The 71512-nt window shown below is 38.9% G+C and overlaps 4 protein-coding genes across 4 annotated transcripts; 1 reads left to right on the top strand and 3 right to left on the bottom strand.

Moving 5' to 3' along the window:
- Window positions 1-3412: 3412 nt before the first annotated feature.
- Window positions 3413-11426, bottom strand: LOC306827814 (uncharacterized protein). Its single transcript, XM_079349876.1, has 9 exons — window positions 10964-11426; window positions 10041-10193; window positions 9830-9935; window positions 9504-9627; window positions 6491-8821; window positions 5915-6083; window positions 5100-5262; window positions 4877-5009; window positions 3413-4653 (listed from the first exon to the last, which is right to left on the bottom strand). Exons 1-9 carry the CDS (start codon window positions 11026-11028, stop codon window positions 4487-4489), a joined length of 3411 nt encoding a protein of 1136 aa, XP_079206002.1. The 5' UTR covers window positions 11029-11426; the 3' UTR covers window positions 3413-4486.
- Window positions 11427-13105: 1679 nt separating this feature from the next.
- alpi.2 (alkaline phosphatase, intestinal, tandem duplicate 2) lies at window positions 13106-20897 on the bottom strand. The gene is made up of 11 exons (XM_079350417.1): window positions 20805-20897; window positions 20141-20257; window positions 18441-18556; window positions 18083-18257; window positions 17773-17945; window positions 16003-16128; window positions 15834-15903; window positions 15338-15476; window positions 14815-15005; window positions 14575-14691; window positions 13106-13927 (listed from the first exon to the last, which is right to left on the bottom strand). Exons 1-11 carry the CDS (start codon window positions 20878-20880, stop codon window positions 13656-13658), a joined length of 1572 nt encoding a protein of 523 aa, XP_079206543.1. The 5' UTR covers window positions 20881-20897; the 3' UTR covers window positions 13106-13655.
- A 2555-nt stretch (window positions 20898-23452) lies between these two features.
- Window positions 23453-32280, bottom strand: alpi.1 (alkaline phosphatase, intestinal, tandem duplicate 1). Its single transcript, XM_079350930.1, has 11 exons — window positions 32111-32280; window positions 31382-31507; window positions 29131-29246; window positions 28270-28444; window positions 27517-27689; window positions 26786-26920; window positions 26618-26693; window positions 25655-25793; window positions 25203-25393; window positions 24883-24999; window positions 23453-23821 (listed from the first exon to the last, which is right to left on the bottom strand). The coding sequence occupies exons 1-11, from the start codon at window positions 32202-32204 to the stop codon at window positions 23547-23549; spliced, it is 1617 nt and encodes a 538-aa protein (XP_079207056.1). The 5' UTR covers window positions 32205-32280; the 3' UTR covers window positions 23453-23546.
- A 9810-nt stretch (window positions 32281-42090) lies between these two features.
- On the top strand, window positions 42091-44803 carry srek1ip1 (SREK1-interacting protein 1). Its single transcript, XM_079350516.1, has 5 exons — window positions 42091-42263; window positions 42675-42722; window positions 43108-43266; window positions 43476-43548; window positions 43717-44803. Exons 1-5 carry the CDS (start codon window positions 42251-42253, stop codon window positions 43952-43954), a joined length of 531 nt encoding a protein of 176 aa, XP_079206642.1. The 5' UTR covers window positions 42091-42250; the 3' UTR covers window positions 43955-44803.
- The last annotated feature ends 26709 nt before the right edge of the window (window positions 44804-71512 follow it).

Raw genomic sequence — 71512 nt, forward strand, 5'->3', positions numbered from 1 at the left:
GAAGCCCTAGAGGCACCCTGGTGCGTCTCAAGAGGACGCTCAGCTCTTCAATGCAGCAAACTGTATGAAGACTGGCTGCAGCCTGCTCACAGGTGCTGTGAGCACTGAAACCGGTTATGAGTCAAGAGTTTCAAGATGACTTCCCTCCTCCAACTGCTACTTCAAGCGAAGAAAAATGTGCTCCCATGCACTGACGCTGTCTTTGGTGTCACAATGAACATGTGTCATCAGAGTTTATGGTGAACACAACTCCTGACGCACTGCAAGAAAAGCTCAGTTTGTGTTAGGATGTCTTTTTCGGCGTTATCTTCAGGTACATGTATGTGAACAACAAACATCGGCTCAAAAGAATGTCGACAAAAAGTACAATTTGCATGTCACCATGTATGCCTATGTATAGTAAATGTATTTATCTGCAGGTGGTAGGATTTTTAAACATCTAAAATATATTGAAGTAATGACATCATATTTTCTGCTCAATGACTTTGCAAATGTCCTCACGGCTTGAAGAACAAAAGAGACGTTAAGTAAGAAAGTGTGAGAGTGGAATCCACTGTGTCTTGCTCCCTCTGCATCTCTGTCATCCCCGGTCACCATCAGGTCCGTGCTCGCCCCGGTGAACATTCAACGCTGTCGGTGAGTTTGTGCTAAATTGGCAAAACCATCGACCGTTGATTGTACCCTGTGGCCAGTCTGTCTCAAAAAATCCAGGGAAAAAAAAAAAAGGTAAAACACATGAAGAAAAAACAACAAGCTCAACAATCAGATATAGAGCACAGCATCCGTCCTTCCAAAAACGATCTGTCAAAAAACAGCAAAGGTCACAATCAACATTCATTGCTGTCGGTGGGTTTAACTGTGTGGAAGAGCTCGCTGAACGATGAATGCAACTGTGTCCCAGATTTCATCCCGACGTCAGAAGGAATAGTGTCACGAAATGCTGATGATGCCCTTATTTATTTCTCAGCCTGTCCCATGCCATCAACCCCCTCAAACAGCAGGCGCACACAGGCAGTGTGAATTGACAGGGAGTTCAGATTGCATCTTGATCACGCACGCGGGGGCGGAGGGGTCCCGGCAGCAGCAGAAGAAAAAAATAAATAAAAAGATGTACGAGATGTTTGAAAGGAAATGACCTTTTACGGAATAAAAACAGAATTTTACAGCCCGCTTTGCATCAAGGCTTTGATAAATTATTTATTTGTTAATATGACATCAAAAAGAAAATAGCAAAGAAATATGTTTAATGTATACGGTAGATTCCAAATGACCTTTTGGATAAGAAGAGGATTAGTCATCAAAAGTCATGATTTTTTTCAGGATGATTTTAAAGAGTTTACTAAACCGTGGAAATATGAGAATGTAGGCATGCGATCATTTGACATGAAGAGCAGTAGTTGAAAGAGCCGACATGTTATGTTAAAATAAATGGTGCATTTCTTGTGAAATAAAGAAATGAAACAGGTTTGTATCCCCTTTTTTTTTTTTTTTTTTTCAGAATGTGTTGGTTTTATTACGTGACACTGATTTGTAACATTTCATTAAATAAACTCTCTCCGGTCCAGCCTCAGTGATGTGTTCAGTCTCTTTCTTTAATCTACAGTTTCTTCCATTTCGCAGCAGGAGATGTGTAAGTGATGAGTGTGTGTCCTGGAAGTATTCAGGGCACTTCAATCATCTGCTGTAGATTAGGCAGATTGATTGACAGCAGCACGCCGCTCATCACTTTTCCATCTAGTCAGTATTCTAGTAGCTCTTATTTGCTTCAGACATGTCCTCTTCAGTTACAGTATGTCCCCACATCCTTGTAAATCATTTTATATGCATGTTTGTTGTGTGCAATTAATCTGCATTTTATCTAAAACAAAAGCTTGACTCTAAACAATGTCAAGCTTTTAAAGAAATGTCTTTTAAATCAAGATTTTGGAGTAACTACAACACTAGTTCTGTCACAAACGCAAAAAAACCCCAAATCCTAACATCTAAAAAACAAATAGTGTACAGACTGAATCTTTCATTTTTTTAATTTTTTTTTCTGACGCCTCTACATTTGCCTGATTCCCTTTCAGTATTTAATGTCCCCTCTACTGTCATTCCTTGATAATGAATCTCATTTTTTAAAAATCATTTTAGCTTCCATGAGTTTTATTTCTATCGAATTTAAACATGAGGAATGTGATCTAGTTTAAATCTATATGCAATAAATAAAGACAGCTGTTTATCACGCTTACCTTTTTGGAACACATTTAGCCCAGAAACAATTGAAGAAAAAATGTTTTGATAAAAGCGGCCTATCATTCACTTCTTATTATATTCAACGTGATTATTTTCGTAACGTGACACGTCTGTAGCTACACTTCTCAGTTTGTTCTTACAGCCTGGTGTTGTTTGGTTTTGTCTTAATACAAAAACAAATCTGATGAAACAGCTCGTGATGAAGTTTCAGTCTGTTTGACTAATGCCGTCCCATCAGCTCAGAAAAGTACCTGCACTTTATTTTCATGGCAATCTGAAATGTGTTGATTCCTGATCATGACTGCTTGACCAGTGGAAATGAGAACTGGAAAGCCCCCCCTTATAGTTTCATTTACACAACACATGGGTCACTGATTCTAAGCTGTCAATGTAGCCCTAAAAATAGCTATTAAAAGATATACTGTACGACCGATAACGTTCTGATTTTATGACATTGCCAACACATTTAAGGTCGTTCTCAAAGGAGTCCAAACTGTGAAGTGATGTGTGCAGAAATGAGATATGCAGCCCTGCTTTCAATCACTGACATGTTTGCTGGCTTTCAGGACGACATTCATTGTGTAAATGTTTTAAACCACAAAGCTGCTTGTTAGAAAAACATCTAACCACTAGCATATATCTATGAAACCAAGTGAGTCATAATAACACTCAGTAAAGAGCATTGTTCCTGAATTAGGTGTGCATCATTTAAGTCAACTCTGCAAAACTCACTTCATGGCCCACTAATGCAAAAAGTGTTTGCAGGCTGCTGGTGTATTTGTGAGCAAAATGCTCGTATGAGGAGATTAATCTTCAGGGTTAAACGGACGTTTTTTAGTATGTTAAAACAAAAAAAAAAAACAAAAAAAAAAAACGGCTCATTATACAAAACTTCATTACTTCTAATAGTAGTGGTCACATACCAGATACGGTGCATAGAGACAAAAATGATGACATCCTTTGTCCACTAGAGGGACATCAAAGTACAAGGAGAAGAAAGGACTAAAGAGTCGCGCAGCTTCGTCATTTGTATTTTACTACATTTACATGAAGGCAAAGTCAAGAGGCAAAACAACACAGCAGTCACAGCGAAGGTTTATGACTTCAAAGGAAAAAAAAATGTAAACAACTTGTATGTACAGTATAAAAAGAGAAGAATCACAACAGGGTTTCATTTTTAAAAACAATCAAAGGCTTTATCATCATGAAATCATTTCAGAAAACGTAACACATCAAGTGTTGTACTTCCGATATGATGAACTCATGCAGTTTGTTTTTTGATCAACCTGAGAATCTGGACGTCTAAAATACATTTTTTTTTAAATCCAAAGCTTTGTGTCACCTTGTCTGTGTTAATGCTTCTTGTGGGAAATAAAGAATCACACCTGAGGACACAATGAGTATTTTTTTTTTCAAGCCCTAAATAATTACATTAATAATTAGACAATTAAGACTGAGGTTCATTTGTAATAAACAGGAGACTAAAACAGGTTTTATTTCTCCATGGAGATCAGTTTAGACCGACTTCACTGATTCACACAATGATGTGGATTATTTCACTGAGAATTAGCTTCAAACACAAAGCGGTCCTGAGACTAGAACGGACGGTTTCCTGGTCTAATATTGTAAGTTAATCTACCAACACATACAGACGTACTTCAGTTCTATCTCATTATAACAACACTATATAAAAAAAGCTTAACGTACAAATTATGTCATGTGATAGTTACAAAGAAGCCTAACATTAAAAACTGAATTACTTTGTTACCATCCTTCAATAGGAAACGATTTCACCATTTGAACTGGGTTGTGGATTATTTTGAAAGGAAAAAAAAAAAAAAAAATTAAAAACGGCAGTCCAGAAGAAAAAGTCCAACAGGAAACAAAAGACATTTTATCTGCCTGTCTGTTTATATCTGTCTCATAGTTATGATCTCATTTTAATCATGGTGACCTTATCTTGTTTTACTTAAACATTATATTGTTGCACGTTCTTAAAAGGCTGAATCAGAATAAGGGAAGCATGTAAATGATGGTAAAGGTCATTAAAAAATGATTCATTAACTGATTACACGTGTATCTATGAAGGACATGAGAGCTCGCTGGATCTTGACGTCCAAAAGGTCACAGGAGCACACGTATGTTCAAAGAAGGATTTACCTCGCATCCTCAAATACAGTAGTGGTATTCCCTTGAAGTGCTTAGGTTGCTGCTCATAAAGCCTCCACTGGGGAAGGGGGGAGAGGGGTCTCTACTGTCTGATGTCAGCTGGTCTGAGCTGTCTCTCACCCTCAGCCAGGAAGATCTGCATGGCTCTGTACAGCAGGTGGACGCCAAGCTCCCGTTTCCTCTTCAACTGCCAGTTGGACACCACGCCGTAAAAGTCTCCCCGCTTCTTATTGGTCAGCATCTTCAGCCCTGAGGCAGGCGGCGAATAAATGAGGTTATTGTCATGCAATAATAGTGAGGCATGGTGTAACTGTTTAAATAAGTCTTACGATAACAATATTGTGATTTGTTTTCTTTTTCATATGAAAGGTAGTGACGGGGTGATTTCATGAGAAATGAGTGTTGAAATGAGTAGATAACAAAGCTAGTTGCTACTTCACAGAGGTTCCCCCCCCCCTCCCCCCGGACTCACCAATAGCCTCCACCATGCAGGCCTCTCTTGTGTACGCCTCCACCGGGATGACATTCTGGAAACAGTGCAGAGAGATGACGCCCTGCTCGGCGCTCCACACTTGAAGGATGTGCTGCACTTTGGTGCACAATTTCTGTCACGCAGAGTTTGGAAGGTTAAAAGTAGCAGCAGTTTACATGTTTCAGTGTCGACCATGAGACGGCCTGGTGTGCACTGCTTTTACCTTGGAGGTCTTGTCTCCTTTGTAGTACTCTAAAGCCTCGTACAGGTGGCTGTAAGGGCGGGAGCGTTTTCCTTTTCCCACATAAAATATAGCACTGATGAATGTGTGGAAACACTCGTGCGGAGTCATCGTGTGACTGCGGAACGGGAGGTTTTTTGTCACCCTGGGAAAGAAGAAAAAGGGAAACGTGACATTTGACACTGAGGTGTTTATCTGCATCACAGAAGTGTTGTGTAAAAACTCAAGTCCATCAGGCAACTTGAGTCAGTCGGGCTCAAAACGCAAACGTTTTAGTCATTTTGGATCATAAACGTTATGAAGAAAATCCCCAAATAAGTCCAAAATAAACACGATATATCTTTACTTGTGTTAGTTAAAGAAGTCTGAAGATGAGCGATTTCAATATTACTCACAGCTAGCTGTCCTCATCACAAGCTAATGATCAATTTTAGTTATTGGTGATAGATTTAAATTTTTAGATCAACTTTAGGTTAGGACTTTAAATGCCTTTATTTAAAGAGAGAGAGAGAGAGCGAGCGAGCGAGAGAGAGAGAGAGGAATGACATGCCGGTAAGGAGCCAGTGGTTGGATTTAAACCCATGCCGCCTGCTTGGAGGACTACAGCCTCGGTACATGAGACACACACACACTAACCACTAAGCTACCTGCTCCCCAAAACAAGCCTTATATTGTAGAAATGAATCTTTATGCCAAATATGTATAGATGAGGAGTTTTCCTTGTCTTGTTCCTCAGAGAGTCTGCAACAACATCACACAGGAGAAAGCCCATCATGTGACTTCAGTGTACGACTGACCTTGGGTCTAGCAGCAGGTAGTTAAAACTTGACTTGATGATGCCTTCTCTCCACTTCCTGTTTTGATCTGGTTGGTCAAACTGCTGGCACAGAGCCTGCTCGTCGGCCTGGCAACAAGGCAGCTCCAAGGTCCTCAGCGCCCGGCACAGCTCAGGACTGTAACCCAAATCTACAGAAAGAAAAGGAAAAACAAACGTCTGTGTGAGTGTAAAAGATGATAAGCTCAACTATAAAAACGCATACTAATATACCTCACTCATTCATTACCTCTAATTGTATCCACCCACAAAGTAATAGCAGGGCTACAACGCAAGTAATGAGTTTCATTTTGCATTTCGTGCTTCATTATAGAAGTCATTTAACAGTCAACTCAAAGCTTCAAGTATGTTTGTACGTCAATGAATAAATAATTTGTTAACCGCTTATGTATTCAAATAATTCTTTCTTCAGTGTATCTTTACACGCACTCCCAGAGTCACCGGAAAACTGCTCACAATACAAACCAAACATACCGTCATACTCTTCCATGGCTAATGTCCGATAAATAGTTAGGACCTTTAAGTAATGAGCTGTTACCTGTTTGTGGCGGCTCCATCTCCTTCTGCTGATGTCGTGATTTGGAGTTGGACTCCTGCAGCAGGCGGCACAGTTTTTTCATGTAACCGGGCCTGGTCCGGCTGCTGATCGGTCCCGGGCTCTCTCCGAGCTCCAACAGTCGCGACCTCAGCTCCTTGTCAGTCATCCCTCTGGTGTCTGGCATCAGCCTCTCCTCTTCCTGCGTCTCTCTTGGAGGCATGGTGTTCTCCTTCCCTCTGTCCTCCATCATGTCCGTGTGCATGGAGCGCCAGTCGTAAATGATGGTCTCCTCGTTGCTGCTGCTGGTGGTCGTGCTCATGCTGGAGCTGAGGGAGGTGTTCGCCGTCGGTGGGACATGGATCTCGATCAGCTTGTGGCCCTGTTCCGTATCAGTGTAGAGATACTCCACTGGTTCGTCCATATCCTGAATAAGAGGTCGCCCGCCGGGAGTGTAGGAGAGGTTCGCCAGGTGCTGCGGCCTGCGGCAGCTTGACAGCCGGCTCATGCTGTACCTCGGGGTGCACCCGGTTCCTGGCGTGCAGGGAAGGTCGGAGTCTTCTCTGGACCTCCTTGGGGAAAAATAGCTGGAGCTGGACGACGATGACACAGAGTCGGGTTGAGAGCTGTACTCCTCGCTGATCCAGACGTCTCCGTTTTTTGGGTTACCTTCTTTGTCCTCGAAAGACGCTTTCTTCGCGTTGTCCTTGGTTATCGCTTCGTCTGTACTTGCCAGATCATCGGTGAGGAATTCCCCGGCCTCTGCAAGATCCTGACCTTGCATCGCTAGAATGATGTCCGCCAGGTTTCTTTCATAAGCGTCCACCGACGACTTCTGGTCTTTCTCCAGTAAGACAGTGTCCGACAAAGTCTGTGATTGAGACATAGAGTCAGTGATGCTCTTGGAGAGGATGAGGGTGTCAGCTTGGCTATGGCTAACACTTGAACCAGCTCTGAGGGTGCTGGACTGCGTATCCTGGGAATCGGAATGAAGGGAGTTGCCTCCCGTGCTGCTCCCGGAGTAGGGCGGAGCGTAACAAGATGCATGTGGTGAATGGTAAAATCCTTCCTTGCTCTGAGACCGAGGCGTGTGGCGGCGCGTTCGAACCGGCGTAGGAAGGGTCTCTTCAAACAGAGATGATGCGGAGAGGAGGCTCTCTGGAGTCCTGCTGGTTCTCAGCGAGCAGCGACTCATCCTCGAGCGAGTGCGGCCCGTGACGAAAGGACTCGGCGTGAACGGAAGGTTGAAGTCGTCCTGTAATTCATCAGCTGCTTTTTCAGCCACTGGATGGTCACCGCCAACTTCACTCCCGGAGTCCAACAGAAGCAGATGTTCCTCCTGCTTAGGTTCTGTTTGAACAGGTGCATAATTCACTCCTCCATTAGACGCGACACCAACAGAAACATCCTCTAGCCTGGGTGGTTCAAGATGTCTGGGGTGAAGAGAAGCATCCAGAGCACTGGTGTAATGGTCACTCTCACAGCTGCTATAATGACTGCTACCACTGCCGCTGCCGATACCACCAGAAGCTGGCTGTTCCGGAATGTTCACCTGAGCCTCTTTCAAACGGTCACACTCCTCCTCATCACCACTTTCCTCCAAAAGACAGGGACCGATGACCGTTTTCTCCATGTTTTCCTCTGTGCTCTCGCTGCTCTCCCGGCAGAAAACATAAACGTGATCCGGGGATGTCACGTCGATTCCTTGCGTCTGTAAAACAGTGGCCGTACGCTCCGAATCTAGGAAGTCGGAATATTCAGACAGGTCGAAAGGTAAGTTCCCGGTGCGCTGGCTGTCATCAACAGCAGGTGTCTGTTTGGCGAATTCAGGACTGAAAACAGGGAAATACTCGTCCACATCTCTGAAGCTAACGCTCTTCCGGCTCACTCGCCTGGAGGGAAACGCCGGGAGAGTGTCTCTTCTGGAGGGAGAGATTGTGCTGGCACTTGTTGCAGCATGCTCTTTTGCTTTTGATGTTAACCCGACTTGGTCAGTCAATACGTCATCCTCTTTAAGGACTTGCAATGCAGCTGCAGGTCCCACTGCAGACATGCGGGTGCTTGAAAGAATAGAGGGACAGTCAGATGCCCATTGTGACGAGGAATTGTTCCAGTCCTGGCAGTGACTCCTCTTGACGTCCGTGTCAGATGGTCTGTTGTATGATAGTCCTCTGTAACTTGGCCTCCCATTAATGTGAGACATGTTGAAAAACGATGAGCGCCTGGTGCTGCTCAATGGGGCTTCACCAAAGTCACTCATCATAGAAGGGTGGGAAGTGAAGCTGTAGTCTGATTCAGGGTAGCTGGACGTGTCTGTCTGGTCTGAGTACACGGCTGTGATGAAAACAAAGGACATATGAATGATTTCTTTCTGAGGCTAAATAAATATATCAACTATAAAAATAGATTTTCATATTGTATTACATGATAGCTGAATAGATGGAGAGGGGGTGGGATTCAATAAGTTTTACTTCCTCCCACTCCTTTGCGGACATGAAACTTATAAGTGTTTGAATTTTCTTCTGAATTAGACTTTCCACTGTTTGTAATTATTATTTATTTTCTGTCTGGTCTTTTTTTGTTCTGTTCTTCTTATTATTTTTTTTATGTTCACCTTTGTCTTATGTTACATGTTCGGAATAAGCAAATCAAATCAAAATGCTGCCACGTATGTGATTGAGCATTTTTTATCATGTCTAACAATTTGGAGAATGGCCTTAAGTTAACCTAAGGATATATAGTCGGCAGTAATACATACATCAAGTGTTGGGCAAACTTTTTTTGTTGTAACATTAAAGATCAGTGCAGGAATTACTCTCCATCTTGAAATGCTAAGAGGTATCATGCTGTTGTTTTGTGCTATGCTTTGACGGTCTGCTTGCACCTAAGCAATGCATTAAACACTTGACTGGCTGAATAAATAAAAAAACATGTTATAAACTATCTTCTTACTATTGATACACTACATTGGATAAAGTTGGTTGGACAAATTAAAGTGGCATTCAGAGAGACTTACAATACTGGAACTGAGGCACGTCGTCGTCCTCCGTGTCCACTGAGCTGACCTGATACTCCTGAAGAAGCTGGGCACATTTGTGATTCTCCTCCTGCTCTGCAAGCTGCCCCGGTGTATTCCCCTCCTGCAGTGAATTAAGGACAAAGCAAGGTAAGTATCAAACTAGTAGATATCTTCTTATAGTGCAGGTGTTGTCTCAATGTTACTTTTAAAATTGCAGCATCTTAATGTGCACATCTTGATAAAGCATTAATTTCCACAATCCAGTTAAGCTGTGTTTAATCGGATCAATGCACTTGATTTATGACTGATAATACAAGCCATACATTGTCTTTGCTGTTTGGGTTCCCTCCATTCATTAAGAGCAGCTTGAGGTTTTGATAACAGCCCCACAGTGCAGCAATGTGTAGAGGAGTCAGACCCTCTGATGACCTGGGAGGAAAGAAAGACAAACACACAAGAGCCTTTAAACCACAAAGACTAACTTTCTGCAGTTCGAAGGTCACCAATGTGAACAAGAGGTGTTTGAAACTATACCTGACATTGGGGTCTGCTCCATGCTGCAGCAGCAGCTTCAGGCAGCGTATGTTCTTCTCAGTCTCTTTCCCAACAGCCAGGTGGACCGCAGCCACACCTTTACTTCCCACCAGGTGAGGACATGCACCCTCTGACAGAAGCAGCTGCACACATCTGCCAAAGAACAGAGCTCTATTATGACTGTATTGTTTTACTGTACCATACAATGCTGTTTGCATTGAATTGCCCCTCGGGGACAAATAACTTTTTTTTATTTTTTTTTTATTGAATTGGTTTTACTGTGTTGAAACAAAAAGAAGACAGAATGAACGAAACGTTAACTCCGCAAGAAGGTACATTTTAAACACTACAAACATTATTTTTAATGAAGCTCATGGTTTGTCATAATACACACTATTGATGAGCTGATCAAAACATCTCTTACACCCTGTAAAGTTGGTCTCCATGTTTGCCCTTAAGTACTTGCAGATTATTAAATTATCATTTAATAAAAAATAAATTATCATTTAATAAAAGGCGTTTTATCTGTCTGTAGTTCATACATGAAACACAACCCTGTTATAACTTTTTAGTAAAGCCTTTTATGTTTATCCCCCTTACAACATAGCACTGTTCAAAGGACCGCTATAAACAAGCAGCATAAACTCAAGAATGTTTCTACAACGCACACATCATCTAAACTTTACATACACATGTATACCCGAGCTGTTGTGGACTTCACAACAACAACAAACAAGAAAACTTTAGAGAGAAAAGACATCGAGCACGCTGGATTTACAGTGTCCAAATGTGCATTGGGTAAATCATTTCGGATATTTCAAAGATCACAGGTTAAATGCAAGCTCCCGGAGCTGTGGCATCTTCTCAACATCAGGCATGTCTGGACAAAACAAAGAGAGAAAAAGAAGGGGGCTGAGCGTCACCTTGGTTCTCCATCCTTCACTGCTTTGCAGAGTTCACTTTCGAGCCTCCTTGTCTTCCGATCCATGTCCAGAGCTATTAATTTAATCCACTGCGATCATTCATCCAGATTTCTGTAAATCAACCCATCGTCGAGACCTGTGCATGAATCGTTGTGACATGGAACTGTAAACGGAGAGCAGCTAACTAAGCTAATAGCGACTTAAAAAACTACAGGAACCTTTCAGAGCCCGCGATACATCTACCTCTTATTAACAAAACACACAACAGTCAACGTGGATTACTCTAAATCTCCAACAAGCAGCTGTTTTAATCTTCACTATGTTTGTTTATAAGGATGCAGCGTACGCATACTTATTGAATTTCCCTCCAAACAATATAAACCACCCCATCGCTCGCGTGCAGGCGGAAGTCCCGCCCACGCATCTATCTGATTAGACAGAGCTTTCATTCCAACCAATCAGCTGAGACCTTGGTAAAAACGGGTGCAGGATAAAGCTCATCGATACTCCAGCTTCAGCGTTACCATTGTTTCCCTTCTCAGAAGAATGATGAATGATTCATTTCCATAGCTTTACCTCTCTTAGACGGTTTCAATGCACCTATTTGATACTTCTTTTTTTAGACCTGGCATGATGTGAGGTTTAACAAGTCAAGTTCCATTTGTTTTGGTCAATCTCTCTTTGTTACTGTAAGGGGTTTAACTAAATGCCCCTTACGCAGAATCTATAAAACACACTGTATGATAGAATACGGCATAACCCACATGACAATCTGGTCCCAGGACTTTTTTAAAAGGTCTAATGAAGCTTAGATCGCAGTGACAAGGCACCTACGACACATTTTGTTACCTAAATGTTTTGATCCATATTTCCGTCATAAAATCAACCAGTTTACGAAGAAGAAGATTCTCTTCCCCATACTTTTAAGGGCCTACATGGTTTAGCACCAGCGTACCTGTCAAGTTTACTGGAACCCTATGTTCCTTCAAGGTCACGTAGATCATCTGACCAGCTTCTCCTCTCAGTCCCCAAAACCAGGCAGAAGCTCAGAGGCAGCCAGGCCTTTTCTGTGGCAGCCCCTAGGGTCTGGAACAATCTGCCCCTGAGTATAAGACAAGCTCCAACACTTCAGGTCTTTAAGACACGCCTCAAATCTCATTTATACACTCTGGCTTTCCCAACAGTTTCATGATGAGTATTTGATATTTTGTGGCTTTGTATCTTGTATAATTGATCTTGGACGATTGTTGTATTTGTATATTGTAAAGCACAATGTTGGTTGTAAATTTAAGTAATTGCATTTATTGCATACTGTACGTAGTTTAAAGCAGACTACAAGCTATGTCTGTTTACTACTCAAAACCTTTTGAGCTGGAATCTTTGGGTCACCTTACAGTTTGTTTATTTGTTGTTGTTTCAATTTGACAATAGCAGCATTCATGTTGACGTTGCCCTTACAAATAACACTAACTTCATTTCAATCGTTTATAAGTTTGTATTGCCTATTTTGTACATCACATTAAAACATGTTTTAGGCAGTTGTGTGTAGTCTACAGAATAATGAAGTTGTATTCTTCGTTGCACTGACATTATAAATCTTTTATTATTTATAGTGTATCTATTGTAAACTGTGAAAAGTTGAAGTAACTTAAACAGTTCTTTACAGTCGCCGCGACCTCTGACCTCTTCAACGAAGGTCGCCCAAAAAGAAAACAGAGGGGTATCATCATTATTGCCACTTTCATCCCTCGACTAGTTGACACAATCACATCATTGTTTCTTTATATTTGTGATGGTTTACTGATAATGAATGCAACATAATTTGCATCTATAATAATATAATATTAAGTTTTGTTTTTTTTTTTTTAAAAAGAAAAAGATCTGTGCCTCAAGTGGGGGGGCACAAGCATTTATGTGGGTGGGCCCGGCCCCCTATGACCCGCCAATATCGACGGGTGTGACTTTAACACAGTATATTATGAGATAATGTCAAATAATTTAAGTGACACTTGATGCAACATTGTGTAGATGGGCATTATTAGGCTCATAGTTATTTTCAAGTAAGGACAAAAATAGATTATTAACCCACAGGGAATGTTATTGTCTTGCATTTTCATCCCATATTCTCTGACAAATTAAAAGTATTCTGTCAAAAGACATTTTATTGCTACCGAAACGCAACACAGAAATCAAAGACACAAAGTCCAAATTGAGGATAATGATATAAAATCAGCTCTCTGTAATGTCTGTATTGGTTTTCAGTCATCTAGAAAGTGAGGCCCTTTCACAAAGAAGGCACGGTAGTCTTTTAAGTTTGATGATTGAAATTACAATGACTTAGATGAAGGAGTTGACCAGTAGGTCTAATCATTTTGTTGAAAGAATTGTTAAATAAATAAGTGAATTATTAATTTACATTTACAAGTCTTTTTTGACTATTATTACAAAATTGGTCTTTAATTACAAATATTTATAAAACAATCACAAACATATTTTCATATAAATAAATTTAACAGAGTGATAAACGTCTTGAATGGCAGTGATCTCAAGGTTGTGCGACTAGAGTTCGTAATTCCTTTCTTGAAGTTCAGCATGAAGAATAAGAAGGAAGAATAATGTTTGTTTGTTTAACCAAAATTTTATATAGCACAAGTTATCCCAAGGTCAGAACATTTCCCCTGAGGCTGTTTTCTCAGACGGAGCAGAGGGAGAGGAGGAGGAGGCCCAGCAGGAGGAGCAGCAGGCTGGGGTTGATGGATGCCGCATGGTTTGGTGGGGGTAGTTTGCAGTCCTCATAGGGCTCCAGGCAGCTGGCATAAGCCATGACGTGAGCAATGTAGCTCTGCTCCTGGACTCCGTGGAAAAGGTGGGACATAGGACCTTTTGCAAAGATGGCTACGTCCTCTATGCCGTGAGTCTCTGAGTCAAGTGGGACAGGAGCCTGCTGACGATAATCATTACCCGCTGAGGAGGAATGAACAAGGGAGCATGAAATGAGTTATCTTGACGATTAAACATTTGTAGTCATAGTTTGCATGTAAGGGCCTGTGAATGAGACACCTTGCAAGGGAGTCCAATACAACTACACAACAAAAAACTGCACCATATCACATAGATGTACTAATTGTATTAGAGCTTTTGTATACCTGCATTATGTTGTAAACAATTATTTATAACTCACAGTTGGTAACTTAAAGTTGATTAGAGTGAAAGACAGGCTTATCAGTGAATATTTTCAACAATCAAAAAAGAAAAAGTTATTTTAGAGTGTGCTTTATTTTGGTGTGATGCTTATAATACAATGATAGTGACATATTTTCAGATATTGGTATTTACTAATATGTAATTTACCTACCAGATAACATTCACTATGTGTGGGTGCAAAATGCAATACATGAAGAAAAACAACATGGGATCATCTTTAAAGTTGTTGGTTTTTTTTTTTAAACTATATGATATGTTCTACTTTCATCCTATTTAACACTCTTTTCATGTACTGTAGCATACAGATTCAGCTGATCTTTGTGTTTCTACAGCAGGCATCCTGTTACACCACAAGATGGAGCTACTCTATCACAAGGTCTTCTCAAAAATCATCAGTGTGCACTTACATGAAAGTGATGAATTTACGTCAGGGCGAGTTCCATTGACAATCTGGTATCCTGGTCCATTTCCATACACAGCCATGGTGAAGTGTTTACCGTCTTCCGCAATTGAGCGAGATACACCTAAAATTCAAAAGATAAAAAAAGTTTCTCCAGGTATGTTGAAACTTTAAACACCTGATGGTTTTCACTGTTTATCATAAAACACCCTTTATCCAACATGTATATTATGACTGTAAAATGTACCCAAAACTGAGTTTCCACGTGCAGAACCTCCTCCAAAGGCGAAGACATGGGAGTGGTCTGCAGTAACCACAGACAGGGTGTCCAGCTCGCTGGTCAGTTCAGCCGCTCGTCCAATGGACCGGTCAAATTCAACCGCCTCATACAGGGCTTTTTTGGCCTTCCCTCCATGGTGAGCGTGGTCAATTCTTCCACTTAAAGTCCAAAAGAAATTAACTTTCCAATAAGGATCAATGGCATAGCTTTTATGTAGAATGCAGTATGTTTTGTAAGACTTATTGATTTATTTTTGAATGATACATAGAGGGTTATACAATATTCAAATCTCATTTCTATGTGGACAAAACCCTAACCCTAACCCTAACCCATCTATGCATAAATCTAAACCAAACTTAAAACTTTGCTAAAATAACTATACATTTCTAACTTTTTTTTGTTGTTGTGTAAAACAGACTGTTAAACCGAAAAATGTAATTTAGAGTAAGACTTTTGTTCTGTCTGGGATATAAATGTAGCAAACAATCACTTATCTTCTACAAAGAGGAAAAAGCCCTTTGGGTTTTTGCTGAGAATTTTAATTGCTTTCTCCACCATCTCAGTAAGGGAGGGGTCCATGGACGGATCACGTTCTAACTCGTAGCGACAGTCTTTGGGCTCAAAGAGACCTAAAGGCAGACAAAAACAGACATAGTAGACAACAGTTCTAAACCCAGTGGACTTTGAGAGGAGCTTGCAGTGTACATGATGTGATTTGATGAACGCAACTTGAATTGTAAAATAAAACACTTAAAAATACTTTCGTTGTCGCTCTCAATTGCAAACAAGGTGAGAATTGTATTATCAAAACTGTAACATATCAATATTTTGATCAACATTAAGGTAGAATCTAAAATGCAGAAGAATACAAAACAAATGTCTGTGAAAATAGGGGTGGGATGTTTTTTTCTTTGCTCTTTATGGGAGGTCCTGGTCATGTCCAACATGTTCAGTAAATTAAACCTGTCAAATAAAAGTTATCTTACCCATCAGGAAGTCTGTATTTGCAGGGTCTACATTATCAAAGTCAGCTTTGTTCCAAACATATTTAGCATTCTGTAGGAAGCAATATAAACAATACAAACATTTATTTATTGGATTAATTCACATTCAAACTCAAAGGTGATGGTGAAAATGGTCAGCTCTACCATTTACCGCTTTGTTCTTCATCCACTCCATTACAAGATCTTTTCCATCATTCCTGTCTCCTGGAATAGACGGATACTCTGGGTCCTGAATATTTTTGGGGAACATGTACTGGCGACCTCCACCAAGTATGACCTGGAACCAGACATAAGGGGCCATCATACTTCATACTCTGTACAGTTTACTGTATATACACATATATATCTTTCACACAGGTTCCATTAGCAAAATAGTGAAGTCATAGGGGCTGGCTTAGCTCAGTTGGTTGAGCTAAACCAGCAGGCGCCCCATGTCCAGACAGAGGCTCATCCATGCTCTTACTCCTACTCCTGTTCCTGACTCTATTTGTGCCTGACTCTATTTGTGCACAACACCAACGCCCGCAGGTCATTCATCCCATCTGCAGCCAGACTGTTTAACAGCATCACCGGCACATGACATGACTCTGTACTGTAATCGCCTTATCATTAGTGTTACACACTGTGTGTGTTTTAATTCCTCTTTCCACGAGCGAAAGTGTACATAGTGTTTACGCCTTGTATTATTTAAGGCTTTGTATTTTTTATCCCCCTTATTTAATAAATGTAAACTGGCTCATAGCTGTTCTTTTTTTCTTTTTTGCTATTGACGCTGTTTATATTCCCTGTTTTTACTGTTTTTTGAAGCTGTTTTTTGAAATTTCTCCCATTGGGGGATCAATAAAGATTATCGATACCCTTTATCCTTATGTCATATTCCACTTTCTCTGCCTGTATCTCTAAATCTGGCCTTTCAAATAAAAGCACAAAAGATAATCCTAAAAAAAAATTGTAAATTGTGATGTCTCCACTTTGACTCGACCGTGCTGTGGTTTACGCTTGGTTTTTAGCTGTGATAGGTAATGTTACTTACAATAAAGAAAAAAGATTGGGATGACGTCGCATTGGCGGAGCCCAAGTATCTTTTGTGTTTTAGATGAAGAACTAACCCAGCTAGTGGCTGGTGTGAATAGGGCAGCTTAAAACTAAGAAATATCCATGTGACAGCTTAAATGACAGTCGACACAGTAGGGGAGAGACTCCATTATGGCCGGCATGGACTAGTACTGCATGACAGTGGTGGTTACTGTTAACAGTTTTGCTCAACCAAAGTTAGCCATGACCAGTGTAGTGAAAATACCCTTAGGGTCTGCAAGAGCAGGAGCGAAAGATGAATCACAGGCAGATCACACGGTTACAGAACAATAGGACAGACAAGACTATGCACTGGATGAGTGATTCAATGAAAGACAGGAGGATGGATCTATCCTCCAGAACGAGAGCTATGGTGAACAGCACTGTCAACTAATAGAAATAGAGTGACGTCATCCAAAGACCTGAGAGGAGGAGGCACTGTGGGAAAACAGGGGCTTGGTGATATGATTAATAGTAATTTTGAGTTTAAACAACTTAAGATCACCCTTTGTGTAAACTTCTTAACCTAAGTTTTCACAACACGTTAGCCCTTAGTTAATGTGTTGCTTTACGTAGAGTGTGATACCTCACAGCAAGCTGGTGCAGGGTTCTTCCCTTGGGGAGATTTTTCTTTAGCATCCGTCAACTGGAGTACCCGCTAGCTTTTAAGCAAACATAGTTTTGTAAAATAATAATCCCGGCATGTTGATATAGCGCTGCTGCCTTTAAAACGCTGCTGGTTTGATTCCCTTCAATCTTCACTTGAATGCTTTAGCTTCCTCCCACTGAAGAATACAAGGGAGCGCTGCAAGATGGCAACAACAACAAAAACAACAGTCAGACTTACATTTATCTCTGTGTTATGAACCAGCTGGTAAGCAATGTCACGGCAGCCATTTTGGACAGCCTCTATGGTAAGATCAGAGTCAGAGTACCAGTTGCGGTTTGCAGTGTGAGCGTAGGCTGCACCAGGAGACGCATGCTGCACTCGAGTTGTGGTGACAATTCCCACAGATTTTCCTAAAACAGACAGAGACACAACATTGCATTATTTGTTACTGTCCATATTGTAAAGAATAAATGTAATTTAAATGTTAATATCTATAGAGTTATCTAAACTTTTTCAGAGCATATACAGTATGTATACATGGACTTACCTGCTAGTTTGGCCCGGTGCAGAATGGATGTGACTTCGTTCCCTTTGGTAGCACTACAGTTGTACCTCGGGGTGGATGCAGTGACACCCAGGGTGCCATAATTGGCTTTAACACCACATAAGTATGCTGTTGCTGTGCCGGCGCTGTCTGGCATCTGCTGGTCCACATTGTACGTCTGCAAGGGGACATAATGATAATACATAATCACACACTGAAAGTCAGTTCATCAGTTTCTTTTTTTCATTGTGTTGTTCAACATGGTATGGTATGAGAGAGTGTCACCTCTTTTTTTTTAAGTAAATACATGTATGTGGTATCTCCATTCACTCAGTGTAAGTGTCTGACAGAGTGTGCTGACCTTGGAAAGGGCTACATTAGGGAAAGTATCCATAACCAGACTGCTCTCTTCCCCTGACTTTCCTGCCAACTGTCCTTTGAGGATCCGCGCAGCAGTCACAGTCGGTATCCCCATACCTGTGAGCAGGTGGAAACACACCTGAGTGTTAGGTAATATCTGTCAGCCTGGCACAAAGCCATCATTGTGCTCCTCATAAGGATCAGCTGCTGAGAGAGTTTAGAAGGGTGGTGAATGACATCCGAGTTATGGTCCCAGAGTGTTTTTATTTTTTATTGTTTGCTACAACTTGACATTTCAAAAAAAGTATATTTCATTATCAGTCTATAGCTTCAGGGCAGAAAAACCTCAGCCGCTTTGTTCATTGGGAATTTTGGACCCTAAGTTTTAAATATGTGTAGTGCTATCAATCTATTTAAAAAAATAATCAGACTGAAAACTGACTTTGTAATGAATAAATAACAGCAAATTGCATATCTTGATTATCTTGACAACGATTGCATTGCCGGTAGATATACTGCATAACCCTATTTCTAGTTGGTTAAATCTAGCTTCCTCATTAAAATATCTCTCTCATATGGTGGCAGTAGTCCTCCAAATGAGTGGCCCAGGTTTGTATCTGACCTGTGACTCCTGCGTGTGTATTTGTGTGTTGTGTTTATGCCGAGAAACACTGAGTGATAAACTGTAGCTAAGGAATTCATCAAAGACACTTACTGATAAGATCTTCAATCTGCTGTTTGAGTAAAGGCTAATAGCCCACATAAATAATGAAGTGAGGGGTCAAGGCAAAAAAAAAAAAAACCCATAAGGAAATATGTGCCTTTACCTTTGCTCCTATTTATGGCAACAAGTGACAATCTCCAGTGTTGACAATGAAGCCGATAAGGGGGTGCAAAAGAAATGCATTTCCTTGAGTGTTAACTTAAGGCTGACTTACTGGCTGTAACAAGCTAGTAATGTGGCTTATTCGACTGATAGGGAGCATGCTGGCTACCTAAACTGTGCTTGTGTTGTTATTATTTGAAATACATTAGCTTGATAATAATGGAGGGTCTCAGTAACAAGAGTTAGTTTCTCCATTGGCGAGAAGTTAGTTTGTGTCAGTTTTTCAATCATGGCTGCTGCAATGACTGGGCTTTGTAAAGCCCTCTCAGAACTCAATGGGTGATGTCACTATGAATCTTGTCTATTATTTAAAAATGTTCAATTCACTACCACAATGCATTATGACAAAAACATCTATCTGCACACATCCCTCCATCTTTACAGATTTGAAAGATTTTAGGAGTTGAAGCTAAATGATTGGCAAAGGGTGTCTTAAACCTTAAAACATAGCTCAAATAAGTCCTCGATACACTGCTGTGTTTGCCCTTTTTTGGTATTGAAGAAGCATGTGGATGTAGATGTCTGCTGAGTGAGCTGTGGTTTAGTCCTAGTTCAGTTTGTTACGCTTGGCTTTCCAAGCAGTAGTAACTGCTGGTGATCACATGTGAACGTTCACTTCCCACTACCCACAATCCCCGGCTTTTTGGGGTCACGTACATATTCCTTCTCTCCTGGTGAACTACACCACAAGAAACTGTTAAGATCCTTTACAGCTTCTTTTCACCTGAGCAAAGAAGGTGAAATGAATGAAAAAAAATGCTACACATTTAAAAGAATCGATTAGATCTGTGGGAAAGCTTCCCTTTTAGACTCACCGTCCCCCAGGAATAGGATGAGGTTCTTGGCTTGGTGCAAATTACGCTGAGCGTTCAGAGCACTGTGAAGAGCGTCTCTCCCTTTGTGGTTCCAGTAGCTGGCCTGGAGCTCTTCATCTAACAGTAATGAAAATATGTCATCCATTACCAGAAGTGGCTTATAGAATATATTTCTTAATTTGTCAGTCATCCGGGTGATGCTTTAATTTGCTTTGATTTGCAAGAAGGCTGTTTAAAATGTCTTCTTACAAAGTTCCTTTCTCAAATTAGCCATAGAATAACCAAAGAGATGATGCAATAAGTGGAAAGTCACAAGAGATTATTCATATAAGAGAAACAAAGAGGATGATTTTGTGAACGTGTACTGTAGTTTTTATGGTTATATATAAATAAAGCAAATACCTTTCATAACTCAATAAAGTTTCAGATATGTAAGTATTTTCATACAATTGGAAGATGAACTGACAATTTCAAGGAAGCCACACTGGCCTGTAACAAAGGTTTGTGTCTTTAACTTAAAGTTGATTTGATTGTGTTGTTAAAGTATGGAATGCCTTTTCCTTGTCCTTGAAATCCAGTTGCATAGGTGTAGTGTGATGCCTGAGAGTTTAGGCAGACACACAACTTTTGTCCAACAGCAACAACATGTAATATATATTCTTACCTGAGACAGAAAGACTCAAGTGCACTGACATGAAAAAAAGTAATCCAGTAGAAATAATCTGATGTCTGCTGGCCATGGTGCTGGATATAAAAAATTAAACATATGACAGGAAACACATAGAGTACGAGTGTGTGTTCACACAGTAAGGGCTCTTTTTATAACTGCAGCGAAGGAGCAAAGTGCACATGATATAACCTTATAACATGAGTCACAGGTTACATATTGTAGATAGTTGCAAGCAAAAGGTGCAGAATACTAAACCACTTTCTTTCTATTCTCAGTTCAAGTTCCTGTTAACTCTAGAGTATAAAGTATAATGGCAAGTGTCGTCAGTTTGTGAAAACTCTTCCTGCCCCATTCAATGTCCAGCATATTAAGACTTTGAGCATGTTCGATACATCACCATTTATCCAGAACAGATAAAATGGTAGACTGTTCTTTTTACATAAAAGGAGGAACAGGACATGCTTCTATCGTAAAAACCTTGAAAAAATTTTGGCATTTTAGCAACATAGTTAATGTGCACCTTGAAGAGCAAGTTGTCATAAAAACCCAGACATTTCTCAACCTTCCCGTGCAAAGCTGATATTGTACTATATTGAATGCATGCTGAAGATTTGCAAAAGCTTGTGCGGTCATCGACACACAACAGTATTGTGTGTTTTATTTGTCAGGATAAACCTGATAAAGGCCACAAGCCAAAACACTTTGGTCTAATTTGTTAGCAAAGTTGATATTCATAAGTCTTGCTGGAACTTTTTAAACTCTTAAGTCTTTCACTCTTCATGCCTCATACAGTAGCTACAAAAAAAAAAATCACTGTTCTTAACTTTGATTATATTTATCCTTAGCCTGTATTTGTTAATGGAGTGCTTATTACGTCAACTGAGTTGTAAAGACAGCTGCAATACATCTGCAGAATGTTGACCAGGAGCAGCTGCAGTCAGTGTTGTTTTATAGCCACCATAAAGCATTTAATGGCGGTTATGATTACTGTGTTTTATGATGTCTTGCAAATGTAGTTAAAATATCTAACTTTGTGAAATAGTTTTTTGACAGTGCAGCCATTTATTGTATTTCACCTGGTATTTATTGAGGACATGTCTGTGTGTGTACAGGTGGATCAAAATGTGCCACCGTATGGAATTTCCTTAGTAGTGAGGTTTTAAACTCACTGACTGACACAGACCAATACAAGGTTATGGTGAAATGTCAGAATCAGCATCTTTCGACTTTTATAGAAAAAAGATTTTGTAAAAATCAGCAAGGCCTCTGAAAAAGACTCAGTACAGATCAATTCAAAGGATTATACACATCCAAAACAAAATGACAGAGCAGGGATCTAGACTTTTACAGAAGTAATGATAAATGGAGAGGGATTTAAAGGTCATGTGATAGGTCAGTGTCTTTGAATTTCCAATCACTGAAGGTGTTATTTCAGATGTTGTTCCTCCAGGAGTGTAATGAATGGGGTCAATCTTTTATGAAACAGTGTTATTAAAATCTTCCAAAGTGAATGAGTAGAAGTAAAAATGCCTTTTTTTTTCACCTGATTGTCTTTTTCTTATTACCAATGTTTGTAGCAGTATTCCACATTTTCAGGGTCCTTTATGGATTTGGACTTTGGAAATATCCATTGAGTTAAAACATCTGTCAAGTGTGCTTGTAAAGTAAGTACTTCTGTAAGCAAACAGAAGTTGTTTTACACCTAACTCCATTACAATTGGATAATTACTTCTAATCAATGCTTTTATATCAACACAAGTACTGAATTTATTTTTCTTTAAAAAAATCACCCAGCTTTTTCAGAAAATTGTCCTCCTCGAAGGTTCCCCCAAAAAGAATGGACTGTATTTTTATCCTTATCATTTGCAAAAACACAGTATAAAAATACATTTATAAAATGTGCTTCTAAAATACATTCATGTAAAAACCATATAGATCATAGAGAATATGTTTTGTATTCAAGACCCGGGTGACAGGATATGGTTAAGGATAAGATATAAACTTAACAAAAAGTAGAGGCAATGAAAAGAACATTTTTACACTCCTGAAACAGGCACAGCATTTTTCATAATTCCCTGTGTGGTCTGTTGATGTTTCAGCTTACATGACACGCTCCCATTACTTTTTCCGTCTTATAGTCATTTATTAAGTGACCACTATGTACGTTAACAGCTGAATGTCCTGCCTGAGCTCACACAAGCTAAACAGGGAGCCCACAACCAGCCTGTTTGTTTTCAAGTTATTCTGGATAAAGCCTCAGACTAATGTTTGATGAGTAAATAACAGCCCTTTGCAAAGGTGGTATGGCTGTGAGTGAACCAAGCACTAGCACAGTTTGTATTTAACTTAGAATGAAAAGATGAAGAAAAAAAAAATCTAACTAACTAATAAGATAGGTTAGTGCAAGTTTGAAGTCTTATTGAATGTTTGTAACAATCATTCCAAATACCGCTGGCTTCATAATGATGCATCTGCACGCATTTTCTTTTTTTTTTTTAAGGCCGATGTGTGTGTTCATGTTTGCATATTTGCATGTGTTCCAGCTTGCAGCACTGGCCTGTTTTTTAATTTGCATTTGGGAGCGTCTGCTAGCAACTGAAAGGCTTAATCTCTCATGCATTTTAGGTTTAAAACTCCTGTAAAGGTGTGTTCTTCTAATTGTTATGTTGCTGTGTGCATAACATGTATTTGCGTAGAGTTGTGTTTTAATGTGCTTCATTTTGTTGGAATGGTGGGTCATCTGAGGAACCAGAGGAGTCCGAGCAGGCCAAACAGGAGGTTTGAAGATGTGTTCAGAGACCCATTCGAGGTGTGGCTGTGGGGATGAGGAGGGCAGTTCGTGTAGGGCTCTAAGCAGGCGGCATACGCCATGACATGTGCCACGTAGTTCTGCTCTTTCACCCCATGGAATAGGTGAGCCATCGGGCCCTTGGCATAGATTGCCACATCCTCCCCGCCATGTGTCTCAGCATCCAATGGGACGGCAGCCTGCTGCATGTACTCCTCATCGTCTGCAGAGAAATGAGCATAGACACAAGGGTCATACAATACACTTTAAGGTAACTCTTTTCTAGTATTTTTAATTTACAAAATTTCCATAACTATCAAATCTTATTCTTCCTCCAAATTTTTAAATCCTGCCTTATCCATCTTGGAATTATACATTTAATTACTTATTGTACATTTCTTTAGATTACACTGGATTACTTTTGTTTCAGGTACAATATCACCCACAGCAGAGAAACTCTGAGGATGTCCTTAATAAGGACAACATTACCTTCATGGTTGCTGTTGTGACTTTCTGTGTTTTGCAAATGTTCTGTAATTTACTTAATTAAACTTGATTACGATATTTCGAAACCTGAAAACCTAATTGAGCTCTTTTTTTGATTAAATAACAGTATTTGACTGCTTGACTTTTCTTAAGTGAAGTGTGCTGACTGATTACATAACTATTATCCACCCTCAAAACAAGCATACAGCCCTGGATAACAAGAAGATTGCACACTTCGCTTTGCTCTGGATTATGTCTTTGTATTTTTGTGGATTTATTGTTGCAAAAATCAGTTGCAGGCCTTTATTCTTTTTGGCTCCAGATGGGTTCATAAAGTCTTAGAAACGAATGCGTCACTTGTAATTGCATGTTTACTGAAGGTGACAGCTGAGTTCTGTGGAGACAACCACTGGTTCCAAAAACATAAAGTGACGCCATTTAACTCAAAAAGAAAAGAAATGGGGTATTTAAAAGGTAACTCATCCCTGGAGATAGATATTTCCACCTTTAAGTATATACAGTCATGCAATGACTAAAGTGAATGGTGCAGAACAAGAGGAGGAGGAACCGGATAACTGCTGTTAATTGTGCCACAAAGAAATGGAAATAGCTCTTTTAAGCATAGTTACACGTACACAGCAAAGACAGCACAATGTATTCCATAAACATAATTTCTCATCTTTGCTGTCAAGAGAAAAACACAGGCATGAGTCAGTCATAACCACATCAGTTCACGCTGTCTGAACACACATCAGCACAGACGAGCGCCACATCTGAAAGACATTAGTTTGTTCTTACAGTAATCCACCATTGTGATGTTCCCTCTGGTTCCATTTATATGAACATAGCCGGGACCGTTTGCATAAAGGATGCTCGTGAAAGGCATTTTGTCATCAGCTCTCTTTGGTGCCAGACCTGTATGACAAATAATGAGAGAGGTGAGTAATAGGACATTAGTGGCAGTATAACACAACATTCATTTTGACACACTTTAACAAACTTTTCAATTGGGAAGCTTTTTTACAGGCAAGCTGCATCAAATATGTGCTATTCATTTATAAAGTTCAATGAATTTGCATCACATTCTTTTTTTTTTTTTTTTCTTTTTTTTTTTTTACCAAAGATGGGATTCCCTCTTGGTGTGTTCCCACCAAAAGTAAAGACGTGGGAGTGGTCTGCAGTCACCACAGTAAGAGTATCCGACTCTCTGGTCAGTTGTGCAGCACGCTGAATGGCTCGGTCGAACATTACAGCTTCTGTCAGGGCCAGCTTAGCAATGCCGTCATGGTGGCCATGATCAATTCTCCCTCTTAACAGAGAGAAAACAAAACAAGACAATTAAACCTTGACCAAAAATCTTTGCTCTATCCCAGAGGCTCTCTTTAGCAGAGGATAGATTCATTTTCCACGCTGTCAACATTAGGTTTTCTATCTTCAACTATATCTTCAAAAGATTTTGCTTTAAATCAACAAATAATAGCCTGCGTTCTGTATCCAGGCATGTATTCTCTAACACTGCATCAGGATATAGATTGGATTATTGGGGGGGGGCAAAAAAGACATCCTCTACTTATCTTCCACAAACAGGAAATATCCTTTGGGATTCTTGCTGAGGATTCGTATGGCCTTCTCCGTCATCTCCACTATGGACGGGTCACGTGTGCTGTTCCGGAAAACCTCGAATCTCATGTCTTTTGGCTCAAAAAGACCTGGAAGAATCCGAAATAAGAAATACTTATTTAAAGGGGTAGTAGCACTGACACCGGATAGTGATAACATAACGGTATGTCCTCTGGCAGAGCTGATGATCAGAAAGCCGAGTCAGTGATTTATTTTATTTGTACAATTGCTAAATACAGAGATTGAGTTATCCAATAAAACTTTCTTATATTCTATTGTCCATTGTAAAAAAAACAAAAAACAAATATTGTACTAATTTCAAGTACTGTATATACATTCACTATTTATATTTAGAAAAGTTAATGACAGTAAAACATGCTTAATCATACTTACAATACAGTGATTTGAATAGGATTTCTTTACTCTAATGTAAGCAACATGTTCTGTTTTCTAAAGCAACAACAACAACATTTTGGGTTATATAATTTTAAGTGGAGATTTCAGACAAAACAAAGCATATATCACTTTGTAAACCCAGTATAAAGGAAATGCAAAATGTTCTACATCTGTTTAACTGTTAGTGAAATCTTCACTGACAACAACCTTTTGGTTTTCGTCACTGCAGTTTATGGAGATAATACCAGATAGATTTAAGTTTAACTACCGGTACTTTATACGCCGGTGAATATAAAATGCTGACCTTACTGGAATTCTTCAATGAGGTCATTTGACAATGTTTAATCACTTTTATAAGAGGTTTATCATTTGGTCTGTTATCTTTGTGTGAGCTAAATATGAATCATGTGTTTCTTTTAAACCTATTTTTCTGTCTTGTGTGTGTGTGTGTTCTTTATTTACTTCTCTAGTCTGATTATCAGTTCAACCTGAAAGCTGTTAACACTTCTACACACACCCATGAGCCGGTCAGTAGTCTTAACATTTATCTCATCAAACTCCTTCCTGTGCCAAACATAGAGAGACTTCTTTTTCTGGAAAAGAGAAAAAAACACATGGATCACAGACATGAATCTAATGTAACACATAAATATTAATATTGAACAGGTGTGTAAATTTATCCTACAGGTTTAGCCTTTAGCCAAACATCAATGAGGTTCCTCTTGTCCCTGCGGTCTCCCTTTCGAGAGTTAGAGGTGGGGTACTCTGGGTCTGGGGTGCCTTTAGGTGTCATGTACATCCTCCCTCCACCTAAAATCACCTGAAAGGAACACCGGACAGACTCGGTATGATTAGTAACAGATCAAAATGGTCCACCTGCTTAATAACTGCACTTCCCTCATAAAAGAGCACTGTGGCTTCCACTGCTCATTTTCTAATCTAAGAAGTTATTAACTCCTTTCACCTTCCATCATGATAAAAAGTCTTTGAAAATATGGTCAGAATTGAAACCACTAAGGCTTTGTGAATAATAAGGATCTAGTTTAAATGCTTCTGCTTAAATAGGTTATAAAATACAAATTATCTGTGCAAGTTGTGTAGTGTTAATTCAGTGGTCTATCCAAAACCTGTCCATTCAGATATCCAATGTTTGAACTCAAAGTCATTGTGCACTCGTTGAACTTCACAAATAAACCGTCATAATCATATACAAGGTTTAATTCCATGCTATATACTGTTTGGTAAAGCTCTTCTTATCTCAACAATTTTCACAGTGCATACAATGATTGCAGATAAGCCTCAGACAGGGCTTTTGTAAGTGTGCAGGAGGTCATGTAAGTTTATACACTGACCTAGAGATGAGTATTTTTGCAACAGTGAAATGAAAATTGCAGCAGTGATTTTTTTCTTACGTACATCTATGTCGACGTTGGTAACAAGTTGTGTTGCGATGTCGACGCAGCCCTGTCTGCGTGCACTGGAGGGAAGATCTGCATCACTGTACCAGCTGCGGCTAACTGAGTGGGCGTAAGCTGCGGCCGGGGAGGCATGCTGGACACGTGTGGTAGTTACCACGCCAACAGATTTACCTAAACGATGTCGAATCACAGCCACATCAGAGGTTAAACTGTTAGGGCAACAACATACTTTAAACATTTACTATGATACTGGTTTAAAAGTAATAACAAACAAATGACAATGTGTCCTGTAATAAGCACAGAAAGTTGATCTTATTTTTTCTTGGACATTATGCTGCTTTGTATTTCTTGACAAAGTAATGGAGCCTCATGGCTAGAGATGGAGAGACTAAGCATGGTTTTACTATAGCCTGTAGGTTCTCTTTGGTTAAGCGTATCTCCATGGCTATATATTTATTTACATTTATTTTAGGCAGGATTTCTGTCTTTTTCCAGCCTGATAGATAATTCTTTAAAATGCCAAAATAACCAAATCTACCATGTTATGGACAAATGGACCATGGACATATGTTATCTTGCCTAGTATGACATCTAATTTCAGACACTAGCAGCAACAAGAACAAAAGTATTGATGAGCTGATCAGATAATTGTTTCATTCCTCATGTATGATCATTTGACATCCTGAGATAAGAATTCCAACCAGCTGAACTTTCCATTACACACCACACCCAGACCATCTGGAGTCCTCACCTTGTGCCTTAGCACGGCGTAGCACCGAGTACACCTCATTACCAAAGGTGGTGTTACACTCGTAAGCCACTGCGTTGGCACTTAGCCCAACTGTCTTAGCGTTAGCCTTCACACCACAGTGATAGGCTGTAGCCGTGCTAGCACTGTCTGCTACCTGCTTATCCACACTGTACGTCTGTTGACCAAAAAAAAGACAAACAAAATGACAAAAAAGAAATAAACATGTATCCAAACAAATGTGATATTTATATTTTAGAAAACAGAGAGCTACAAAAAACATTTACCCTTCCCTTACACTTAAACTGAAATTGCAAGAATTGAGAGATTATAATTCCCCACAAAATATAATTCAACTTTAAAATGACATTAAATTTGTTTTGATTGTCTCTACTGTAATGTGAGCATCCTTAAAAACCTTTCACTCAATGGTATCAGTTGTTAAGGAGGAGTGTGCAGGTATGGGCCAAGAAGTCACATGTTAAGGAATCATAATAAGGAGCCTAAAACTGTGTAAAAATAGACAGATTTACTTATTTAAACTAGGGCCTTATTCTGCTGAACTTCTTTCTCTCTTATCATCTCACATCTGTCTGTCTGTCTGTCTGTCTGTCTATTTTTACAAATTCTTCACTGATTTATAAAGTCTTTATGTACTGCTTGCCATCTTAACGGTTCTTTTCACATTACAATTATCTGTTGAAGTATACTGTACAGTTATACTGTTTGATGGATATATATATATATATATATATATATATATATAGAAAATGTATGTGCTCTTTGAATTTAGAAATGTCTTTACTTTGATAACTTGTTTATAAATGACTCCTGAATTTTATCTCTGCAGTGTTCTGTAGTCACCTTTGACAGAGCCAAATATGGAAAGGTGTCCATGGCCAGCATGGTCTCCTCCCCGGACCTGCCCTCCATCTGACCTCTCAGAATTCGAGCTGCAGAAACTGTAGACACACCCATCCCTGGGAGACAGAGATCGAGAGGTAAAGGTTGACTGAAACAATCTCTAAGTAATATTTTTAGCTTCTTTTGCTCTAACTGTCAAATGACACAATATATGGCATAAACATTGGGCTCTATAGCTGTCATTGCTTTTGTATTATCAACACACTTCTCACTTTCACAAATAGCACTCACATTAAGGTGCATCTGGCTTTTAAAAATATTGGGAATACTGTATAAATGATTTGTTTCATGCTTCTCAAAACACAGATGACGATTAAAATTTTCCCTTGGGGACATCCTTACCACATTTAGGCCAAGCAAGCGCTTTAGAAAAAGCTTGATAGATGTTTCAATTGGGCCCAATAATTTAGTAATCTAATAAGAAGTATTCACATCATGGGAAGGTTTTGCTGTACTATCATCTCCAAGCCAGTAATCCATCCTCTGTTGGGAACGATTTAAAAAGCTTGCCCAAAAATAATATAACTCTTGTTTATAAAGTTCTGACTATTGGAGTGACATTGAGGGAACACAGATGATTTAGTAAGACTCAAAGAAAGCTAAGTCAAGACCATTAACATCAACCTAATTACCAAATAAATTCTTTCTTCAAAAGAAAAAAATGAAACACATTTTTATGAAACAAAAAACATCTTGATCACAGAAAATAAGGAACAAATGGAACAGAACCACAGTGAAGGGCAAGAATTCAAACAGTTTTTGGATTACAAATGAAATAAACAGATATGCCATGCCAGGTTATGCCATGTCTCTATTCATCATATGTTACATAAATCAGTATAACCCTTTGATCACTTTCATTAGTCAGTATTGGATTTCATCCCTAACTTTCAGAACCATTCTTTATAAAGCCCATGACAGTGTGAGGCACTCAACTCTCTTCACAGTCATAAAAAAAGAGCACATACATTGGGCAGGGCATTACTGGAGAGATGCTGAAAGAAAACTCAGACCGACCACCCAGAATTATAACCCAGTATGATTTAAAGCAGATATTCTTGTAGTCAATAAGGAAAACACTGTAAATCTCTGTAATAAGTCCCCATACAAAAATGACTCAGCTGCCTTACCAGCTGTAGATATACCTCACACATTACAATTAATACGAAAGTTCTTTTCAAATATAATACAATCCAGATTGAAGTCCACCCATTTCGAAAAAAAGTCGTCCCTTTGGTAGATAGTATAAAGTCACTTAACGCCACAATACTCTGCCAAAGAAAGAAGCAAGTAGTATAGCATCTCAAGAGTGGATGAAAGCCAGCGCTTAGACAAATAAGGCAAACATACATGGCCATTTGTCAACAACAGAAGTGAAAGAGAAGTCTGCTATAAAGAAAATGTGCAGTGCAACACTGAATTAAAAGTGTTTGCCTGTTTGGAAAATTGCCAACCAACTCCTGAGCTTTAAGATAAAAAAACTTTTGAATAGAGTTTTTGTTCAAGCTGTTGTACAATGTCCTAAAAAACGAGCGCTTGTCAAGTGTCATTTTATTTCATTCCTTTCCAGTTGCATTCCTTGCTCCTTGAAAAATGTAACTCCAACATTCATTGTCATTGTTGCTCCTTTGTGGCCTCAACCGAGACTCGAGATGACTATCTTGCATTTCAGCAGCAACATTTTCTAAAATATGTTTGCGACATAGCCAGTGACAAACCAAAAGACACAAAACTGCCACTCAGGTTAAGGGTTGTGTTGGTGGCAAGAGATAATCTATTTGATTCTTTCTTCACACAAAATGTTGAGGTTTAGGCAACAAAAAGGATTCTTTAATCTGACAAACAACATTTTTATTATTAAATGATAGCCAGTGTTTGCTGTCAAGACTGTGAAAAGCAAAACCCATTAAAGTTGCACTATTAATGGCTGTCCAAGTTTTATTCCGATTCCTACTGAATCAAGACAAATGCAGAGCTACCACTGACACAGTCTGACTTTCCAAGCTTGTTTTCCTAAACCCATTTTGAGCACAACAAACACACTGTAAATGAACACACTTGAGCATTGTGCTGGCAATATATGATTAGCTCTATTTGTCATCAGGCTATGAATAGTTTTTCCTACTCAAAGTTCGACCACAACCGAGTGAAGGTAAACTTTGACAGATTCCCGACAGTCAGCATGACCTACCGTCACCGAGAAACAGAATGATGTTCTTGGCCTGGTGATCACGGGGGCGGAGTTTCAGCGCAGCATCCAGTGTTGCCCTGGCCTGAGCATCCCAATAGGCTGGTTCCTTCTCTAGGTCATACAGCTCTAAATGGAAACACACAAGAAGTAAAGAATACGTTGAGTATGCTGGAAGGGTGGAAATTTGCAGAACTTGTAGATCTCAAAGGAAAATCAGAAATATGTTCAATTAAAGTATTTAGTGCTGGTGCATGTGTGGAATAAAGTGAAACTTCCAGGGAAGTCAAGTGAGTCTGTAGAGGCACTTAAAAAGTTGTTGGCCTAGAAGCTACAACAGAAAAGCTGTCAAAATGACACCAAATAAAGACACTTTAGTTTCTATCCGTTCTTGCCCACTGAATCCAAGTTCCAACGGAAGGAATTAAAGAAGGGAAATTCAACATTTCCCTTCCACATCCACATTTCTAAAAACAACAGAACGACAAACAGTCCATCCCACATGTTGCACAAACAGGTGGACACAGGTAAAAATATACTTGCTCATGCTTTTGTGCACCCACTGACTTGCTGTTACACCTACAGTGCTGCATTTCTCCATATTTCAGTGCTCACAACACTCACCCTTTCAGCAGGTTGAGGTTACCTGTTTGTGTTGTCCATTTATCTGACCACAAAGTGCCTCTTATATCCCAACTGCAGGCAGCAATAATAGCTATGCCTTCTCCTCACCTTGGCTTTCCATTGCAGCTCGACTAACAACCAACAGTAAGGGACCCAGAAGGATGTGCAGGAGATTCGGGGCCCCAGAGTTTGGCATCTGCATCTCCAATCCGAAGAGTGACCAGGAGGCTGAAGAGGTAGACACAGCTGGCTTTCAGAGTAAGCACACCAAAACCAAAAAGCAGAGGCACAGACGCACAGGAGTGTGTGTGGCTGTCGAGACCTCCAGCCCTGCCTTTTTAAAGCCCCACTGGGTGTGTAGTGAGAAAGGGCCAACGCCAGCTCATAGGCTTAGAGCCACAAAGGAGGGAAGAGAGAATGTGAGAGAAAAATGAAGAGCCAGGGGAGAGAGAGAGAGAGAGAGAGAGAGAGAGAGAGAGAGAGAGAGAGAGAGGGAGAAGGAAAGAGACAGAGGAGCTGGGACCACACAAGAGCACTGTAACATTCACAGCCCCTCTACTCTTTGATTCCTGAAAAGGCACCGCCCCTGTTTTATTGTTTTAAAAGGTTGCTCTAATGTAGGTCTTCCTCTTTTTTTTTTCCTGAGTTCCTCATTCTGAAGTGTGCCTTATAGAAAATTTGAACGGTTCTTTGATGTGGTAATTGTATAATGGGTCTTTTGATGCAGCCATTTCTCTTACAAGGAGAGAAAAAGGGGTACCCAATTTGTGTTGGAATCCTTCAAGGTCCAAATCCCAAAGGAGGGAGACACAAAAAAATGTGTCTCTTTCCATTTCTTCCCCCGATGTCCAGGAAAAACAGTCCAAGGGAGAAAAAGAATTGATGTCCAACCTATTCTTGTGAATATCATGATTGAGTATTGATGTGCTCTGCTTTCCATGACAGGAAAATGGTCACATTTCCATTTCCCCTCCACTGCATTTATGCATTTAAAAGACCCCAATATTTTTCCTCCTTTACCAAGTCAACTTGGCTAGTTTCTCTGTGGGAAGTGAAGTGGGGTTAGAATTTTTCTTCTGTGAGGTAGTGGAGACCGCCTGCAGAATAAAAATGTCTCCTACACAAACACAACACTTAATGTGTGAAATGAAGTGAGTCGAGGCCAACTTTGTTCCACCCCGGCCAGAAGAATCAAATTCCCGTCGAACGGCTCACGCCTCGTGAACCCGCGAGGCTGAATCTCGTTACAAGTCAGAGCTCTGGAAGACTTCTTTCTGCCAACCGCTCACCCGTTGCCAACAGGGGTGTGCAGTAAGTCACATGTGCTTAATCAAGACTGTAATAAAATCATAGCAGCAATCTAAGTAAAGAGGCCTCACATGATGCGGCCCACACCACATGAACTGGAAATACCAACGACGAGGTGCAAGAGTAAAGAAAACTTGTAGATGCAAGCCCGTCTGTCAGTGTGCCCCTGAGAGAAAGTCGAGCTAATGCTGGGAAAGCCAAATTAGTTTCCTGCACAAGACAAGTGTAAACACCTGGTGGCTGTTTTCAGTCTCAGCATGGATCATCCACCCACCTCAAGGTGCTTAGCACCTTTTGTTTACCGATTATATGGCAAACATGAATGCTTGTGGGAAAGCAGTGAACTCCTGGGAATTAGAGGACAAAATATAACTAAAGCAACACATGTCAACAGTTTAAGAAATCTAATCCCAATACTTTACATACATTTTGGTTAGAAGGAGCCAAAAACATCAGTGTCCAATATTACGTTAGAGGCACATGATTGATCCGGTCTTAAAACATGTCATTATTTAAAACAAATAAATAGATACAGATATCCATTTCCTGGTCACTGATCGAGAACACATGTGTATGGGATATTTATAGTCTAGCAGATGGTGACTTGTGTACTTGGTTTCTCACTTGTAATTGCTCCTTCCAGTGTTCCCATTGAAACTGTGAACGGGTACCCTGCTGGGTTAGTTGTTAAATATTGTCAAATACATGGGAAATACACATTTGGAAGCAAAATAAGGTAAATTGCCCAAACATGAAATTAATTCTATATTAATGGAAGTGTCTGGAGATTATACGGGTTAAAGATGGGTTTGTGGGGTTTCCCTGTTTGGTTGAAATGTAAAGAACCTTAAACAGATCTTTTTTAAGTGTATAGAAATATACACCGGTTTTACAGTTGCACACCTACCTCTTGAAACACACAAACTCCCTCATTCCAGCATCTGGATCCTGAGTCATACAAACCTCAAAGTAAATTACAAATGTCACACTCCCCTTCTCCCTGCTCATGCCTTAAAGGGCTCCTTTAACCTACAGATTCTGTAAATTACAGTGAGCAGATCTTGCGTCTAGATTACAACTCATGAAAGGAAATGTTTACTTTCAGGTTGTCAAAGTGAGGATGTACTGAACGTGTGGGTGGTGCCAGACCACACTGCTATGATTTCAAAGAACGAGACAAGACATTCTTTAAAGATGGCTTTAAAAGGGAGATATGGCAAAGATATGGGGGGCAAAGTGATTTGGCCGTGGATACAGAAACTCTTTTGGTGGCAAAAAATATTGGTATCTTTTGGGGAGGAGAGATTCAGACATGCAGCTGAGAAGGAGAGACAGACAGACTGGCAGATTTTAAGAGGGAATAAAAAGAGAGACAGCACTGGTGGAACAGTTAAACTAGGTCTGCAATGATGCCTGGGATCTATTTTGGCCTCAATACAAATATGACCCCCTCTTCCCTTAAACACACTCACAGTGACATCCACAAGACAGATGAAGAATATATCGAGATCAATTTAGGCTAGAGCCATAAATGATGTAACCCTACTTTATGTGAGACATTGGAGACTGGGACCCCTTCTCAGAACAGTTGGACAGTCTCATAAAAGATTTTTTACTGCAGCCATGCTACTCAATTGGGGGACAATTAGAAGTGACGTTCGGGGAGACCCACAACCCAACTGAAGCTCAGAGCAGCAAAAGATTGCTACCTCGACATCAAACAGCCTGACAGCTTTGAGAAGTGGCCCCTCGAAGTCTTTAATTGGACTCGTAAAGAAAATATGGAGAATATGTTTACCCCAATTAAGCCATAGTGTGTGTGTGTGTGTGTGTGTGTGTGTGCGCGTGTGTAAAATGGTGCTAGAGTAAATTAACATTTTGCAAGGAGCTGAAAAAATGAGCATGAAAGAGGACCTAAGAAAAGTAATAATTTGTACAAGGAAAACTGTAAGATTGAGTGTGTGTGTGTGTGTGTGTGAGAGAGAGAGAGAGAGAGAGTGAGAGAGAGAGAGAGAGTGTGCGTGCGTGCGTAAAAGCAAACATGTCTCCCTGCTTCTCTGTGATGTGTTATAATTGTCTATGGTTTGTTATGTCTGACTTCAGATCTAAACGTTATGACATGACATGGAAAAAAATTAAATGCTGTCCAGTCATAGCCTTGCTAACTGCTCCACTTTTACTGTGTGCATTGAAGAACATATTGCCTTTGACATCATGTCATTAAAGTATTCTTTCATGGGTGCATGGTGACCACATCAAATGTCTGCTTATGGCGGTTGCTTCACAGTTTGTGCTTATACCGTCTTAGCAACATCACAAATTCTGACTCACCTGCACAGCTATATCCGGTGAGGAGAATAAAGCTGATTAACTGTATCATCGTAAAAAACTTTAACTAAAACACTGATGAAGTAATCTTTCCTTACCTCTTCTTTATTTCTGCTTTCCTGTTTTTTTGGGTCTCCAAATGCCCACTAATTGCAAGCTGCTGCATTTACTTACCTCCACAACAACAACAGAGGAAGTTACTCACCAAATTGGGATCAAAGTATCAATCAAAGTAAAAAAAAAGTTTCTTAAAGTTTCTTTCTTCCCCCTACTAACATTTTGTAGCCACGACTTGCATCTTTGGTTAGAGAAAAAGGCAGACACTAATTTGGATACATGTGCTTGACCACTAGCACTCACCTTTTTACCAGTGTGCGTCAGAAAGTTACATCAAATCAGAGAGCAGTCCAGTTTCCCTTCCCATCCAGATCATCAATAAGGCATTGAATCAAAGTTTGTTTTCTCTCTCTGTCCTTCGTAGACAAATGTCTGTCAGCAGCTCACACAGGTTGAGGCTTTGTACTTGGCTGCAGAAAATGTCTGAAATGGTTTCAGAGAAGCCAAAGTGGGACAAAGGGTTTATAGAATGCAGGGAAATAAACATAAGATGCTCTACATTACAAAGACAGGCATGCGTAAATAAACTTTTACAAATGATCCAAATGTTGTCTGGCAACAAGAATAATGTAGGAAAAAAAAAAAAAAAAACAAGGAGCACAAGTTTGGTCCAATGGGAGAAAACCACAATCAACCACATGCAACTGTGGTGTACCTGACTCGCATCTCTTGTCCTGTGCTCTCCTGAGCGCTCTGCTAAGGCTAGATCTCCTTCACATCAAAGAGCTCTCATTACAGTCAAGTCATCAAACATGCGCAGAAGGATTTGGGGAGGGGGAAACAGAGATCCAGGGGGGAGAAAATGAGATGGAAAGACACATTGTGTGAGGGGGAGCAGCCACACTTCTGCTGCAGAAGTAAGTAAAAAAATAAATAAATAAATCAATCAATTCCAGTCTCTGTTTTGCTCACCTGGCAAGACCTTGAACAATTCCAGGCAGGAACTGAAAAAAACCCTCAACAACCTTAACAAGCTGCTACTATCATAATGTTGGTACGGTTAAAACACTTGATATCCTGCTTGATAAAAAGCTAAAGCATATGCGTATTTATCCACTTATAGCTGTTTTTTTAGATAAGTAGTTAACATTACCTTGTGAAGTATTGTTGTGAAACCAAGTCTTTCCATTTATTAATGGACAAACACAGATGTTAGCTTTCATTCTCCACTTCCAAGCTAATTTCACCATTAGCTAGCAGGTGGCTGAATGCTAATATAGCCTCTTGGAAGTGTTATTAAAAACAATGATGGCTGAAACAATCTTGTCTGTTTTGCATGAAGCCTTATCAGTCACAATACACAGTAGTTAGGACGACTTGACTTGAATCTTGAATGTAGTAACATGGACCTTCTGGCTGACTTCTGAAGACAATATGCCTCTTGGAACAATGGCCATGAAGTGATTTGGCCAAGACTTTCATTTCCCTACAGTACAACTTTGAGTAGTCAGAGTCAGATTTTAGTGATTACACCTTAGAGGGGTTTGATAGTTGGACTGCATACAGAAGACTTTAGGCCTATAGCTTAAATTGTTAGAAAATGCCGAGCGAGCATAACAAAACAAAAAAAAGATTGCTCTGCCATGCTCAATTTATGCAGAATCAGTACACTAAACAGCAATGAAGCTTCCCATCCTGAGCCAGAAGTTAGAGAAAAAGGGCTATAGTGTAAATATGATTGTCTTGTTAAACTGCTTAAATCGGAATCTTGCAGCTTTTCTTCATAGTTTTTGTTTCCCATCCAAAGCAGAGTATCTTCTCTCTCATGGCCACCCAGGCATGATGCTCAAGCTTGTGGGAGGAACATTGTGTCAGGTGGTGAGGTCGGGAGATTCTGCGACTGGCGCTTGAGGTCAGACGCGGGTTTATTTTCCTAGGCAGGCCTCACTTCCAAAACATCCTCCGCAGCATGCTCAGTGTCCACCAGGTGCTGACCAGACAGTGTCTCAAAGGGGATGGACTGCTTCATTCATTCAAATGGTTTGGCTATAGTCATTTACATTTACAACTACAATCTAGGAATTCAGGGTACACACTCATGCTTGCATTACAAATAAGGCATGGGGTTCATATTTTCTCGAGGACCACACTGGACCACCCAAATGACTGCATGTACTGAACAATAAACAATAAGTGTAATCAGTGACCTGAATGCTCTAAAACAACACAGCCTATGTCTGTGGCACGGTATTGCTTTTTCACAAGAGACGAGTAGGCTACCAATTTCTAAAAGCAATGTTTCATGAGGAGTTCAGACTTCGCTGATCCAGAAGAAATGTTACTGAAGCCGAAGTATTCAAATGATTTCAAAATGTTTTCTTTGTTATCTCTTCAGTCTTTTTCTAGTGCCCTCAGCAGCCATTACAGACCTCACAGTAAAGTGTGCAAAATCCCAAAATGTTTCCTTAGCTAAAGATGTGCCTGAAGGGTGGAATTTATGTTAAGAGATTCATGGCTGTAAGTGGATGAATCTGACAGACTTTGGTAAGCTTCTGAGTTTCCTCTTACACAAGCATGAGGTACATACTCTGGGCTGCAGTACCCTCATATATTATTGTCCAGCCAGGATGAATTGCATTAACTTTGGTTATCCTCCAAATTTCAGGTTAATTAGTCCGCTACATTGGTTGGTTCCAGAACTTTTGGAGGAAAGGACTTTAGTGCTTCTAATCAAAGAGTGTAATTAAACAGCGTAAGGTTATTGTACTAAGCTGTTTTTTAAAACAAGTTGAAGCCTCAGCTCCTACTCCATCGAGCATTACTCCAGTACTGCTCAGGCATGCTTGATCCAGAACTAATGTATAGCCTTGGAGTGAAACAGACAAATCGGTCAAGTTAAAGTTTGATTTTTGAAATGGTCTGGCTAGCATTCATGCTAAATTGATAACAAAACAGCCAAAGGCTTTTTATGAATAAGCAAGCCAATGAGCAATTGCAAGTGGATCAGAGGTAATAGTGGAACAATATTGGTTGGAGTGGCACCAGTGCTGCTTTGACCGACGAGTTGAAACTCTCACTGCTCTACTTCGGTCACATTCTCTGGTTCTGACCAAAAGCCTGCAAACACTATTGTCATATCCATCACCTTTAGCTTTTTTACGTGTGAAGTTTGAAATATTTAATGTAAGCAGTCTAAAAATTCCTAACTAAGCTGATTAAGCAATTGAATAGAAGCAGCATTCTGCTTTATTTCAACACCTCGTGCCACCAACAGTTCTGTTAAATCATTATTGGGAGTTTAGCGCCTTCTAATTAAAAAAATATAAATTGATGAAGAAAAGTTTTGTAAGTTAAACTTTTTTTTAGCTGGGTAAGGTCCATTATAATCATGCTGTCCTCCCTAAACCCAATCCTCAGTACAGGTAAAATAGAACTGGGTGTCAGATAGGCTGGTAAAAGTTCAAGAAACCACCACAGTATGATATGTGAGGCCTCTTTTTGAAGCTATCTTTGACAAATGCAAAATCTGACAAACAAGGTTGTGTGGAACATCCCAGTGGAGTGTTGATTGTTTCAAGATTGTCTAGTAAATGTTGCTCATATGCACATTGCCAACACTTAATTAAAGCCATGTTGCAGAGATTGACCTCTGTGTGAGTTGGAAGGCTTTAAGTCATCCCTGTTAAAGAAGTTTATGAATTAAATGAAGGAATGAAACCTACCTTGATAATGACCCTGTCTTTTGCAAATACTGTGATTTTATAAAGCATTTAAGCATCTCTGTCTCGTCTCATTTATGTAACTAAGAGTGTGTTGTTCAATTTTAAGATGTGCGATTAAACATTTTCCGAAAAAACAAATAGCCTTCTGGCACCTTACCTCAAACTCTTCTTACAATTTCACATAATTTTACAGAGAGGGTTTACACAACATGTCAATGTAATATATATCTTTTTCTAATTTATGTCACAATATGAACTCAAAGTTTAGAATATAGTATATAGTGCATCCTTGAAACTTTGGGGTTGATATTCATTTGTAACAGTGTAAGATATTTTGTTTACGTGAATATCACTCTCATAGTTTTTTGTCTTTTTTTGGGGGGGGGGGAGACATCAAAGGAGTATTAGGTAAGAATGGGAACTAAAGCAGTAGCAAATAAACAGAGGAATGCTTTACACAAGGCTTATCTTTTACCCTTTTATGATATGTGCAGAAAGAGTGTGAGCAGCCTGTCAACAACTACCAATAAGACTCGTTTGTAATCCTGTTTTACATACCAGTATTCTCAAATAGGCATATCCTTCATTTATGTGACTCTGGACAATTTAACATTCTGAATATTATTACCAAAGTAGTTTTTCTTGAGATTATTGTTTTTTTCTTTACACTGTCCCTTAAAAGCTTCATGAATAAATTGAATGTGGTATCTTTTAGCTTCAGTTTGTGGGTACCCTGTATTAACATTTAAATACAGACTGTGACTTAAAACCTGCAATATGCAAAGCATTAAAAACAAATTACATAAATCCTTGTTTTGGAATTAGGATATTAAAGAGAGATGTGATTGAAAGCACAGGTCATGAGAGTAAAGCTTGTAAAACATCTGGAATAACAGTTTCAGATTACTCTGAGTAAAACTGTATAAAGTGGATGTAACTTGATATACACAATTAGGAGCCCTCATCTCTCTCAGACTGGTTGTATGCATTTCTTCCACTGTGTAGACTGAGCAAAGACTCCGTGTTCTAAACTTGTGACTGTGTGTTATGCAGTTTCCTTTTTTTGGATTTGAAACTCGGTCAGTTTTTGTTTTGTTTTTGTGTACGTGTCTGTATTGCCACAGGGGTCACCACTCATTCCTTTCAACATAAAATGATAGATTTCTCTCTGGAAGTTCTCCTTTTGAGTGTTCTTTGCACCGTCCAGTGGCTGAAAAGTGAATTAAACGTTTCTGTACTGCGGCAATCACCTGCACATGTTCACTCGTTGTTCTAATCTAACCTGAGGCAATAAAGCCACACAGAGACAAAGTTCTCTCCCTTGAATCACTGCCTTGCAAAATATGTAATGCTTCTTTACAAGCTCAGATTTGATGGACTGAAGATTTTTTTTTTTCAAACTCCTGGAGGAAGGCTTTACAGAATTTTGACAAAAATAAACAAAAACTAAATTATTATAATTAAATCAGGAAAACACAAAGGCACTATGACAATCAGCTCATACAACATTTCCATAGACCTGCAGAATAAATTCCTGGGAACTTCCAGTCTTTTGCAAGTTATGATAAGCAGTAATTTTACAAGACTAAAGAAGAAAATCCTTTGAAAATCTATATATACCGTTTAATTTCTGTACTCTTGTTTATGGAATCCATGATATGCAGGTAAATCTGGTCATGGCTCAAAACTGTGCATTTCCTTCCAAAAACAGGATAATACATGGCACACACAGTCATGTTTTCAAAGCATGTGAGGGGACTAGAGGAACAGAAGAGAAAACGGCGAAGTGTTGTGGATCAAAGTCCTCCTGCAGTGTGGAATGCAGAGTAGTGAGGCAGCTTATCTTGAGGCATCATCTGGTTACACAATACTGACTGGTATCAGTTTTTATTTTAAATAAAGTGAACAGTATTATTCCTGGCAGAATGGTCACTAAGGCAGATGGCCTGATCAAAAGACCCAAACTAAGATTGTGTGTGTGTGTGTGTGTGTGGGGGAGTGTGAGTGTATGTGAGCATTTTTGTGTGTTTCACAGTCACAGACATGATGATGAGGGCATGTCTGGGGGCCCTGCATCTGTCGACATTTTCCATCTGCCAGTCCGACTCTGGCTGCCTTCAATTAACCCCTAACTAAAAACCACAAATGCTTTACTGGGAAAGCAATCAAGAACGGGGCAAATATTGTTTTTGAAAATTCCTCAGAATTTTTTTTAATAGAGTAGCTTGATGCATGGAATCACTCAGGATCAGGGTTTTGCAGGAGGAGGACAGAAAATAGCTCTATAGACGACATTCACCGTGCGGCTGATTTTATATTCCAGAGCATATGGCATCATAGTTTTGGGCAATCTTTTAACAAACAAAATACTCCAAATATAGGCTTTTATTGAGTTATTAATCAATTAATGTAGCTTAACGATGAATTAAATTGCTGCATTGTGCCTCTTCCAGGTTGCTTATAGCCTACATGGCTAAAAAGGCTTTATTTTATTTATAGCAATAATACCTCAAATAGATTTAAAACAGAAAAAAACAGCGTTTTCAGGATTAATTAGCTTCAAACAACGCAAGCTAAAACTATCCTGTATATTATGCTTCAGCTTCAAACCACTGAGGCAGAGTTACGTCACATCCTCCAGTCCAGTAGGTGGCGCTAACATATGACTATTGCGGACCGCCAGTGAAAGAAGTAGACGGAAACCTGAAGTTTCGAGAACTAATGTTTCCGGTCGACGTTGTTTTGATCTGTCTTCCACTCGTGTGAAGATTGGTGAATTTGCGCGGTAGCAACCCCACTTGACGTTATTCTTTGGCTTGTTCAGGAAATTAATATGGCTGATGCAGGTAGTCGTTTATTTACATTTTAACTCGAGATCAAAAAAACAGTTAGTTGTGAATCTTAATAGTTTCAATGGCACAGCGAATCAAAAGCAGCGAGTGCTAATGTTATCATTAGCTAGTTACTAATTTGAATCACTAAGCACCTTTTATACGACTCACTCTAAGTTTCTTAAAACTCTTAAGAAGATGTTTAATTTTCGGTTTCCTATTTTGCTATTTCCTCTTGTCATGTAAGCTATTTGTCAGTTGATAGAACGAAATGTAACGCTAGCTTACTCAACACGTATTATATTAATATTATGGTAGTATACATGAAAACAAATCTTTGATACAGTATAATTGTATATACAGTTTAAAAATATACATAAAAAAACCCTATGTTCATATTACGTATGTGGATGTATTTATTCTCAGGTCCAAATAAAGACAACATCAGAGCCGGATGTAAGAAATGTGGATATCGTAAGTAAAGCTTTGAAAGTTTGACCCATGAGCTTCTTTCTTGTTTTTTTATTTCAGTCAGACTGAGGCATTGTGGTCTTTGAATGTGTGTGCTTGTGTTTCTTCAGTCTCTTAGTTGTGTTTAAATGTGGGTTTGTTTAAGTTATTCTGGGCTCTCTAGTGAAGAATGTATACAGCTCATCCAGTCAGGATTAATCCATAAATACTGATGGTTGCTTGTGAGGATCTGGATGATCATCATAAGCTGAACTATCAGAAGATAAGTGATTGGAGGCGACTTCTTCTGTCCTTCACCTGGAAGTGTTTCAATGTTAATTTTGAATTGTTTAAGGATTCAGTTTTGTGGCAGTTGCCAACTATTCCCTCCTGTGTTTGACGTTTTCAGCGGGCCACTTGACCTTTGAGTGTCGAAACTTTGTCAGAGTTGACCCACAGAAAGACATTGTTCTGGATGTAAGCAGCACCAGCACTGAGGAGAGTGAGGAAGACTCACCTGTAGCTCAGCGCACCGTGAAAGTGAGGCGAGGCGCCCAGCAACACAGAGGTAAAAAAAAAGAAGAAAAAAAGCGAACCTAAATAAAAAGTAACAATTGATAAAGATTAATAATGGCCATACTTGTAAATGTGAACATTGATGAGCAGACACAGTAGCCACAATTGTACCAGTGAAGGAAGTCTGTAAACATAAAATTCATAAGCATCCACTGTTCCAGTTATTCAAGACTGGGTTGTTCCGTTTACTATTCTGTGCAGGTTCAAATGATGATGATGACAAAATGAAGAGGCGCAAACTGAAGAAGAGCAGAGACAGGAGTTCAAGAAAGAGGTAACCATTTTGTTAAACAAATGATATGAATAAATATTGTTTAGAATGTTGTTTTTTTTTGCACAGAAATATTAAACAGCGAGTGCTTACTTCAAAACAGGAATTCTTTCATCTGTAATACTTGAAACATATTCACAAAGTCTAATTTTTAAATGCTTTACTCCGCAGATCTGCTTCATCCTCAAGTGATGGGAGGAGCACAAAAAAGAAAAAGAAACACAGCAGATCTGACTCCTCATCTGAAGAAGAGGAGAGGGGAAAGAAAAAGAAAGTCAAAAGCCAAAAGAAGAAAAGCAAAAAGAACAAAAAGGAACACAGTAAGAACCACAAGAAGAAACAGAAGAAGAAGAAACATGAGTCGTCTTCTTCTTCTTCAAGCTCCAGTGAATCTCCAGACAGTGACTGAGACATATGAACTGTACAGTTTATGGAGATCCGGCATATTTAGCTCTCAGTACACAAAACGAGTCAAAGAAGAACCTCATACTGGGCCGAACAGTCTATTAGTGGAGACCAGGATTTATACCAGTCGAAGACTCACCGGAGAAGCTCTAAAGATAAGAGTTTAACACCGTCATGCAAAAAATAAATAAAAATTTGAAGCCTTTCAAATTTGTTTTGAAAGTTGTTTTAAGCCAAGGAACATGTTTAGCTGTAATATTACTTTTTACTTCCAGAAACCCTCATTTTCTATTAGACAGGTGAAGTCTATATTACATTCAAGTGAACAGTTTTCAAAGCCAATCCAGAAAATGAGGGATGAAATGCTTAGATACGTTTTGTGGTTAGTTCCTGTAAGAAGGGTGTCGACATAGCCCTTTTTGTTTTCGTCTTTTTTTTTGTTCTGTTATTTCAGATTTTAATGTTAAAAAACAATGGTCATTTTTCCACTCTCATGACTCGGGTTAACTTGGGACAAGGGATGACAAAAAAAGAACCCTTGAGTCTTTATCTGTATCTGCTGAGAATAATGTTGGCTTACGTAACCATGTTTTTTTTTCTCTTTAAATATGTACATTCTTCAATGTTTTAATATGAGGTTGCAGGGATGACTTAATGTGAACACTGAAAGCCCTTTCCTGGTAGGAAAACATTCTTAGTGATTATTTTACATAATGCATCCATCACTGGCTCTCCTGCAGCTTTTTGAAGACCAAAAGAGGAATTTGTCTACATTTTGGAAACTGTGTTTTTGGTCCTCCCCATTATTATTATTTTGTTTTTTTGTAATAAAATATATATTTGTATCAAACAATCTCAACTGTCTTTGTTTACTTTCATAAATTATTCATAACATGTACACAAGCAGGGATATGGTACAATGCTCTTCTAAAAGATAAGTGGTGTTGGAAAGCTGTCCTATCTTGTATTTCCTGTAGAGGGCAGCAAAATACCATGAAGTGAGTTTAAACCATGTCCTGTTCTATTCAGTCTGATTTAAAACTGGCAGAAATCGTAATTAAAGGTGAAGGGCAATGACAGAACACATTGAAATATGAAAGATTACAATGACTTGCAGCTAAAGCAAATATGCATCACTCCAAACAGAAAAGCGCTCTTTAACAGGTGTCTGTGGCAAAACAAAATCATGTGTTTTTATTCTGGGGAAACTTGAGTTTTTAAGTTAATTAATTTTATAAGATAATGTGCTGATTTCTAGTATTTCTGTCTTGATATTCTTTGGGTTCAATGTTGCATAAAATAGTTTGTGGAGGAGGCATGGGACATCCAGCCTGAGATAATGATAATGAATAAAATTATAATTTGTTGCATTGAGTGCTTGTTAAACACAAGACAATCTGGTCATCGCCAAAGCCAAAATAATGACTTGAAACCAAATGTCAAGCCAGTTTATAGTGAATATGTGGACGCCATCTAGAGGTCATAGTTGGAACAGTCACAGACACTAAAATTATTTTAATTCAGCCATCGTCTTCAATAAAGATTGGTTATGCAAACTGATAGAGAGCAAATACAGAGGTCGAGTATATTTATATATTAGTGCTGTCAACATTAACTAGATAGATAGATACGCGCTTTATTGTCATTGTGTGTAGGAACATAAACAATTCTTGGCAATCCTGCCCAGCAGAATTTTGATCATATATACTATAACCTGCACCTACAAATAAACAAACATCGGTGAATGACTCGATAAATAAATGCAGTGACTGAAAGAATAAATATATGTGAATGTTACAATGTCCGAAAAGATAAATAGTTTTACAGTGGCTGAGTTGATAAATAAACAGTTAAAGTGCAGTGGACAAAATAAACAATTATTGTGCAATGAATAAATAGCCCTATATAGTGCAGTGACTGTTCTATGATAAACAATTGTTATGCAATAACTGAATTAATAAATAAATAAAGAGCTATGGTGCAGTGAATAGAGAAGCAGTAGTAGAACAGTGAATGACATAGTCAGACAATACGTACCTAAGTTACTGGTTGGTCTGCAATTAATGCATATATTTTATTAATCACATGCAATTTTGCCACACTAGATAAGCGTCCCTTTAGTCATGGAGATAGAAAGAACAACACTGCTGCATCTTTAAATTTCTCATTCCACATTAATTAACTAGACAGCTCAGTTGACGAATCAAAAGCGATATTTACCCATATAGCATTAAACACGTCACAGTTTTACTGTACCTTTTAGCTGTTTTTATTTATAATTTGATCCATAAAAAGTGCATTTTTTAATGATGTAGTTCATGTCAAAACGTTTGATCTACCAGAAGATCCTTGCTTTGATTAAAAAATAAAAGCAGGGTTGAATTCAAACAGCAAGTAAGGTAAGATTTTTATTTTTGAAATTTCAAACATTTGACAGCCCCAATATTAGTGCCTCAATGCCAGATCCAAAATCATACATATTAAGCTTCAGAACAGCAGCCATACATCAACAGGTTTTCAGTTCATGCACAGATTTGACAGAAACCTGTTTGAAAAAAGCAAAAAAACCCAATGAAACTTTCTTATCTCAACCTATAGGAGAGAAAGCCCTGAGGCTTGGCTGAAAGTAAATAGTCTGAGCCCCTCAGGGTGAACCAGGGAAGACAACCACCTGAATCCCATTTACTCCATGCTGTTGCTATCACAAACTGCACCCAAGATATCAGACTGTAAAAAGAAGGACCCTTAAAAACCTCACAATCTTCAGAAGCACTTGTCTTAAGTTCAATCTGAGCTATGTGACAGATGTTTATAACTGTAGCTTTGATTTTTACTTTGTCTTGGGGAAGAGGACATGGCAGAGAAAACAACTTGTTCAAATAAAGACCTCTGAGTTGGGACTGTGTTATTCAGACTGTTAGACTATTGGTAGTTGCATCTGTCAAGCAACACCTAGCTATTCGGTGTGGTAGGCGTATGTTTCCATAGCTACGCAAGCCAACTTTTTTTAAAAAACCAAATAACTTTTCTTTTACCTTTTCCACAGTCGTTTTTTCTCAGAGTTTGTCTCGTAAATGCACATGCTATTTTTTGCGACGGCTTTGATTTGTGGATTGTGGTTGTTTGAGGTTGCAAAACTGATCTAAATGTTAACGCTCAAAATCTGCAGCTATAGATTATCCATACCTCATGGATCCCCTATGACCAGAAATTGACTTTTGGTGTAAACAGCTGGGTCTAAATAACAGAAATGCTGCCATCATGACTGGTTCAGGAAATGATGTGTGACAGTATTTCAAACAATTCAGACTCTTTTTATATATATAATTGACCCTGAATTTTAAAGTTAGAAGGCTGAGCTGGAATCCTTTGGCTTTAACACTGCATACAGTTTTCTTAATTAACATATACATTAAAGCTTTAGTGAACTTGTGAAAGTAGACAGCTGGGGTTTCTGAAACTTCATAATTACCCAGATGGTAAGAGGACGAGTTGATAAAGAAGTGAAAATTAAGTCGAAGGAGTGCTGCCGTGTGCAGCCACACTCAAAAAAACCATATGCTGTTTGCATAGGACAACAACTAGGTTTTTCTGTTTTCATCAGCTCATTGACTTTTATTGAGCCTGTTGGGGCTGAAGGGAAGCAGAGAGTAAATGGGACTCCACTGAGCCATTTAAATGAAATGAAGTGTCAATGTCATCTTTTGAAGTGTTTTCCTGCAGAAAGACTGCAATTTAGCCTTTATGTAAACATCTTTGAGGCATTGATCTCAAACTTAGCAGAAATCATTTTTGCAAAATGGCTGACCAGATAGCTGAACCATGAGTAAATGATCTCTCATTAACATACGCAGTGTTTTTCAATTTGTTTATATTGCTCGGTAGCTCAGTTTCAGGCTTGTGTGGGTGGCTTGGTTGCATCTAAGCCAATGTCTGTTTGTAACCTTTCTTGAGGAATTTGTGCATATGCTTCTCCCCACCACCAGTATGCCCTGCATCACACTCATGCAGTTACATTATCCAACCTGGGATGGACCCAATACAACCACCCAATACAACCGCTTTCTCCCACTGAGGCCAGCGCACAGCGCCACTGTAGTTACAGTGTAATACTTAGCTCAAACATAGTTGTAAATAAGGAAGGAGGACTATGTTTTGATGCTTAGCTGGGGAATTCAAACCTGCGACCTTAAAGTCATGAGCCTGCTTCTTTTAAACTTAAGGCTACTACCACTACAGGAAAGTGAACATATTCCCAGAAATAAAATGAAAATCCCTTATGCTGCACTTTGGGTGGGAACAACCCAAGCTGAGAGATGGCGCCAGTTTTGCGTCTGTAACCACTATTGAAATATTATTTCAGAGGCAAGCCATCCCTGCATCATTTGAGCACAGTGAGCAGAGCACTTGAAAAACGCATTAAGGCCAAGGGGCAAGTTGAAGGCTATACATTTGCTACCAATTTAGTCCCTGCATCTTAGATTTCCTTCTTCGCTTCCTCTCCTGGCGCAGAAACCAGCCCTAATGACCTCTAGGATAAATAGACAGCAGGCTGCATGACCCCAGCCATCAAAAACGGAGGCTGTAATAAATACTACATTGCTTTGCAGGAAGCCTGTTTAGACATTCTCCCAAAAACCTGCAGGGAAAGAAAACTAAAGGGGCGAACGGGGTGAGTCTGTGTTCACCACTCTCTCTTTGGTCAGAATCTTTTTTCCTGAGGTCTGTTATTACCGGCCTATTTCCTGGGTTCCCATTCAGAGAGGAGCTTGTTCATATAAACTATGAGGTTTTGAGGCATCACTGCACTGACTGGGTGGCTTTCACCAGGGAATTAGCAATGGGTTGCATTGGATCAGGATCAGTAGGTCCTCTTCGGCTAACCTGTGTTGGACCAGGCTGCTTGTGGAGGTGGTGGTGGTGAGGACAAGTTTCCTGGCTCTGGAATATGGGTCAGTCAGAACCCAAGGATGTGTCGTCCTTGATCCTGTAAATAATGTATCCTTCAAAATTCTTTTCTACTTTCTAAATCATTTTATTCAACCACCATTTTCCAGATTAGTCTTAATGAGGTTGGGAATCTCCTCTACTGTATGACCTCGCTTGTCTTTTTTTAGAGCTGTAGGAAGTACAGTGAATACTAGAGTTCAGCCAAATACTGTACAGCATGAGTGAAGCTGTAAAGCAGTTACAAGGTAACAGAGGACTTGCATTAATTTTGTGAGTGATAGATAGATAGATAGATAGATAGATAGATAGATAGATAGATAGATAGATAGATAGATAGATAGATAGATAGATAGATAGATAGATAGATAGATAGATAGATAGATAGATAGATAGATAGATAGATAGATAGATCGATAGAAGTGACTAAGAATCAAATCTGGAATCAGATTTGAAACCATCTCTTAAAGTGGTATGAATCATATTTGGAAAAATCGGATCTCATGTGGCATTTTGTGTTCAGACTGGCAAAAAAAAAAAAAAAAACTGCTTTTTATACTCTGTCCTTGATTGCCAAGTTATATCAGGTGAGCTCAATCAACAGCTGCAATGGAGAAGAGCCTGACCTGAAGAGAGAGAGAGAGAGAGAGAGAGAGAGAGAGAGAGAGAGAGAGAGAGAGAGAGAGAGAGAGAGAGAGAGAGAGAGAGACCATCTGTCCCACTGTGGTCCAGAAGATGGCAGGAGTGTTACTGCTGACATCGCCACAGCAGAAAACAAGTCACAAGCATGCCTTACAGCTTCAGCACCACAGCCTGTGCTCTCTGCTGCTCGGATGACGGTAGACACTTTTAAATGTCCCTAACTTCAGACACATGTGGCTTTAAAGTCAAACGACATGGTGTCATCTCTGAGTTGGGCACATCTGCTCACTCTTACTCTGGTTTAATGTTCTTTCCACTGCACATTTATATGGAAAGTGTTGTGTGCCTTTGTTCTTTTCTGTGGGGGGTTTGCTGTCCCTTTGTTAGAAAAGACATCAAACAGGGCCAGAGGGGGACATGATTGTTTGAGCATGATCGAAAGCTTTTTTTTTTTTTTTTTTCCCTCTTACATCGGCACTTGTTTTCTGTTGATGGAAAATTTCATCATAAGATAGAAAAAAGAAAACCAGCACAGATGTCATCACGGTTTTTTGGACAGATGTTCACAAGTGTTTTTAACGTCTGTTCGTTACTTCAAGTGATGGTGAAAATGGACTAACAGTCTTTCAAAGGCTTTTGCAAATAATACATCATTTTTAGAACTTCCCACGCATGTTCTCAACACATCACTGTCTATTTTTACATATTTGGGAAAATTTTCTTGGCAAATTGTATCATGTTCTGGCCTGGGAGCTTCTCTGGTCAGCAGGAACAGATGTAGGGTTCAGTGTTTTGCTTAGCATCACCTTAACTGTGTTTTTTCTAAGTGAGTAAAGCTTTTTTTTCCACTCCCAGTTTCCCAGCTGGTACAAGATACAAACCAGAAACCCTCTTGTCACTGTGTTTCTTCTCTTTTGAGTAAGAGTTAAGAGTATAATTAAGTGCCTTGCTCAAGGCCATCGTGTCAGTGGATATAACACCGATTTTAAATCAGCAGCTCCACAGTGTGTTAATTATCAAGGTTTTCATTTAAAGGTATTATAGTTGTTGGAAGTGTGGGGAAAACATTTTGGTAAAAGCAAAGTCAGACATGTAAGAGAGTAAGTTTTTAACTTTCATCCTCAGAAGAATGCCCTCTGGTGGCGTTAGAAGTTAGAACTTCACTTCAGAACCCCAGTTTTATTGTGTTAATGGGAAAGAAAAACAATTTGGAGTAGATGGAAAAACAATGTTCAGTACTGATCTTTTAGTACCTTTGTGAAGTTGGCCTTGTTTTACATATAAAGTGATACTCAAGAGTAACATTGAGAAATGAATAAAAGATATAAGATACATGACTCACTGCCTTTAGGTATACAGGGACTTGTGATATCTTCATCAGAGAAGAGCATTTTCTGCTCTCCTTTTTCTGCTCTTTCATGACTGTACTGTTGTTTCTTCAAACGTGCAGTATATCTGGCCCATAAACTGAGTTAAGTTCCCAAGGCTAAATGAGCAGACATCTGTAATTGTCTAGGTGGTCGGGTGTGTGTATGTGTTTGCAGGAGGAGATTGCCAGGGAGGGAGAGTTAAAGCCTATTGAGCAGTGGAACAGAAGTAGGTCCTATGTGGGTGTTTTTCTTTTTCTTTTTTACATTTCATGGTAACATTGCATTCAAAGGATCAATTATTCATTCAGACCTTTCAATTCTGAACATCAATGCAGCTTAATATTATGTCAATTAAAAGGGAATTTCTTCTTTTTCTCTTTGCAATATCACAGAGAGCAGCTCAGTTAAAATATTCTTGTGGTTTAAAACAGAGAGGCTGCTTTTCTTTTTCAGCGGACTTTCTGCATGACAACAATGTATTTTTGTATAATTGTATTATCACCTGAGCCATAAGGTCTAAACATCTTGTGTATTTTGACAAAACAACAGGAAAATGTGACATTACAATGCATTTCATGTCATGGGTTTGAAAAAAGTAAATGAATAAAGACCATGAGCTCAAGGTTATCCTGCTTTTTACTAATCTACTTACCGGTACTTACTTTAACAACACGTTGAAATGAAAAATGTATTTTTTTTCTTTCTAAACATTTTTCTGGACTGATGGTCTTTTATAAATTACAACAATGACTGACCATACTAATTGGTATTCAAGAGAGAGTGGGTGGAATGCCAATAAAAGCTGCTTTCTTTTTCATTTTGACCACATTGTGTGATCTTTAATTAGCATTGACAAAAAGTGTGATTCTGTTGAAAGTGCACAGCCCCTTGACACAAACATATAGCCTGTGAATTTTATAAACTACAAATCTCAATGTCCAACTCAAGAAAGACAAAACAAATAAAATGTCATCATTAAAATAACATTTGTTTTTCTCTATTTTTAAGGAAATCCTAAATCAATTTATGAAGTTTTGTGTGTAAAACAAAGCTGATCATATAAAATACATTACATTAACAGCAGCAACATTTTCAGTGCTTTGGTTTTATGTGTAGCAGCTGTTGTTTTTTTCATGACTGATTAACAATATCAGCTTAGGTAATTCTCCCTCTTCAATCTGGTCCTGTCACCATATAATCAGCAGTACAAGGAAGCGTGAATAAAGGGACAAAAAGGGGGAAGGCTGGGAAATTAATAGCTGCTGTGTGTGTCCGACTGTGCTTGTATGCCTATGACCCTCTGCATAAACAGAAAATGTGGCTCTTCCATTGTGCCATGCTTGAGCTCAAAGTGTCTCTCAGTGGACAGTCTTCAGTGTGCTCCTGTCCACCTCAGCTTGATATCTGCCCTTCAAGCTATACCAATAACAACAAATGTAAAAAAAAGGACAGCATATCAGGTGATGTACATTTTCAGTGTAGGTTGTTCCAAAAGATGAATATGTGAGATGTCAGTGTTTGGGAGAAGTCACTGTAACTGGAAACTGATGCATTTAACCTTGGGTTTTCCCCTTATTCTTTTCTTTCCCAAATCTATTGAAACCATTTTAAATTGATGATGTCACTATTTTGACCACAGCAAGAGTTTGAACTTTGGAGCCATGCAATACTTTTAAGAGATGGAAGTACCTAGTGAGGGGCTCTTGAATCACAAGATCAAACCTGCTTCCTTTAGATCCCCTCTTTGATAGATTGGAGTAGATTTCAAAGTGGTTGGATGAGGGAATCATTTCCCTTTGGTGAGACCGAGTAAATTGAAAACCAACAAGACTTGGGGACTGTTTGACAGAATCTCTGATCTCCATTTAGGCAGTGGATGTTGTTGTGACTTCAGTTGGTCTGCATACAAAAGAAGTTCAAACAGAGGACATGACGAAGTGATCTTAATTGCAAAATAGTAGTTCCTGTTGAGACATCCTATTTCTGAAACCATTGTCAATCATCCCTGTTATTTAGCACTGTGTTGACTTGACAAGTTACACGATCAAAAGGTTTTCAGTACTTAAGAAATCCAGTGACTCAACCTCCCATTATGAATGCTAAGTCCCAAAGTACGTTTTACTTTTTTAATTTCATAAAATAAAAAGTCAAATGAAATGCTTTGTTATTCATTGAAATACGTAAATTCGTAACCAAATTTGGTCATATTCAAAACATAATGTATCTGATGACACATTATGATAAATATCCTGTCAGCCATCTGCTATTTTTTACCTGCTCTAAACCAATTATTGCTCTTAAAAATCTTCCAGGTTAGGATTCAAAGCACAGCAAAAGGAAGCTCAACTTAAATTTTGCCCCCTGCCCAAAATATCAGGGTTAAATTGGGGGTCAAGGGTCCGACGTGAATGTTAATCTACAACCTTTAGATAGCAGAATATGTGATCCACACATTATAAATAAGACAGCAGAGTCATATTTTGAGGGAATGGTGATTATTAGAAGGACAGGAGGAGACAAAACAGCGTAACCATTTACAGTAAGCTTGATTTACCATTACCTGGATGACTAATAACACAAACGGTAAAAGTGTAGAGTGTAACCCCAAACTATGACTTCATTAAATTAGTTTTGGTCAGGTAGATAGAATAAAAAAATTGTATGCTAGATAGAGCAAATTAAATTAGACACATATCAGTAAGAAAAAGATTGCAAGTTTCTGGAAATATACGTTTACAGTGCAACTATATGCTAAGTAATTCAAAGATATACGTAAGGGGACACAATGTCTGTGGTGATGATGTATTAAGATTAACCATGAGTTTTAAAACAATCAACCAAAAAAATAAGCCCGAATGTGCAGGAAACATTACTTAACAATTACTTTTTTCTACTGTGTTATATCCTGAAATCTTCAAAGTAAAAGCCTACCGCGGTTGGCAGACGTCGTTGGCCTAGGTCTTTTCACAAGTGTCTGGGATGAAGTCCAAGACAAAAGCACCCCTCCCCGTCTGTTGCAAAAGTGCATTTTATTTGCAGGAGTTTGAAGAAAGCTCTCGGAATATGCTTTTTTTCACATGAGGTTATAGTCTTTAATTAACTTTACTGGATCAGCCCTTCATGATTTTTTTTAAAGAGAAACAGGCATATTAATTCATCCGCACTCAATATGAACATAATATTGCATCAGTTTCTCCCACACTCCCTCAATCTATCAATCCAAATAACTACATGTTAGAGGAATCCAGGTCTTCACTAGAACAGCAAACATCTGACACAATTAAATTGTGTATCTGTGTTGGGATAATGTAGCATTTGTTAATTGGATAGTACCCCCCTATGCTACTTGCTTCATTTCAAAGTTAAATAAGATATATTGGGAGAGCAATCACATGTCCTCAGATTTCAGATGGTGTCAAGTGATATCACTCACAGTTATCAGAGTGATGGTGAGAAATAAACCTAGTCATAGGATATGTGTAAATGCATAATGTCATTCTGTTCTCTGGAAATGACAAAAGATGACTTTAAGGGATTGGTTGATGTCCCCGTGTGGTATGTGTGTGGGGGGAGCACTTTATGTCACAGAGTGTCCTTTTGTCTAAAAAACCTCATTTGGTTCTTGGTGAAGTTTCCCCTCACCCTCCAATCCCCTAAAAATTCTCACACCTTGTTCTCATTAACCTGGGGCTTCTATGTTCATCATGGAGTCAATATTTGTCCAGCTTTCCAACTAAGATGCCAAAGAACAAAGGCTTTTCCATTACTGCCCTGGGAAAGTGAACAATTATTTTGGAATGAGCAGTACACAAGTTGTGAAATGGATTACCTTTTGGAACTGTTCCATTCAATGTTTATGTCTGTGTTCTTTTACGGCCATATGAGCTTTGACGCAATCTTGGGATTTTGGAATCATTCATTAAATTGGATACTAAGGAGGATCTGTACCCCTTTTTCCTCTTTCCTTATCATACTAGAAACCAACAAACTAAAGATGACCAGGAATTTCCATCTTGGTAGGTAGATGACACTAACGCCCTTGTGAAATCCCCTTACATGATAAGTGACATCATTGGTTCTGTTATGATGTCAATCTTACAGATGTAGTTATAGGACAGCACTTATCAAGGGTTCACTGTCTAATTATAGCTTAGTATTACCATGACTGTCATCCGGAAACGATGGGCGATTTCCAAATGCAATCCCACCATTAGCAGCATCAAATTAGCCAGCTAGCTCTCAGCTAAGCATAAATCCTTACCTGAGGGCCCCAAGTTGAGAATGAGAGGTCAAATAATTCAATATCAATTCAATATGTCTGTAGTGTTCCAGTGTACCATAGTGTTCATTCCTGGAGATTTATTGCAGGTCGAATAGCTTTTCAACCTTTTGAGGACCCCTAGTAAATTGTCAGGCAAAGGTTTGGCTCAACAACTGGTCGTCCAACATGAAAGATAGGGAGAAAGTGTGTCATTTGAGACTGGCTCAGAGTTGTTGACTGGGAAGCCTCAGTGGCCCAGCCAAATGACGGATCAGCAGGCCTGCAGTGCGTCAGCTCTGTACTTCCTGAACTGTGGGAAACCCCTTCACACAGTGAAACATCCTGAGGATTCCCTGCTAGCATTTACCTTCCCAGCACTCTGGTGGTTTTATTGTAAGATCCCATCTTAAAACTACTACGCTTGTTTCTATTTTTGGGGGGCCCATACTGGGCTTGGTATTGCAGTGTTGCACCCAAATAACTCAATAAACCTTTAGTGGGAAAGTTTTATACCTATGCGGTTCTTGTGTGGTCTCCTTTTCATGATAAAGGCCAAATTTTCCTCTCAAGCTCTGGAAACTCAAACACTAACACAAGCTCTAGATACTTTCAGAGGAGTTACTTCGTACTAAGGCCAAGTTTCAGAATAATCCTTCTACTAAACAATTCATCTGTTGGCGGAACAATAGGCTGAGAACAAGTTTGTTTGACTCCTCAGAACACTATCTGGTAAAATAATATATATAGTACATGCTTGTACTCTTTGTTAAAAAAAGGCTTCCCCTGCAAACATTATTTAACAAAATAAATTCAATTGAAGAAAAAACATAATTGTCTTTTAGTAGATATAACATTTCAAAGCACACAAAAACCATTACAAGTCAATGAAGAAAAATGCTCAATACATTATTCTGTGGTATCTCGTTTTGATTACTAAGACATTGATTTATAGAGCACAGACATGCCGTCTAGATGCAAAGATAAGGACTTGTAACACTGTTTATTTTGATGAGTCTCAACCTGCTTAATATCAAAGCAGATCAGAGACAGGTCTCTTAGTATCAGATTTATGCACTGCTTATCATTAATCACATCTTGGCACCATTCACAAAGGACAAACTCCCTCTTTATACCATTTCTCCGACAGGTATAATTACATAACTCCACAAAATTAATGGGAAATACAGAATGTTGATTGCAGGTTAATTGTTATTTCTTGTGCATTAAAAGGTGGCCACCTTCCTCCCTTAGGACATAAATGAGATTGATGCTAGGCTTATCTTTATGAACTTTATATCAGTTTCAAAACGACCCCCATTCCATTGATCTTCGCCCTTGCTGTCCATAATCAGGAATTTATCTTTGAGACTTGGATATGGCACAGCAGCTATACTGTGCTTTCATTTATTTACCAAGTGGTCAGTTGATGTATTGCAGCTTAAAAGGTTCCACCCTGCGCTGCCAAAACAACCTTGGCATAGGCCAGTGTTATATGTGGTATCTGTAAAACTGCAGCAAAGATATCTTTACCTGCAATCTTACATCAATATATTATCACTTGGGCTGTGATATAATCCATTCCAATCCAACTTTATTTGTTAAGCACTTTAAAATAACCACAGCTGACCAAAGGGCAGGACACAAGAATACATTTAATTTGACAGCACACATGAGACAAAAAAAAAAAAAAAAAAAATGACTGTGGTTTTATAGACTGAAATGTATAACTGGTGGCTGATTGTTGTTGTTGTTTTTTGTTTTTTAAGAAAAAAATATAAAAGAAGTAAAATAAGCAGCACATTTACAAACTTTTCAAATTGTTATAACTTAAAAGTAGAAGGGAAATCTCTAATTTTTGTTACATAGTGCAGATGATGTACAGTACTAAACAAGTTCTTGTGATGTGTGCTGTACCAATAAGGGGTCTCCTGTCTTAATCTTTTGTGGGTCACTGTCCACAATTCCTGAAAAACTTGTGTGGCATGGGTTCCCAATTTGTGCTGATTCAAACCATCAGTGGAAAGGATCCCCGGTCTACTCGCATGTTTATCGGGCATATTAAATGCAGTATTTTTAAAGCTATGTTTATGACTTAACAGAAAAATATATTAAAACAGCTTTGCCAAACAAATGGATGGATGGAGCTGATTGAATCTGAATTCTATGAAAACCAGCTCATTTACTTGAACTAGAAGGTACAGTATACCTCTCTACTACAGAATCTGAACATGCATATCATTTGAGTTGTATTACCTTGGTATATGGCTTAATTGCAGTGGAAGGGCAATCTCAAAATAATTGCAAATTGTCTTTCTCCTGTTGTCTTGTACTTTTGGGCCTTTTATATAATGTTGAAAATGGAAAAGAAAAAAAACCCAATTGAAATTCTTGGGACAAAATGTGTCAATTTCACAGAAATATTGCTATGTTACAAAGATATTTGATAGCCTTGTATTGAGTGGTACTAATAATAAAACTATATTTCCATTGTATTGTAAAATGCCACATGTGCACAGTTTTCCTGCACTGTATCCATAGCAGGAAAGTATAGTGAAAGTGAAGTATCAAAATGCTAAAGCAGACCTGCATTCCACAGATCCATCTGCATTTGTTTTGATTGCCTTCAAAAAATAAAATAAAGTAAAATACAGGCCACATTCTATTTTAGATCTTCTTCCTTTTCCATTTGTGGAGCTAATTTTTGCCAAAACTTTAATTTAAAAAACAGCCCTCGAAGACATTAACCTTTAGAAAGTACAAGCATCTGTGTATCAGAAAGCAAACTCAGACAGTATGCTTAATACTTCAGTGTTAACGTTCATGGGGCATTCGTTGCTGTCTATTGGCTACTACACTTTGTGATGACAACAGCATCAACACCAGTTATCCATGTACCAGTATTAGTCATGATCTCCTCTGTGTTTCTGTCAAGGCTCTCCACACCTATCAGTAACTTTGTAGTTACCCAATAGATTGTGACTGATGTCTAAAATCTCTCTGCCTTGCTTCAGCCTGTGGGGGGTATTGATAGGCTACACAAAAAGACCAGTTTTTCCACTCTTGTTATCGTCAAAACTTTTCAATGCCAGTCATACCTGGGTGATTGTCAGGCTTCATAAAATATATGCTTGTGTCATCCATATACCTAGCGTTGGCCAAGCATATGAAATATGAAGGGATATTAAAAAAAAAATAGTCCTAGGGGCAGACAATTCCTGACGTGCCAGAGCTGTTTGCTCCAAAGCGCTTAAAGGGGTAAAATCTTGGCTTCAAACTTGACTTCTGCTGAGGTTGCAGCAGTAATTACTAAACATATATTCATAAAATGCTTTGTATTTTGAGGCAGCTAGACTATGCACTGTGAGTCACAGACTTATGAGATGGTGCTCGGAGCTGCTGCCTGGGGTTCAGGTTGCCAAAAAAATTAGCATTCCCTTCTGAAAAGCCTTTTGGTTTGAAATATGCCCCCCAAAGCTCCCTACATTACCTCATCCGAAAGGGGGTATGGTACACACACATACACACACTCACACACACACACACACACAAACACACACTCCCTGCATTGAACAGTCAACAATTCACACGTCCTGACATACTGAAAAGTATGAAAGTGATGATGTGAAATCTTCTCTCACTTACACACTGTCAAATGAAGGTTGCTATTACAACACTAAAGATGACTGTTGTCTACTGATGCACTGACTGCAACACAGCCCTCAGATTGAACAATGTCCATTTGTCATCACAGGAAAGGGAAGGGATAGGGATTGTCCACATTATTTATTCTACAGAATGAAAGAGCCTTTGATTAAGTTTTATTAAAACAACATTCACCACGTCATGAAAGGCTCTTGTGAGTGAAGCCGTCCCTGAGATGTTGAACGGTAGCTGTTTAAAGAGGTGAAACACCAAACGTGAAAAAAGCAACACAGCCCTCTGTTGATTTTGTCTTTCACATGCAACAGTAGTGTTTTCTGAAGAAATATCCCATCTTGCTTTCTTTGAACTGTCACATGCATTACTTTCGTCAAGTCTTTCTGTTGTTTAGGAGCAGGCTGTTATATGCCTCATCACATTGACCTGGCTGTGTTGTACAGTATGTGCAACCAGAAGTCATTTTTGATGTGTTATTGTTTCACAAACCATGGAGAACAAGCTTTTACTCTACCTATCCAAGTAGTTTTGTTTCCTGTTTAAATCATACAAATTAATGTTCATTCATTTTGTGCAAAAGTCCCCCTTTGTTTGGGTAGGTACCATAGTTCTATGTTAGGTGTAGAAAAATGTTCAGATTGATATTTTGTTACTACTTTATGAACGGCCATGACATTGGGTTGTTGAACTGCTTTTGTTGGCAAGTAAAACAACACCTTGTATGAATGAATAAATGTGCAGATATAGGGCAGAGGATTTAGACGTTGGAATGTGTCGTTTTGTAGCATTCAGAGCGAACTCAACCATGTTCAGCTCAACACCAGCAAGAGAAAAGAGATGCACCAGTAAGCATCCAGGGTCTCTGTTACGGACATTTTATGACTCTGTGGTGGCATCTGCACTTTTCTATGCAGTGGTCTGCTGGGGAGGAGGGAGCACAGAGAGAGAGACAGGAAGAGACTGAACAGACTGGTCAGGAGGACCGGCTCCGTCCTGGACTGTCCTCTGGTCCTCTGTAGACGAGGTGGCTGAGCGGAATATGTTAGTGAAGCTGACATCCATCATGGGCAACTCTTCTCACCCCCTGCATGACACTGTGGGAGCTCTGAGCAGCTCCTTCAGCAGCAGATTAAGACTCCCGCTCTGCAAGACTGAGCGCTACCGCAGGTCATTTATCCCATCTGCAGTCAGACTGTTTAACAGCATCACCGCCACATGACTCTGATGTATAATAATCATCAATATCATTCATGCTGCACACTGTGTGTGTTTTTAATGGGATCTTATATGTCTTTCCACAAGTGAAAGTGTACATTGTGTTTATGCGGAGTATTATTTAATTCTATTGTATTTTTTCTTTAATAAAGAAATAACTCATAGCTGTTTTTAGACTTTTTTTACTCATGGTGCTGTTTATATTTCCTGTTTTTCTGGGGGGGGGGTTCTCGAGCTGCTGTAACAACCAAATTTCCACCATTGGGGGATCAATAAAGTTTATCTTTATTTTCATGATAATGACATTGAACTGATAGCTTCAGGGAAATTCTTGGGTCAGTATCATCATCAAAAATGACCACAGTGTGTCGAACAGGCGATGGCTTGTTAAAGCAAGTGTGATGATGCATACTGTACTCAATAGAGACGGAGATGACTCTGCAGTTTGTGCAACTCGTGCTTATGTACACAGAGGCTCCTTTGTAGCCCTGATTTATGACCCTCTACAATAGACTTTACTCTGTCAGGTGTTGCAATAGGATCAGACATATGGCATTGATTCAATAAATCGGCGAAGATGTATGCTGCTAAATATTTGTTTTACAGTTAAGCCAGGGCTCTGATCTGTCTGCGCTGTAAAGTAAGATGTGAAGAACTGGGGGTGAAGCCCTTTTCTTGCACCTTTTTCACATAGCCAAAGAGAGTTCACTTTTGCTCATGAAAACTAATTTAGCCTCATTGATTAAATTAACTGTTGCATGATTAATTCCCAATGTCCCACATCACTCAGTCCAAACACAAAGAAAAATGTCAAAACCTAAACCAAAAGGCAGGGTTTTCCTGACCTCTGATATGAGTAGCTATAGATATTCCCAGCACGCACTTCCTCACAAAAGGAGTGGGGAAAATAATCCCAGCCTCTTTTACTAAAGGACCACTGGTCACCGGGTACAAAACAAGGCGACCAATAAAAAACGAATGCCAAAAAGGAAGGAAGGGGGGGGGGGCAAATGTGGAGAATGGGGAAAAACAGCCATTGACACGTTGCACCAGACTAAGAGAAAGTGTCATTGTTTGGATCTTTTTTGTTGGCAACAGCAGGGGTAGGGTCCCAGCGAGGACTGAAGCACATCACGTTCTTTGCTTATACCACTGAAAGAGCTTAAAGAGGGCCAAAACTCAGCCTGAACGGCTCTAGCAGTCTTTGAAGTCAAATAAAGCCACCTCATCGATCACTGATTCTAAAGGCCCTTTTTTCTTCCCTGACTTTCTTTTAAGACTTGTGAAGCTTTTGTTAATTGTACCAGTGAACCTGTTATAAGGCTCCTTCACTTCCCATGAAGGAAATCAAAACACACATTCTCAGATAATATCAAGAATCTGGCATTTCAGAAGAGGCACAAGAGCACCTCTAGCGCAAGAGCACCTCTAGCCAACGCAATATCATTTACACAAACCACTGAATGAAGGCACTGAACAAGCTAACATATCCACCAGTTATACATTTCAGTCTATAAAACCACTGGCATCTTACACAGAACATATTTCAGATGTTTTACTGTGCCACCTCCATTTGTCAAATCTTGTTAAAAAGGAATTCTTTTGGAAGAAAAGAAGAGTGATTTAATAACCCCACGTGTTCTTGTAGTGCATTTGATTGTATGTATGCTTCCAAAGGTTTGTTTTCAACTTTAGTATTCATAAAAGCAACAGACTACTCATAAACCAGAGTATCCTAAAGAAGTAGTTCAGAGAGTTTTTGAAAGATCTTGAGGATAAGGATAAACTTTATTGATTCCCCAATGGAGGAAATTTCTCTAGGAAACTAGGAATATAAACAGCATCAATAGCAAAAAGTTAAAAACATTAATTCATTAATTTAATAAAGGAAAAAATATAATAGTATTAAATGAAAAACAAACAAAAAACAAACAATGAAGTCAAGTTCTGATGAAGTTAGTTTAACATGGAGGAAGAGATGGTAAGAGAGTCTGGTAAGAGAGCAAAATAATTGAGTGTTTTTAATGGTTTGTTGAAAACAATACTTTAATAATAGATAGTAGCTGCTATACGACTGGCATACATTTTTCAAATGTATGTTCTTTGGTGGGAACTCTCTGTTTGGACAGAAAGGTGCTGTGAATAATAAATCTTATAAATATAACCGTTTCTTAAACAAAATAAATTGATTAAATGTATCTTAAAAAATAAAAAAATTACAAACTAGACAAAAACACACACATACATGTGTGCCAACAGAGAACACTAGCAATATATTTAGACAATAATATTTATGAAATATGACAGAAATCCAATAATCAGGACTCAAAAGCCAACATGTAAAAGTGTGCCTTAGGCCCGACTTAAACAATTCCACAGAGGAGGCAGACCTTTATAACATGAATGAGGTCCAGCCAGGAGGCCCATGTTTGAAAAAAAATGTAGGCTTGAGAGTTAGGTCCAAGTCTATATATAGCATATATAGTTCAGTTTGACTATAAGCTTTTATTAAACAATAGATAACATATTGTAGTTAACTGTTGGGCTTTTCATAACTCCTCCAGGAAGTGTGGAAAGTGCAGGTGAAGTGATTTCACTTGTGCATGGGTTGTTAGGGTTAGGGTTGTTAGGGATAACATGACCAATAATGAATAATTATAATTGAATCAATGAATGAATCATTTCTTTGTATTTTTACTTCAGAAGCACAAAGAAAAAGACATCCATTTGGAGCGTTCAGATAATTGCTTACGACTGGAGCAGCAGTTCTTGGGGACTTAAGGAAAATTCATCCAATTTGCCATTGAGAGGAAAGATGGGGACATTGGGCTATGATCTAATACTTTCCATACTTCCTCTCTCAGAATAGTCTCATAGGACTGCAGCCAAAGATTTGACAATTTTTAGAAAGTCTTAAGTGGCACCTGAAATATACAATAAGCCAATCGGATGCAGTGGCTTAAATTAATTTGCAGTGGCTTTACGTTCAGGAACCGCTATTTAGCTTTTTGCCGATGACCTTGACCAAGCTGTTCACAGTTAATTGGTTAAGTCATGTTATGGTAAACCTGAACCTCTAATCGCCCTTGCTCATTCTGCCTCGCGTTCTGTCTGTTTCCACCCCTCCTCTCTGAGTCTATTTCCCCCTGCCTGTGGTTTCTTGCTCTCTTCCCCTCTTAACTGTTACTACAGTTTTGTGAGTGCTCCCCGAGCCTCCCTCCAACCCCCATTTCCGCTGGTGCGAGATGTTGGTAGGAGAGCTCAGCCAAGGGTCACTGGTGTACTCTTGCTAGCTCTGTCCCAAAGCACCCCTTCTTACTCTCTCTTCATCTTTTACTGCATTTGTCTTCTAAGATCTGAGCAATTTCACCCTCAATCACTTGCAGCCAAGCTACTGAGAACACACACTGTCCTCCTGCTTGTACGAAACATCATAGAAAACCCCTAATCAGTTCAAGACTAAAATGATACCAACACCCAGACGTCTGAAGTATTCGCAGGTAATTCACATCGAACCTGTTGAACTCAAAGATCAAAGTATGGATTAGAATTGCATTGGAAAGAAACAGGAATAGAGCCCTTAAGATCTTCTATTGTGTCATTTCATCCTGACACAATAGAGTAGGCCCGGAGCTGAGAACACTCTCATACAGACCACATCTAATTCATTTAAGTCCAGGTGACAAATGTATTGTCAGAAACGATATTATATCTGTAATGAGCATGAGCCCTTTGTGTTGTTAAAAGATTGTAGCTTGGAATTAGGAGTGCAATGGATCACAAATCTCAGGGTTTGGATCACCGACTTGTGTCAGGGCTTGGAATGTATTCATGGATTGGCTGTTTTTTTCCCAATTGGTTGATTAAACAAAATTATAAAAATTTAAAAAAAATCTATTCTTGGCAAGCCATAACTATAACTAGTTATTTTATCACAACAAAAGTACACACAAATTCATGTTAAGGATGTATCAGATCCTCTATTTTCAAAAAAGACTGCTAAAAGTGTTGAAGTGCTCTTTGAATAGGGATGCAACCAGTCAAAGAAACTAACAACCACTAACTGTAAGGCTTCTCTTTTTAGCAACTAAACGACTTTATTTTCACAGCATGATCCTTAGAAAACACACTTTGATGCAGGCCGATGTCCGTCACCAGTCATCCCAAATAGGTTGACACTGATGACAAAATGAGTGTGTGTGTGTGTGTGTGTGGGGGGGGACAACAACAACAATCAACTCTTAAATCACACAACACATTTTTACAAGAGGACAAGATAAATCCAGACACAATAGGATTAAATAGACAAAAGTAGAAGCACACTTTCAACAAAGTTACCATACACACTAAAATATCAACACGTTTTGAGCGGTCTGTGTAAAAAGTCCAAGAAAAATCTGTGTAAAAATACATTTGTAAAGACTAAATTATTTTCTTGTTTGTAAAGCTGACCTCCTTGGCGCAAACACAGTTGTTCACACTGATACTCTGCACAGGGATTTAGTGGCAGCACATTATTTTAAACCTTGATGACACATTTTCTATAGGCCATATGCCTGCAAACCTTTTTGAATTTGACTATTTGCTTAGTGATTTTGTATATTTGGACATGTGGGAATTTAAATTTCCGTTTAACCGAATAAGAAATAAGTCGACTGGAAACATCCTTATGATGAATCTAGCATTATTTCATACTGTGATCTGTTGCACACTACCCGGTCTCGTCAATCTGCGTACACATTTTTTATACGCCATACGCCAAAAATTGCAATTTTGTGTGCATATGATCCACCTTGCAACGCATACCGACTGGTTACGGTTAGGAAAAGGGATTGGGAGAGGTTCGAATAGTTGTCTATGGGTAACCCCTTGACTACTCCTGACGAAAGTTAGGGATTGGCGTATCATATGCACGCAAAATTGCGATTTGGTGTATGCATTGTACGACGTTACAATGTTGTGTTATTTGTACGCAAACTGTGAGACTTGGTTGGTTGCAGAACTCCTTGGCTGATCCTTCAGGAAGTCACTACAAAGCAAATTCATCAAATTTGTCCAATTATTGCAATTTCACAGTTTCAAGCATTCTTGGCTATTTGTATGACGACCACTCTGTTGTACATAATATTGATATACTACTTATATCATGTCCATGATTACATTACATTTATATCTGTACATTGTACTGTGGAATATAATATTGACATACTACTAGCATACTATTGTTATTATATTATATATACATTTATATTAATCATACTTATATTCTATATTCTATACATTGCATGGATGTATATAACAGAATATTGTATCTATTGCACTATATGATAATGTACTGTATAACTGTTAACCTGCTGTTTACATAAGTCACTGCCTCTAAACACATGTCACTTTAAATTCTTCACTGGTCACTTTAACCTGCCACTTATTGCACATCATATCTTCATTGTCCTGCTGAGCTCACCCCATTATGTATAGTCCTCTGTATATATCCTGTTGTACTATTTTTGGAATTGTATTTATGTTACTATTTTATTCGGTTTTTGATTTATGTTGATTCAATACTGCTGCTGCTGCAACGCCCAAATTTCCCCATTGAGGATCAGTAAAGTTATATCTTATCTTATCTTATCTTACACAAGAGAGCCTCAAATCATTATTTCTGGTATTGCAACTTCTTAAAAAAATCTGCTTTAAAATAAGACATTTGAGTTCAGTGTTACCCACACACAGACTATACACCTCCCACCCCCTTGATAATATATACAAATTATACATCAGATGAAGGAAAGTCCTTTTGAACTGGGAAAAATGTGTTGTTTATTTACACTCCTTTAAACTCATTTGGGGACAAATGTTGAAGTATGGAAAATCGTACAGCACAGTCACATGATGTTCAAAATGCGTAATGAGATGGGGTTTGCCGCTGTGAGAGTTTGGGTGAACACTGTTTGGCACAACAAATTCAAGCTTGATTTAGTCAATTAATCTGTCTCCAGATGCCTGGGGAACACCACATGGGGAAATACAATGGACTCTGGAAAGTTTCGACAACAACGAGGAGATGTTTAAAGGTCAATTTCATGTACTTTTCCAACAATGACAGTTTACCTGAGGCTATCAGAGTTGTCCTTATGCTGTAAATACCAGCCATCTGGTACATCAAACAAAACGCTTGCAGAGGGGTACAGAAGAATGTATTTTCCCTTCATTTGTGAGATTAAATTGTTTCATTTCCATAACTGATGTTGATTGCTTAAAAGTCAAAGCTAACAGGCCCAATTTCAACGGAAAATTCTGGCATTAGAATTTGAATTGTAACATTCTCTCATTATTTAAGGTATTTTTTTTATTTTATTTATAAAAAAAAAGATGAAACATCTGTAGACTTGTCATCTGTCATGTTTTGCTTTCGCATATTTTCAGTATACAAGGCAAACCAAATATACTAGGAACACATGGGGTACATGCCAATTTCCTTATTTAGTTGTTCCTTGCTCCATGCGTGATCAAAATCAATTCCGCCAGGCCACAATGAATAATTTTCCTCTTATTTCTGCTCTGATTATTGAGGGGGAATCCTTTGAGAAGGTATGTGTGGAAGTGGAAACCTCTCAGTGATTGGATGCTGCAGATGATCAGAATAATCAGGGACGGCTGTGGCTCAGTTGGTACAGTCAACCATCTCTCAACCAAAAGGTCGAGTGTTTCAGCCCCAGTTCCTGCAGCAACATGTCTTACAGTGTGTGTAACCCCAAATTGCTCCTGCTGCTTTGGCGGCAACTGATTTCAAATCTTTATTTATTCTCTGGGCTTTCCCTCATTTTCAATGTCGTTGAGGTTTCAGTACAAGCACAGCAAAACAAGCAAAAACACAACAAACCACTGTGATGCATAGGACCAGTTACAATTTGAAACAAAGGGCTGCATGTGTATGAATGGAATAAGTTACTTCATATGGACACTAAAGTATTACTATCAGTTGATACAGATGATTATTATTGGAATAAAGGTGAAATTACAACAACTAAACTTGTTTCCCTGTTTATCTTTTGAATGCATGAATACTGTGCTTATAAGTTACAGTAATTCTATTTCAAAATGTATTTGTCTTCAGCAACAATCTTGACACATTGTAATCCTTCATGATCTAAACTCGTTTTAGTAATATGCTGGAAATCAGGCTGAGACAGCAAAACAGTCAGGTGTGCCGAGTCAGATCTGAGTGTCATTTAAAGACAGGAGAATTGCCTTTAATAAAGGTAGAGACTGTTGATTTGTTATTTGTTATCTTTTTTTTCCCAGACTTCACGTGAAGAGGGAGCTTTTGTGGCCCACGTGGAAGCAAGATCAACATTTGTAAAGGGTAAATAAAAAAGCTTATGAGACACCTCATTCTTCACATTTCCACTGATCAGACAGAATTAAATACTGCTGCTCCTCCAATTTTTTCCTGTATTGATAAAATGCTTGCACAATTAAAAAAAAAAAAAAAAAAAAAACACAAACCGTGTGGACGTGTGCAGGTGTGTGTGTGTTAGTGTGTCCGTGTATGAGAAAAGAGAGTGTGTTGCAGAGTAATCAGTGTACCAGTTGTGCCATAATGGCTTACATCTGTCAGTAGAAAGGTTCAAAACATGAACTCAAAAAATCATCCACCAATTGTAGTTATTGAAGTTACAGCTTTGTCTGGCTTAAGTCAGTCATGTTCTTCTGATTTGGTATATTTGTCTATTTGTGCAGCCTTGTCCTCTAATACTATTTCACGACGTTGTTTTCAACAATACGATGCATGAGAAAACGTTGACACAAGTTTGTATGTGTGTGTGGCCACTAGACATTACTGCTCTCTTGGACTTCAATTTTCTGCGGGAAACACTTGCTTCAGCAATGATATCATGCAAACTGGCAGGAAATCAAACAGTTTGGATAACGTCTGTAATTGTTGCTCTAACGCTGCAGTAGAGATTAGGGGTATTTCAGTGTTGTGTTTGATAAGATTACCGTACGTGCGTTATCCTGCATCTCTTTTGACTGAGCTCGCAATTTTGAGAACAGGTTTGATGTTGAGCGCTTAATGTTGATTGAGAAAAAAACAAAACAAATCTTGAATGGATTACTCAAAAACAAGCAGACACATGTAGCCACATAATAAGAACACCATGCATACGCTCACGTAGCACATGAGCATGTAAACATTTCATTGAAACTGAACAGTGTCAGTGCTGTCATGGTTGTTTACATTTTGTTAAACCGAAACCCAGTCACCTTTCGCAACAGTCTCTTCAATCAATAAACAATGACAAATAAATCACCATACATCACACGTGATTGCATTTATCAGTCTCTTTATGACCATCACCTCTTCGATCAGTAATTCACCCCTCTACACCTTCTGAAAACACACTGACACCATCTAAAAGTCACTCAACCAAACCAGGAATTTGGCTGCAGCTGCACAACTGATACATTTCACTTGCTTGAGAAAAACAGGTAATGCCAGTACAGGTTGAATCATAGTCCTGCATGAAATCTGACGGCACACTCCAGGTTTCAGTCAACGCGTCCTAAAACTCTGTGTTGCTACAAATTAGAAATTTATACAGAGATGACCAATAAAAGAGAGCTCTTTAGTGAGGGTCATTTGTTTTTTGTCATACTTAAAATAGACATTTGGGTGTTCTGCAGCCAGCCTGCTCATAAATAGGAACAATAGATTGACGAGATGGATGCCAGCGCATGCAAAACCAATCAGTGAGGATAATTAGAGTCATTGTTCTTTCCTTCACACCCCTCACATAGCTACGGGATTGCCTGGATTAATCATTTCTGGGTGTTTTAGGGTTTGTTTTTTTTTTGTTTAGAAAATCGAGCAGTTTCTTGCGCTATGTATACAGATTTGCATGCTTTATACACTTGCGTCACTGACGGCAGTTGAGAGGAAAACACATGTATTTTTAGCCATATGCATGGTTTTAAGCTCAAAACCCCCCAGAAAAAAAAAACAGATTTTGCTGGTTTCTCCACTTCTGAAATGTTTATGTTCACACAAACAATCAGTTGGACACACACAAACACACACACACACACACACACACACACACACACCCCAAATCTCTAGTAAAATGGTTCAAAATTGTTCTCTGGATTTGTAATGTCTCCAACGGTGTGAAGATGTTTCAGTCTAGTTTAAAAAATAAATGTCCAACCATCACCATCTTATTTAAAGACCAAACCTAAGGAAACCTAGTCCTTGTCGTCACACAGTCACATGCATCCACCTTTTGTCCCCTGGTAATTTAGCAGGTGGGTGGGAGAAGCTTATGTGGTGGTGGGAGGTTAATGCCTGGACAACAATAACCTGAAATGCACACTGACCCTTATCATACACAAACACACACCAGCTCTCCTCTCACACCAGCAACTCTCTCTGATGTCACTGTGACGCCATCCCACTGTTCCACTTGTCAATGCAAGTCATCGAGGGAGTGATGTATGCTATCAGGGGGCAACACCTCCTCTGAATCTTCTGCCAATCTCACTTACAAAGGGGTAGTGCAGGATCATCTTACTCTTTTTAATATGAAGTTTTATATTAAAGTGTGTGTGAGTTAGCAATCTCTCCAATCCCTGACTCACCATGCACCTCCTTGGTGCCCTTGCAGCAATTTACTTCTGCAGTCTCTGGAGGATGGGGGGGGGGGGGTCCCTGGATGGCAATGCCTTGGATTTATACTGGGGACTTGACTATTATTCATCCTCGCTCATTCCAGATAGTCAGCCTTTTAAAGGTTAATTGCACTGGCTAATTGCTCTCCCTCTCTCTTTCTAACGAGGGTGCACTCCTCGATGATGTCATTGAGTGGACGAACCAAAATACCTCTCCAACTACTTTGGCCATGGCTCCTCTCTTCAGAAGGGCACCGCAATGTCTAATCTGTTTTGCCTTGGAGAGGAAGGCTTTGGTTACGTGAAGGAACGTAATTGCAAGTAGAAAAACTAATTTCCTGTACCTGTGTGTTTCCTCTCAGATGATCGACAAATAGGTTTCTGTGACATTTCATGGGTTTCATGACTTGCAAATTCAAAGAATGACAATGCATAACTAAGTGACAGAATCGGCAATAGACAGTGTGAGTGTGGTTTGTATCAATAAATTCTTACTTTTATCATCCATTGTAATATTTAACATTAATCAGCTGTGTTAAGGAGGTTTTGAGAAGAGAGAAAAAAGACATGCTTAATAAATTCCCATTTCAAAATTGTTAAGTGAACCTGTTACGGCTGTATGTTTCAATGTACAATTTGTCCCTTCTCCCTTTCTGTTGTCTCCAGCCCAGGTCACCAATTGCACATCGAGGCGCACCTGGCTTCAATGCTTGAAAGGCCAGTGCTAGCTTTAGCAGAGAGGAGATGTTATAAGTTGGGACTGCTCTGCTTCTCAGTCAGGAATGGTCTGGTGCATTTATGTTAGTTTCTTAGTTTCTCTCCATTACAATGTAGTTTGTATAATGGTAATAAATCCCTTCTTTTTGACTTTGTTTAGTGTGTTTTGGGTCAATGTGTGGATTGTTGTTGGGGTGTTATTGTGTTATGGTTATACACCCCCAATGGTTGGGCGTAACAACTATTTAAAATAATTATAATATAATAAAATATTACATCACTAAAAACACTCCTGACTCACATTAATTGAAAAATATTGGCCTGTCATTACCAGTTAAAAGCAATATCCTACTTGAGCAGGGCACAAATCCAGCAGACAGCTCAGTATCATTTAGTTATAACAATAAAGACTTTCAAGAGCTATGGTTCTTAAAAATCATTTACAGCCCTCTGAATTATTTTCTTTATTTCCTATAAATATACTCTAATGGAGCTGATTGTTCATTAAGTCTAGTGTCTTCAAATAAATCTCAGCAGACCATCACAATTTCATACCACACATCTACAACAAAAAAAGGTTGGGGGAAATGCATTAACAACAACAGCAAACACAATTGTTGGCCCCAATCCCATCCATTATGTTTCTAAATCCTCATTTAGTGCTGTAGCCAGACAATATAGCGATGGTGTTTCTCATATCAGTATAATCGTCTTTAACACAAAAAGCACCTGATTTGATTATCAATTCATGGTACTCTGTATGATCCGTCTTAATGTGCCAAGACACAGACTATTCCTGATTTAATTCTGTACTTTTTCTTTTCTCACTGAGGCTAAATAACAAACCCTATTTTTTTCTAACATTAACATTATGGAGAAAAAAACATGGTCTAAATAAGAAGATAAACTACTGAGTTAAAGGCTGTTCATGAAAGGCTTTTGAACTGTTGACTTTACCACATTAATATGGTCTTTTATTTAAAAAAAAAAATCCTGGTATTGGTTAAGGGATTAAATTCCTTTTTCCATTTTCAATCCCGACACTGGCTTTAACAAATCTAAGCGAGTAACAAGGCAAAAGAAG

Source organism: Symphodus melops (genome assembly GCF_947650265.1).
Source record: "Symphodus melops genome assembly, chromosome: 8".
In the NCBI taxonomy this organism is placed as follows: Eukaryota; Metazoa; Chordata; class Actinopteri; order Labriformes; family Labridae; genus Symphodus; species Symphodus melops.

What these genes read in the sequence shown, in the direction of transcription:
- alpi.2 (XM_079350417.1), bottom strand. Translation starts at nt 20,880, where the DNA reads ATGGCCAGCAGACATCAGATTATTTCTACTGGATTACTTTTTTTCATG. An exon ending in CATCCTATTCCTGGGGGACG is followed by an intron (nt 18,557 to 20,140) that starts GTGAGTCTAAAA and finishes ACCTGCTCACAG; the next exon opens with GTATGGGGATACCGACTGTG. An exon ending in GCACCGGGCCAAACTAGCAG is followed by an intron (nt 17,946 to 18,082) that starts GTAAGTCCATGT and finishes TGTCTGTTTTAG; the next exon opens with GAAAATCTGTGGGAATTGTC.
- alpi.1 (XM_079350930.1), bottom strand. Translation starts at nt 32,204, where the DNA reads ATGCAGATGCCAAACTCTGGGGCCCCGAATCTCCTGCACATCCTTCTG. An exon ending in AAGAGGGAATCCCATCTTTG is followed by an intron (nt 25,000 to 25,202) that starts GTAAAAAAAAAA and finishes TTTGTCATACAG; the next exon opens with GTCTGGCACCAAAGAGAGCT. An exon ending in CATCACAATGGTGGATTACT is followed by an intron (nt 23,822 to 24,882) that starts GTAAGAACAAAC and finishes ATTTCTCTGCAG; the next exon opens with ACGATGAGGAGTACATGCAG.
- srek1ip1 (XM_079350516.1), top strand. An exon ending in ATGTAAGAAATGTGGATATC is followed by an intron (nt 42,723 to 43,107) that starts GTAAGTAAAGCT and finishes TGACGTTTTCAG; the next exon opens with CGGGCCACTTGACCTTTGAG. An exon ending in AGGCGCCCAGCAACACAGAG is followed by an intron (nt 43,267 to 43,475) that starts GTAAAAAAAAAG and finishes TATTCTGTGCAG; the next exon opens with GTTCAAATGATGATGATGAC.
- LOC306827814 (XM_079349876.1), bottom strand. Translation starts at nt 11,028, where the DNA reads ATGGATCGGAAGACAAGGAGGCTCGAAAGTGAACTCTGCAAAGCAGTG. An exon ending in ACCCAAACAGCAAAGACAAT is followed by an intron (nt 9,628 to 9,829) that starts GTATGGCTTGTA and finishes AATTCACTGCAG; the next exon opens with GAGGGGAATACACCGGGGCA. An exon ending in CTGCATGGTGGAGGCTATTG is followed by an intron (nt 4,654 to 4,876) that starts GTGAGTCCGGGG and finishes CGCCTGCCTCAG; the next exon opens with GGCTGAAGATGCTGACCAAT.